Source organism: Camelus ferus, chromosome X, assembly GCF_009834535.1.
Source record: "Camelus ferus isolate YT-003-E chromosome X, BCGSAC_Cfer_1.0, whole genome shotgun sequence".
In the NCBI taxonomy this organism is placed as follows: domain Eukaryota; kingdom Metazoa; phylum Chordata; class Mammalia; order Artiodactyla; family Camelidae; genus Camelus; species Camelus ferus.
In genome coordinates, this window is record NC_045732.1 from 83,738,044 (window position 1) to 83,810,132 (window position 72,089).

The following is a 72,089-nucleotide window of genomic DNA, read 5'->3' on the forward strand; positions in this document are numbered from 1 at the left end:
ATATTCCTAAATACACTAATACTACTTTATTTTAGACATTTATTATCTCTCATCTGGACTGTTACGATAGTCACCTAGTTTATCTCTTTTTATTAATCTTATCCTTTAAAACACTCTTACTCTTGCTAAAATCTAGATGTGTTCATGCCACTCCCAATGTTCCCACATTGCCTACAGGGAAAACAAAAATCAAACTCCTTAGGACGACATTTAAGACACCTCATAATCTGACCCCAGCCTCACACTAGTATCAATAAGAATATGTGTGAAAAAATAGATAAATACATTCACAATTACACTAAAAGATTTCCTCTTCAACTAATTCTTTGTTTCTTTTTCTTTTTAGAGGCAAACTTCTCTACAGTTTCCTGTATTTACTATCTTCATTACCTCATGATCTGTTTACTTCTTGAACCCCTCCAGTGTGGCATCAACTCCCTCCTATCTCTCCACTATTAATCTTTCCACAAAATGACCAATGACCTCCATATTTGTCTGATTAACAATTTTAGTCTTCTTTTATCTAGATAGCTCTATTACATGTGACAGAAGTGACTATTCTCATGAGCACTTCTTTGGATTCTGAGAAACCACTTATTTCTGGTTCTCCTCCTACTTCTAGCTATTCTTTTAAAATTCTCCTTCGCAGACTCACTATCTGTTAGCTGGTCCTTACATGTTGGAATTCCTCAGGGACCTCTCTTTGTCCTTCTTTACTTCTCACTTTTGCCTTAGGTAATTTCATAAACTCTCTGAGTTCAATTATAAGCAGATGACTCACAATATTACATCTCTAACACAGATCTTTTCTCTGAACTCCACAACTGTATACAGTCATCCCTTGATATCTGCTGGGGACTGGTTATACGATGCCCCGCAGATACCAAAATTCATGGATGCTCAAGTCCCTTACATGAAATTCTGTCATAAGTCGGCACTCCGTATCCATGGGTTCCATTACCAAGGATTCAACCAATGGAATTTGATCCATAGTTGATTGAATCCTTGGATGTGTAACCTGTGGATACAGAGGGCTGACTGTATTCAACTGTCTACTTAATATATATACTTAAGTATAGAATAGGCCCTTAAAAGTCAGCACACTCCGAACTTAACTTATCATTATCTCTACCAAACAGCTCCACCATCTTTATTTCTTGGCTCAGAGAATGGCACTGGTTATGTACTCAAATAGACCTAGCCAGAAATCTGTGCAATGTCCATGACTTTTTCTTTCTGACCTTTTGCATCCAGGTAATTGCTAAGTCCTGACAATATTACCTCCTAAATACTTACCTGATATTTCCTGCCCTCTACATATGTACAGTCACCATCCTTATTTTACAAGGTCAGTCCAATAGTCTTCTAACATCTCTCTGCCTTCATCATTTAATTCTTATATTAATGTTCTGTCTGGTAACATATTTAGTGCCTTTTCTCTCCCTTGACTTTTGAGATACTATTCCTCTTTGGTTATTCTACCATCTTTGATTTTTTTCTTCTTAGCTCCCTTCAGTCTCTTCATCAATTAAATGCAGTGCTCCTCAGTGTTCTGTCTGAAGCCTTTCTTTTTCATATTTCACTCTCTCCTTGGGTGATGTCTTCTCTTTCATGGCTTCAAATAACAACTAGATGTTTGAACTATTAGAGTCATATCTGCAGGCCAGTTTTCTCCCCTGATATATACTTGAAGTTTATTCTGGACTTCTCTGCCTGTATGTCACACAAAACTGAGCAAATCTGGCCCTCCTCCCATCTATCTTGGCTACTGATATTCTGACTATAATATTATTTTCCTTTCTTCTCTGACAAGTGATGGTCTACTTATCTTCAAAATCCAGGTAACATCTTCTTTCTAAAGTTCTCTTTACCTAATGCTTTCCTTCTTCTCTGTCCAGTTTGGCTATGGTTAAATTTCTTTGCATATTAGAGAGGACTTTTTTGGTTGCTAGTGACAGAAACTCATTTCTAACCAGCTAAAGTAAGAAAGTGGATTTATCCTAAGGCTCATGTAACCATGCAAATGGCAGTGGCTCAAATGGCCTCAAAGACAACTGGAGCAATGAACTCCAGTATCACCTGAATTCATTCTCTCTCTGTCTCTCTATCTCTCTCTTATCTCTACTTCTTTCTCTGTGTTGGTTTTATTCACACTGTAGAAAACATATTCATCAGCAATTCTCATACTTCACATTTCTGCATCATACTCAGAAGGGGGTTGCATTGTTTTCCTCTGCTGCATTTTGAAAAATAAAGAAAAAGATCAAGTTGGGATTCTTTTTGGCCAAGTTCTAACCATGTTCCTAACTGAATCAATTACATGTAGTTGCACATTAAGGGCATTAAGAGTTTCCCCTCTTTGGTCAGCTGTGCCAATTGAACATGATTGAGTAGAAAGGGATTTGAAAGCACAGAAGGTTTCACTAGAGCCTCCTGGTTTAAATGGAGGTGCGTGAGATTTGGAGAATTTTCCATAAGAAAGTCTAAGAGTTCTTGCATACAAAATAGCTTTCTACTAATCTTCTTATACAGTCCTTGGGTTAGTTAACTGTATGTGTATGTGTGAGTGTGTGTGTGTGAGAGAGAGATATTATAAGTGCATTAATGTAATGAAATACATATACATATAGGCATTATTTTTCTTCTTCATTTAATTTTTTCTAAAGTTTTGAAGTGGTGATCTCCCCTCTAAAGTTTCTAGTAATTTTCTTTTCCCTCATGGAGAAAAGAATTAATATTGAGGAAAATTTTAAAAAATCAGGCCCTGAATTGTGTACCTGTCACTGTTCTCTGGAGAGGTATAAAGGATCAATTAAACTGAATAAGACCTTGAGTTTTGCAGCTGATGTAGTCATGTAATCCTCCTTTTTTGTGCTTAAAAACTGCTGGAATAGGGTTAGATAAATGTGTATAGAGTGGATATTCAATTAAAAAATATAGTTGCAGCATATTGAACCAAACATAAGCCTCACTTACTGCTTTCAATTTGGTGGTAATGCCTTAGCGTCCATGGTGATTGCCGTGGTGAATGGAACACTATAGAGAAATCTCAGGCAACAGAAAGGAACAGTTAGAGCTCCTTTGGTGTTGACCATTATGTAGATTGCCCTCTAGAGGTGTATTTACATTCCTGTTCTGTACTGACGCATGGCATTCTAGTGACTAAGAACAACTACATCCAATAACTATATAAGCCACTTTTAGTGACTTTAAAAATGAAATGCCATGTCAAAATATGATCTATACATACAGATCTCAGTCTAATCTTTTTCACAGTGTCTTTCATTGAATGTGTATCTGCTATACCGATCTGCTATTTTCCCGCTACTTCACAGAGTCTCTGATTATCCAACCAACCAAAGTAAACAGTTAGTGATTGAATAGAAGTTTACTTAAATGCTTGAATGAATATTTCTCCCTGATTTTTTTCAAGAATCTGTATATGGATACTTAGGCATGCCTTCAACTCTCAGGCAGGTATTTGACAATTCTGTCTTAGCTTTCACTTTCTACTTCTGTGGAACCCTAAGATCAGTCTGACATAAAAGCTTTGAGTCTTTTCAGGTATTCTTTGGGCCCTCACCCAACCCTGCACATGTGAATCAACTTCTAGATTTTTAGAAAATATGTCATTTTTCAGAGCCCTTAATGGATATCTCACTCCCTAAGTATTTTGTTTTAACTTTTGGCCAGTCTCTTGTTTGTCCCAACTGATATCACTACTTCATATAGCTGCAGTATCAAACAATTGCTGCTGGTTGTTTTTGACAAACACCCTGGGGATAGGGCTTTTCAACCAGAGGGAACTCTGAATCAGACTAAATAAAGAAAAGCACTTTGAATGGTGCTTTTCCAGGGAACTGTGAAGGAGGTTAAATAGTAACAGTTCTTTAGGGAGTGGATGATATGGGGAGTTTCAAACACATTCTGCCCCCTATAGTGGCTGCTAGGATGATGATTTTATGAACTGTTGTGATAGTGAGATGGTTTAGTATTTAAGTTTACTGTGGAGCATGATGGGGGGTGGGGTGGAAATAGGACAACTGAAACACAGTAAAGTGTACTGTTCTTACCGAAATTCAGCCATTTTTCTCCAATAAACACTCTTTGGATTGTTGGAAGCCTTTTGTTAATTTCTATTGTTATTCTGAAAGAGTTGATTTTGACAATTTTTGCTAGTATTTCTCTTGCTTTCCTGGAAGAATAGATTTTTTTGAATTCCTTACCCTACCATTCCATATATTTTATATGCCATTTCAAATCAGAAGTTCTCCTGATGGTTTACATGTGACACATCCTTCATAAACGAGGCTTCTTCTTTGGTGTCACTCAGCTGGAACCAGTTATCAAATACATCTTCATTTTATGTTAATTTTCCACACGCATTTACTCCAGATTGGCATGGAAGTGTGGTGACATGCTGGGGAAGATGCATTGCCTTTCCAGGCTCTCATTCTCTTTCTATCTGCAAAATGTTGAAGTGGAGTAGGTGATCTTAAAGGTGTCTTTTAACTATGATGTTTTCTTGATTGACTTTTTTCTTCTGAAGCATAATCTACCCTGCAGATAGCTTAGGCTTGCCAAAGTCAGACATATAGGACTGATGATGAGAAATGGCAGAAAGCATTTTGCAAATAAAAGTGAGATACCGGTGAGTGGATGCCTTAATGAAATTCTATATTTATAAGTAGGACACTCTATGCTCCCTACACAGACATGACTTTTAGTAATGTCACTGATGACATATCCACCCCATCCATTAAGAATGGAACAACTTCAGACACTCACTTTTTGCCTTTAAAATCAGTGACACAGTTCTTATGGCTGACAGCCTCCCAGGGACAGGCAATTAAGTCCTCTGATGAGTGGCTCCAATGGATTTCAATGAAGCACAGGCATACCCAGGAGGAGATTTACTAACCCAGCAAATGTGGTTCTGAGAAAGTGGGTTAGATCCTGTCAGGTGAGAAAATAGTACCCTAGTACCCTCTAGTACTCACTGAAGGGCTTGAGGTGAGGGAAGCCTGGGAAATATAACATTTTTCCCACCCTCAAGTCCTAGGAGCATTCTGAGGAAATGGTGCTACACTTGCCAAAATAAGCTAATGTTTCCCTAAAGAGGTGGTTTCCATGTAAGAAACCCTTCTTAAGCTAAAGTGATCCAAAGGTTCATAGGGATCTGCTGGAGCTAGCAGCAAGGTTTGTTTCTCTACCAGTTGGTTTATAGAACTTCTGTTATTGGAAGTCAATGATTTTATAAGCTTAAGAAATAATGCCATCCCATATCCAGTGAAAATATCCTTTAGGAACAAATATGCATGCAGCATGGGACAAGACAAAGCCCTTGGCGTATGGATCTCACATTATAGAAAGTAAGACAGTCAATGAATATATAAACAAATAAATACATATTAGTGCTAAGTATTGAGGAAACAGGGGTTGGTCCTGCATTCATACATTAATCATTTATTTTCTTACTTCATGCATACACACACGCAAATGGGATTATGCTATACATATTGTGCTGGAATTTGGGAGAAACGATTTGGGCTTGTGAAATGAATTTTAGAGTAATAGGAAGCCACTGGGTTTAAGAATGCATTGGAGGAGAGGAGATCAAAATAAGACTATAGGCAGTTTTGCTGAGGAGTTTGTGAGGAAGTAGAGAAAAAAAGGGCAGGAGCTGGAGGGTTACTAGAAAATTATGAAAAAAAGATTAATGAGGAGTATCTAGGTCTACATTTTGTAAATTTTTAGTAATCAATAGAGCTTTATAATAGTGCAGGAAGTAGCAACAGAATAGAGGATCAAGAAATAGACCCAAATATCTGTGGGGTCTAAACTAGCATAAATTTGACATGTCAAATCTAGAGGGAAAGATATATTTAAAAAAGAAAGTTTTCTTGGGATAACTGACTAACTAACTAGGAAAACACTGCCTCAATAGTTTAAAAAGGAGAAGAAAAAAATCAAGACAAAATTATGACTTTTGAAAATAACCTTTGTGTGGGACAACCTTTCTCAGAATGATAGAAAACCTAAAAGACATTAAAGAGCAATTAATTATGTTGTAAACGTTTTCAAACCTGTGTTCCCAAAAAAAGGCAAAAGGAAAATGACAAACTGGAAAACATTGACTCACAGGTGACAAAGTACCTGTGTATGATTTTTTTGATGTATGAAGTTACTTAACATGTTAGGAGCAACAAAAAGTAATACAGTAGGAAAATGGACCATGAATTTGAATAAGCAGGACATAGAAAAATGATATACAAATGACCAATAAACACATGAAAATATGATTAATCTCAGTCATGATTGAGTTACAATAAATTAAAATAACTATGAAAAGTACATTTACCACCTATAAAATAGGAAAGTATTTTAAAGTGGGTGAGGATAGGCAGAAATGGGGGTTCTTGAGCACTTTCTGTGTGATGGTAAATCAGTCCAGCATTATAAGCATGTTAAATTCACATATTGTTTGACCGAACAATTCTACTTCAGTGATTTATCCTAAGTAAATATATATGATAAATATACACATATACACACATATATTCACATACAAACACATACATTTTCAAGAATTCATAAAGGTATTTGAAGGTTTGTAAGAATAGTCAGTGGAGTATATCCAAACAAAAAAAATCAACTATAAATGACTTAAATATTCATTAATAGAAGAGAAGTCAAATAATGTTTCAGTCAGTGAGATATTATATACCCTTTGAAAAGAAGGCAATGATTCTGTTTACACTGCTGTAGTATGATCCCTAGCTCTGTAAGCATCTCTTTGCAGGAAACTGCCCACAACGCGAAACCCCTTTCTCCTTGTCACTTTAGCAAAGCTACATTGTAACTAACTTTTAAATCAGGCACCCCTATGCTTTTCCCATCTTTTGATCACACAATACCTTACCTCACCTGTTGGTTTTCTCCTTTGATCAAAGGAGTAGGAATGAAGAATAAGTAATGAACAGATGACCAGATCTCATCCCTAGCTTCCCCTTCAATAATCTCATGAATAAACTGTGTGAACAGATAGCATCTAAAGAAAAGATCATGAGAAGTCGACAAGCCTGCATGCAGTGAGGGATGGTGATGACTCTGACCCCATATCTCAGTGATTAACTGAGGTCACTTCCCCTTTTCCCTTTGAAACTTTCATGGCTGAGCAGAATCTTCAGAGATGGTCTTTCGGGGACATGAGTCCACTATCTCTCCAGATGGCTGGCATTCTGATTAACAGAAGCTTTCCTTTCTAATAACATTCCCTCTCTCAATTATTGATTTTTAGTGACAAGTGGCCTGTAACAACTCTATTGCAGTGTGTATAGACTCTGTGTGTGTGTGTGTGTGTGTGTGTGTGTGTGTGTGTGTGTGTGTGCACGTGCGCACATATACAAGTGCATACACATGGAAACAAGTTGAAAGTTACTCTTCATTAAGTTTTCTTGGCTTTTGCACTGATTCTGCTGAATTACGAAAATTTAGTTCTACCTCTAGACTTTCTTACATTCCCTGGACCTATAAGAGAGGATATATCTGGCAAGAGGATGTTGTTAGCTTTTATGATTAAAATTTTAAGTATGTGAAGAGAGAAACATGGTTGGAGAGGCTAGGGGATAAGTGAGAGATTTAAGTGCAGTTGATTAAGCCAACACTAAAGTATTGAAGGGGAGTGATGATAAGGAAGGAAAAAATGTAAAGGCTGATGAGCTTTGTTCACTTTTCAGGGTTTTCTGAGGAAACAGCTTTTGAATATGAGGGATAAGAGAAGAAAGAAAAATAATTGGAGGAAATATTTCTTGGGACTCTGTCTTTGGCAGTGTTTTAAGACACAAGTAAAATACTCACTTTCATTAAATTGATTTTTGACTGCAAATGTATATTCTTTTGATAGTAACACCTCTTTGGGATGGAAACGTAGGAACACAGGATGATATGACCAACATGGTATGACATATATGTGTGTGTAAAAACTTTAATCATAAACCTTAAATATGAATCTAAATAAGTGTGTATCTACACAACAAAGTACAAATACAACATTATCTAAAATACTACAAAGTTACAAACCTATATCTTCCTACCTTTATCCATCTGTCTGTCCATCTGTCCATTCATCCATCCATGTACTATGAACCAGGGGCTATTCTCCAAGCCCCTTACTTGGATTGACTCATTTGACCATCATAAAATCTCAATGACGTGGTTTAATTTCCCCATTGTTTAGATGAGGAAACTGATGTATAAAGTAGTTGATATTACTCTCTGAATATGCTGCAGGGAGGTGTATCCAATATTTTATTTAAGCTTTTGATGTCAGTAATATGCAATGAGATTGTTCTGTAGTTTTCATTGTGTTAAGTTTGTCAAATTTTGCTACCGGTATAATGCTGTTTATTAAAAACATGGAAGTTTGAAATATTTTTCTGTATTCAGTACCTGATTAGCCTTGGAATTATCTGTGTGTTCTCTATTTTCCAAAACTCCTCTGTGAAATTATATGGGTAGGAAATGATTGGGAATATTTATTCTTTATAAAATATTTTCAATTTCTTCCAAGAATAGTGGATAGTGGATTGCTTAGGCCTTATTTAGCATCATGAATCAATGTTAGTAATTCATCTTTTTCTAGAAAGTCATTTAATCCAGATTTTAAAGTTTATTTGCATAAAATTTGTGCCAAGTATTATGTTATATTTAAAACTATTTTATCTAAAATTATTTTCCCCAGCTAATTTGTAATTTTCTATATATTAATGATTTCTCAATTCCTTGCTAATTATGTTAGCTAATGACTTATATATCTTATTGATTTTTCACACAACAAATTCTTGGGAGTATTTAATTGCTATGCCATTTTTTCAGTGTTCAAAATTATTAACTTCTAATTTCTAATTGTTAATAATTTATTTCTCCTTTACTTCTGTTAACTTTGTGGTTGTTTAGGTATTGCATTTATTTATTTATTTATTCTTTCATACTTAATGGTGCAACTTTTTTATAACAATGTAACTTCTTCTGACATGGGTTTGATCAAATCCTGTGATACATGTTCTTTTCATTATCTGCTTTTTCCAGATGTTCTGCAAGATTTTGTTTGTTTTTTATTGAGGTATAGTCAGTTTACAATGTTGTGTCAATTTGCAAGTTTAATTTTAGTTTTCTATGGAACATAAAAAGTACATAACAAAGAATTTGTGTCTTCTTGTTCCTTGTAATTTCTATATCAATATATTTCGTCCATTTGTCTTTATTTTTATTAAAACCTTCTAGTTTCATAGCTGTGTGCTTGAATAATCTGATCTACACATTTTCTACTTTGGGAACTTTTTCAAGTATCTTACTATGAAGTATATGGATACTTGAACTTATTCTCTAATTACATAGTATGTTGTTGATTATATCTAAAGAGTTAACTGTATTAGCTATTTAAACAATTTTCTGCATTCTTATTGGTTTCTACCTACTGATTTGTTATGAACTAAAACACATCATTTAAAGTCTCTTTAACTATTATGTTTCCGTTTCTCCACTTATTACTCCTGAGAGTTTGGTCTATGATGCTGTGTTATTTGTACATGAAGTTTCAGGACAGCAGACTCTTCACTGTAGAGTATACCCATTTTCAATATAAAATATCTCTTTTTAAAATCTCACTAAATTCTTTCTCTTGAATTTATCATTGATATTAATGATATGGTCCTGTTTGCTTTATACACACATGTTTGTATATGGGTGTATATGTATGTGCATATACATATATACTACCTTTATTGTTAAAGTATCTGATTCAATCTGCTTTCTTTGGTATAGGTAGGATTTTATTTTTTGATGCAATTTGAGATATTTTACTTATAATCAGTATAACACATGTGTTTTTGTTTTTGTCATTTTGTTTTGCATTTTACTTTTAATACTATTTTTTGTCTATGTGATTTTTATTTTGTTCTTTTGTGTGTCTTTTGATAATTCATATGTTAGCTTGTTCTTTTTTTTAACATTTTTTATTGATTTATAATCATTTTACAATGTTGTGTCAAATTCCAGTGTAGAGCACAATTTTTCAGTTATACATGAACATATATATATTCATTGTCATATTTTTTTCTCTGTGAACTACCATAAGATCTTGTATAGCTTGTTCTTATTGATTGTAGAATTTACCTTTGACAACTTTACACAGCTGACTGACTCTTCTATAAAAGTTGAAAAAGTTGACACATTTCTACCTCTCCTCTGCTCTTCTCTACTAGTATTCTGATCGTTGCCATTTCATTATTATTTTAAATATTACTAATATTTCAATTTGTCATTGCATCATGTTTTATTATATTTTCCATTACTGTTTATCCTCTATCAAATAGTTCAATGGACTAAATCCTTCAAGCTTCTCCTCCATAACCCTAACTTCTCTATTACTAAGTAATATGCTTTTTAAAATTAATTTCTTAATTGGCTTGATTTTGTCACAAGTTAATTCTTGAGCTCCATCTCTATTTGAGAATATTTTTCAAACACTTTTTTACTTCGATGAATTATAAATTTCTGGAGTTAACACTTCTCACTTCTTTTTCCAAATGTGTTTGTACACTTTGCTCCAATGGATTCTAGTATTCAATGTTCCTGTGGAAAACTCTGATACTAGACTAATTTTCCTCTTTATATAAGCAATTTACTTTTCTTCCTGCCTCGACATCTATGGGATTCTTTGTTATTAGCGTTTAGTGACTTTCCCAGTATATGTTTTGGGGTTGATTATTTCATATCATTCCCCTGGGACACTGTGTGTCATTTTAGCATTCAGGTTTATATCCTCCCTTATTTCAGGAGACTTCTCTGCTCTTAGAACTTTTAACAGTGTTTTTTGTTCCCTTTTGTTCTCATCACTCCCTTAGGAACACTAGTTACATGAATGCTGAACCCTATATAGCACATAACTCTTCTCACTTCTGTCACTTTATTCTGGGTATGTGGTCTCTATGTGCTTTTGCAGGTTTTTGTGTTTGTGCAATGATTTTTCAAGCCTGGCTTCCATGACTAATATCTTTTTTACTCTGTTTAGTTTGTATTGTTGTTTTTTCATTCCTATTGACAAATTTACTGTTCTATTTGATGTGCCTCTTCAACGCTTTTAGCTCACTTTTCATAACCTTTCTTTTTATTTAATGAAAAATGCCCATGTTTTTAAAATGTTCTGTTATTTCCCTGAATAGTCAATTGCTTAGTTAATAAATATTTGTTGAGAGCCTACAATGTGCCAGACACGGCTTAGGTGTTGTGGGTAGAGTAGTACATAAACAAAAAATTATCTGCCTTCATTCAGTTTGTATGCCAATGTGAGGAGACAGACAAGAAATAGATTACATAAGTAAAACATATTAAATGTTAGATGTCTAAATAAAGCAGGTGAGACAGAAGATAAGATATTGAGAGTGACAGCTGCATTTTTAGATTGACGGTTAGTGAATGTGTTGATGAAGTGTTGATATGAAAAGACATGAAAAATGTGAGGGAGTATGGAATGCTGATAATGAAGGGGAAAGTGTCCCAGAGAGAGGGAAAAGTCAATGCCAGGGTTCTAGGTAGACGTTTGCTTGGTATGTGCATAAAACACAGCTACGATAACCAGAGTAGAGGGATTTGTGTGAGAGTCTGATGTCCGAAAGGCAAGAGTAGGGAGCAGATTATGTGGGATTTGTAGATCATTGTGAAAATGTGGGGAATGTGAAGAGAAAGATTGAAATTTTGATGAGTTTGATTAATGTTATAATAGAAGGGATACAATCGAACTTATATTCGACAGGGTTGTTCTGGCTGCTGTATGGAAAACTGGCTAATGTCAGGCAAGGTTAAACACAGAATGACAAGTAAGGAGCCTTTACAATAATGCAAGTAAGATAATATGATGGCGAAGACCAGGGTGGTTGTGGTGGAGATGGTGAGAAGTGGTTCTTTTCTGGCTCTATTTTGGAGGAGGAGCTAGTGGGATTTATATACTGATCTGATGTAGAATGATAAAGAGAGGGGAAATGAGGGGGGATACCCAGGTATTTGGTATGAGTAACTGAAAGAAAGGAGTTGTTATCAACTAAGATAGGGAATACTTAAGCAATAACAGATTTTAAAATGAAGGTTTAGTAGCTCAGTTTTGGACTTGTGAGGTTTAGTATTTCCATCAATTATGTGAATGAAGATGTTAAGTGAAAAATGTGATATAGGAAGCTAGATTTCCACAAAGAGGTTTGGACTGGAGATATACACTTGTGAGTCATCTGTGTACAGATGGTGTTCAGGATGAGCTAACCAAAGTGGTGAGACTCGGTAGTAAAGTGACTGAGGCTTGGGATATTGCAATCTTTAGAAATCCAGGAAATGAACAGAGAGCAAACAGACTGCAGATTGGCAGCTAGGTGAAAATGGTAATCCTGAAGGCCAAGTGAAAAATGAATTTGAATGAAGAAGGAGTAGTCAACTGTGTCAAATACTCTGATAGGTCGAATAATATGAGAAATGATCATTATATTTGGCAACAGAAACTTCCTTGGTGACCTTGGTAAGTGCAGTTTCAGAGGTGTAGTAGGGCCAAGCCTGAGTAGTTCAGGTTTAAGAGAGGCTAGGAGCAGAGATTTTGGTAAAAGTCAATCAAGATAATTTCTTTTAGAAGTTTCCAATAGAAAAGGTGAACCGTGTATAACAGATCAAGTGCTCTGTGGAGTCCAGAGAAAGCTCTTCAAGAGGGAGGTATTCCTTCCTCTGTTCTATGTTATTTATGATCTTTGATCAGGATTTATTCCTTTTGGAGCAGGTATCTATTCATAGCTACAGTGATTCTTTGTTACTCCTCTTATATTGTTGTCAGTTTTCCTTGGCCTTCTGACTGCTTAAACCAGTGAGGGGAGAATTGAGGAGAGTGACTTGGGGTAGCAGGTATCTTTCATTTGACAACATGTTCCCAGAAGACCTAGTCTATAAATGTTTTTCTTCACCAAGAAATATATTTCTCCTTTTTTTTTGGTTATTTGTCTTTGAAATGAACAAACCAACTAGGGTGAATGTCACTGTGGCTTTCCCTGTATCTCGTTGTTTTTTATTTGAAGATTCACTATTAATTTTCTTCTGCTCAGTTAAGTTTGGTTAACACTTACAAATCGGATTTCACCTTCCACTATGTTCTCCAACCTGTATTACCTCCAGGACTTTTCTACAGATTTCAGTACAAGATGCCAAAGAATAAAGCAAGAATTCCCCTGTGGTTTCTCTTTTAACTGTATCTTCCTTTCCACTGTGTGATTTAGAAAGAACACATGCTACACATACTCAGTTTCTTGTTGAGTCTGTCTGTACCTCTGGACCTCGTTATTCTGATTAATTGTTGATGAGCATTATTAGGAACCAAGTTTTATTGTTTTTAGAGAATGCCCTATCTACTAGAAGTAAAGATATTTAAATATCTGTCTTAGTTTTCTTCTTTGACTTGGTCTAATTCCATTAGATTTTTTATTGTGGTAAAAATAAATATACAACATAAAATTTACCATTTTAGATGTATAGTTCAGTGTCACTAAGTACATTCACACTGTTGTGCGACCATTACTATCATCCATCTTCAGAACATTTTCATCTTCCCAAACTGAAACTCTGTACCTATTTAACTATATAGCTACTGGCAAATATTTAGGTTTCTCATTTTTTAAATTACAAACAACTTAGTATTTAACATATCGGAATACATAATTTTGCATTTGAGGGATACAAGATTTACTAAATTTAGAATGGCTTGATGGAATAGTATGAGCATTTTCTGTGTTCATGGATATTTCCTGACTGCCCTTCAAAAAGGCAGCATCAGTTGAAGTTCCTATCATCAGTGCATGAGAGTGACTTTCCCTCACTTTCCCCCATATTGGATATTTGCCTCTGGACAGTGAACTTCTCAAATGTTTCTCAGCTTTTGTAACCGAGCAGGACCCTGTGGACTGTGGAGCCTTCCAGGGTCAGACCCCTCCCCCATATCCACTGCTGTAGCTCATCTCTGAAGCACCCAGATCCTAGTATCTCATATATATTTCCTGAGTTTTTCAGATGCTTAGAACCACCACCAAAGGGAAGACATGAACTACTTGATGATTGAGAGCATGTGGCCCTAGACCTTCTGGCACCTAGGAATTGATAGTGTTGACTGCCCTGTTTACTTCCACATCAACCAGTTGGAGGATTGTGCAACAACTGATCATGTACCCTGACCCCCTACCCTTACCTGGCCTTTAAATATGCTTTGCTAAAACCTTTCGGGAAGTTTTGGGTTTTCTTGGGCATGAGCCACCCCATCCTCCTTACTCAGCCCTGCAATAAACCTTTGTCTGCTCCAAATTCAAGTTTCAGTTTGTTTGGCCTCATGGTGCATTGGGCACATGAACTTACCTTTGGTAACACTTTCATCTCCCTCCTAAGGTGGTAGAGGATGGCTAGCGTGGGCTTGAGTTGAATATTTCCCTTCCTCCCAGGTAAGTTAGGCTCTTCTAATACCCACAGCAGGTTCTGCTCTGGTTAACTTGTTTCCCCTGAGGGCTACCTTGGAAGATGTATTTCAGAATAGTTTCTTTTCTCCTGCCCCTACTGGAGGCAGGAAATAATTTTTTCCTGACATTCATTGTGGGAATCTGGTCAAGTCCACAAGGGTAAATCTCACAAAATTATGGGACTCCCCTTATGACTGGGTCCCCTCCGGGAGTCTTTAACTCTCAAAATTTCCACACTAAGTCTCTGACAATTTGTCAGAGTTCAGGTTTTTCTGCCCTCACTCTGGTTCCTCTGAAGGTTTCTACTCATGTCTGTCTGCTCTCTGAAGCCAGGACTTTCTGTATTCACCTGTCTCTTTCCAGCCTTGGGAAGAGTGGTTTGCACTGTGTTCTTGCTTCTCTTATGGATCTTTGAAGAGTTATTGATTTTTCAGTCTGTTAAGCTTTTTATTTGTTACTACAGAGTGGTGACTTCCAAACTCCTTACGTATGAAACTGGAAAGCAGAAGTCCTTTTAATTCCATTTTATTTGGCTGATATATTTTATATGTTATATTTGAGGGAGTAGCTTCTTCCTAGTTTGAGTTTGGACTTCTATTTTTTCAGCTTTATTCTTTTTCCTCCATCTGTCTGTTTCAAATAGGAGATGCTGTAAATAAATACACTTTTACTATGCATTATTTTAGAAGTCTCACAAAGTGTCTTTTAAAAATTGGGAAGTACTGTGTAGATATAACTTTGAGTGAAAATGCTTTTATGATTTTCATAGTCATCTTTTTGTGCTATTCTATTCAATCAACATTTATTGAACAGATACTAAAGTGCTAAACCCTGCATTAAATTCTTACTGGTTAGAAGGATGAGTTTGTCCCTGCTCCTAGGTAGTTACTGTTAAATAAGGATTAGAAAAGTATACCTGAAGTTTTTACATAAATTAAGTGTGTCACATGAGGCAACTCATGATTCATATGGGTGCAGAAAGGAAAGAGGATCTTCATCACATGGCAAGGCATCTGGTAACTATTAAAATGTTGAATTAAATATAAACCACAGTTGGAATCCTATTTGACAGATACTGTGAAGAACAATTATATTATTGACAATTTTATAGATAGGGATTGAGGATTATCATGGTTCTAGGTAGATTTCTCATGAGCAAAGATGGGGTTTTATGACATCATGAGAGCACATTGAGGGAAAAGTCAGATGGGTTTGAACCTAAGGGATGTGTAGAAGGGAGGTGAAAGATAAGATGGGGGTCATTACTAACAACCAACAGTAATGCTCTGATTCTACTTTCCTGAAAATCCATTAACCTCTATGAAATGTTATGGATCTCCCACAAAGGAAATAGGGCACCTACTTTAATATGATATGTAGTCATGCACTACTGTGATGCCAATCACTGAAATGCTGTAATGACAGAAGATAATGGTGCTGATGTATCTTTAAACCAAAGTGAGCATAACAATCTCAGGTCTGGACTTTCTCCTCTATGCAGGCTAGGAAAATTCTAAGACATCACCACTGCTCTTTCTATGCTTGTTGTAAGGGCAGATACCCAGACTTCACTTGTCTTAGGTACCCCAACACTGAGTATATTGCCTTTTATACACCAAACCTTTGAGAATATGTCTCTAATGGACCTTGGTGTCAGTCAACATGACCTATTCAAGAACATTATGTTGCTTCTGGGCCACCACCTACTGAGGATGAGCAGAAGAAGAAATTGTCATCCCTGCATGAACAGTGCTGGACCTTCACCCTTTACCCAGTAGCTACACTTAGAGCACAGCAAGAGATCTGCATCCCTACTTTCTTTCTACTTTTTAGGTGTCACTCAGAGTACACAACATAAGATAAATCAGGAAAACTGAATATTTCATATATGCCACAGTAAATCGGGTGATTTTTATGCACAGAAGGAAATTGGCACTGGATGCCATGGGGATAGGCAGCTTTAATACTGCATGTACTCCTGTTTTAATCAAATTGAAGTTTTAATTTATGTTTAGGCACTATAAATATAACACTCTAGCTAATGTTGATTTGCATTTTGTTTCTGAGCAAATATAGCAGAATTAAGGAAACCGTTTAAAAAAATCCCCTCAATTCTCTGCATTTTACATGCTAAGAAGGCATTTTTATTGACTATATGCTAAGATGAGTGCTTGACTCTTACTGTAATAGGTTAAAATTTAAAACCCTGAAATTTCAGAAGTGGTGGAGTATTTGCATTTGGGATGTTTTCAGCTGTTAAAAGTCTAATCTATTAAGTTACATAACTTCCACACCAAAGCAATATTAAGAGATCAGTTGATGATAACAATGTATAATAGATTCTTTGAGCTTAGTCATAAAAATAAAAATTATCCAGCAAGCTAAACAAAAACATCTTGCCTTAATACAAATTATTCAGGGTATTTTGGGGACTTATGAGAATTTTGGCTAATTCCATTCCCATCTCCCAAACCGTGAATTTGCATGATTGTACTGACCACATTAACCTATTACTTGACTTTGTTCATTAGTCATTGTACCTTAAAGCCACCAACTCACAATATAGGCAATACATAATTGAACCAGAAAAGTTGTAAAGAATGTTTGACATAGATATCATCCAATAAAGGGCTCAGATTTTTATATATGTGTACTCAAAATTTTAGATTCTGTATTTTTTGTCTGACATGTTATTCTCAGCTCATGAGGTCAAATCATTTGGGAAATTTCCCAGAGTGAAACTCTGTACCCATTTAACAATAACTCCCCATTTGCCCCTCCACAAACACTGGCATCCACCATTTTACCTTCTGTGTCTAAATTTGAGTACTCCAGTTACTTCATATAAGAGGAATCATACAATAGCTGTATTTTGGTCTCTGGCTTATTTCCTTTAGTGTAATGTCTTCGGGGTTTATCCATATTGTTGTAGATGTCATAATCTCATTCTTTTAAGGTTGAATAATATTTCATTGTATCTGTATACCATATATTGTTTATCCTTTTATCCACTGCTGGACACTTGTTTTTGCTTTGCTTTGTTTTGTTTTTGAATCTCTTGGCTATTGTGAATAATGCTGTTATGAACATGGATGTACAAATACCTGTTCGAGTATCAACTTTCAATTCATTATAGGTGTATACCCAGAGGTAGAATTGCTGCGTCAAATGGTAGTTCTGTCTTTAATATTTTGAAGTACTGCCAGACTATTTTCTACAATCTCAATTCTTGCTGTGCATCAGAATCACCTCTTGAGCTTTAAAAAAACAGACTTGCTCAATCTCCACCCCTGATTCAGTAGATGGGAGTATACATCTGACTTCTGTTTCTTTTTAGACTCCATATTTTTAAAAAATACTAGTGATAAGTTATTAAGAGGTAGTTTTTAAACAGTGAAAGTAAAAGAATATGGAACAAGAAGTTCAAGTTTCCATTAACACTTGGAGTGTATCTTCACATACACACTTTTTTATATATGCAGAGGACAAAGTATTTTTGTTCTTTCTCTCTTTTTGTAAATTACAAGCAAGATCATATCTTGGGAGCCAGAGAGGAGTTCCAACAATAAATGCTTAGTGAGTAAAGTATTGTTATGGTTGATGTGGGTGAAGGGAGCTTGAGTTTACAAAATGAAATAGGGTTGCCATTAGTGTTGTGAGCCCATTCATTGTCTGTGCTTTTGATCGTAGAGTGGAATCAATCTGATATTTTGTTGGACTTTATTCAGTAGTATTGTGCCTTGTGGGTGAGTTCACAGAGAAAGTAGATAATTGAATTTTTTCAGGGATTTTTTTCACTATATATATGTATTTAAAGGGCAGAGTGAGATTTTAATTTGGAGTATGGTGATAACATTATTGACACAAATAACCAGAAAACTTAAGGCATATACAGAAGGATTAAAGAGTAGAAGTAATGACAGGCTAGAATTCCCAGTGAGGTCAAAAAGCCTAGAAACCTGAATCTTAGAAATTTGTATCCACGGTTATTAAAGAAAGCCAAAGGTTTGCAGAAGATGGAGAGAAAAAGCATTTGAATAGTTAGGAAGAATACCTGACAGGTTGATAAACAACAGCAGTAGTGACCTGGAGAAGGAGACAGAGAATCAAATGGCATAGATTCTAATCCCTGGAGTTTTTCAATAAGGTTTTAAAGGAGCCATCTCTAAGTAAGAAAGGGCAACAAGGAAGGTACCAACTTAAGTTTTTTGAATTACAGAGATATAGAGTATGAACAATACATGGGTTATGTAAGGACTAAACAAAAATAATGTTCTGAGAGGGTAGCCAGATTTCACATAAGGAGGTAGAAGGATATTTGTAGAAGAAATAGAGTACATAAGAAAGTTTGATGACTTGGGAATTCTGTACTGTTTTAGTTACTGTAGTTTTATTGTATGTTTTTTTATGTGGTAGGCCCGGTCTTTCTTCCTTATACTTAAATTTGACAATCCTTTGACTGATCTCATGCAGTAATCTTACTAATAATGTGAGAATTGTTGGTCATGCAGTTCTTTTAATTTAGTTCCCCTATTTCAACTCACATGGCCAGTCAGCTCTTGATGCTGGTTAACTCTAAGCTTGATATTTTTCTGAATTTTTATTGAAAATTAAAAAAAAATCCACCTCTAGAAAATTTTCCCAGAATATATGATGTTTTTAGTTTATTCCACTCTGTTTTCTTTGTTGATATATTCCTATATGCTTTCTTTCTTCTATACATTATGCAAAACATGAATTGTTAGTCTCTTCCCTATTGTTTAGTTTTATTGTTGAAAAAATTTTTTCTTTTTTTTCTTTTTAAAGTTTTATTTTTTATTTTTTTAAGATTCTACTCCTAAACATTTTTTGTTGTTGTTTTCTTTTTTTTTTTATCATTTTTTATTGATTTATAATCATTTTACAATGTTGTGTCAAATTCCAGTGTAGAGCACAATTTTTCAGTTATACATGAACATATATATACTCATTGTCACATTTTTTCCTCTGTGAGCTACCATAAGATCTTGTATATATTTCCCTGTGCTATACAGTATAATCTTGTTTATCTATTCTACAATTTTGAAATCCCAGTTAATCCCTTTCCACCCCCTACACCCTTGGCAACCACAAGTTTGTATTCTATGTCTATGAGTCTATTTCTGTTTTGTATTTATGTTTTTTTTTTTAGATTCCACATATGAGTGATCTCATATGGTATTTTTCTTTCTCTTTCTGGCTTACTTCACTTAGAATGACATTCTCCAGGGACATCTGTGTTGCTGCAAATGGCGTTATGTTGTCAGTTTTCATGGCTGAATAGTATTCCATTGTATAAATATACCACCACTTCTTTATCCAGTCATCTGTCGATGGACATTTAGGCTGTTTCCATGTCTTGGCTATTGTAAATAATGCTGCTATGAACATTGGGGTGCAGGAGTCTTTCTGAAGTACGGTTCCTTCTGGATATATGCCCAGGAGTGGGATTCCTGGGTCATATGGTAAGTCTATTCCTAGTCTTTTGAGGAATCTCCATACTGTTTTCCACAGTGGCTGCACCAAACTGCCTTCCCACCAGCAGTGTAGGAGGGTTCCCTTTTCTCCACAGCCTCTCCAGCATTTATTTGTGGACTTTTGAATGATGGCCATTCTGACTGGTGTGAGGTGATACCTCATTGTAGTTTGGATTTGCATTTCTCTGATAATTAGTGATATTGAGCATTTTTTCATGTGCCTATTGATCATTTGAATGTCTTCCTTGGAGAATTGCTTGTTTAGGTCTTCTGCCCATTTTTGGATTGGGTTGTTTGTTTTTTTCTTATTAAGTCGTATGAGCTGCTTATATATTCTGGAGATCAAGCCTTTGTCAGTTTCATCATTTGCAAAAATTTTCTCACTTATATACTCACTTATTAGATACTCACTTATATACTCACTTATTCAACAAATATATATTGGCCCACTACTATGCGACTGGCACCATTCTAGGTGTGTGAGAGAGGAGGGGTTTTCTTGTAAATTTTTCTTACATCTGCTTTATTGCCTCAGTGAGACTTGGTGGAGGTACAGGTGTGAGCTCAATCAACCACTTTTAACCATAAGTCTTACTATTTTACTCTTTAATGAAATGTAGGAATTGGATCAGGAGAGAGAATCCAGTACTACTATAAGACTCATAACAAGTATAATGATACTATAATGAGACTCAACAAGACAGATGAATATCTGATACTATAATGATACCATAGTTCTCTGCTAGCCTTTGGGAATCATGATATTTTTCCTCTTTTGTTTAATTCAAACTTGTAAAAGCATTAAATCCAGAAGTGTATAGAATGCAAATGTTTTGCATAGTAAAATATCCAGTTGTTTTACATGGTTCCAAAAAATCAAGGTAATAAAAGGCCAGGCAAACATGTGATTGTTTTAGCATAAGAAAGTAAATATGATTTGAATGATATCACTGTTGTTTGTTGATACAACTTGTGGTTAGAGTAAAAAACATTTTCTGAGAGAAAGAGGGAAGTTTTAATTTGTTTTTAGAATTCTATACACATGAGAGGCAAACACGGTGAGGACAGTTTTAAAAAGAATAAAATGCTGCTGATGGGTCAAATTAATTGATAATTGATAATTAACCATTGAGTTTAGTGACATGAACATCATTAGTGATTTTGGCATGAGCTTTTTTTTAATGAGTTGGTGAAGATGGAAACCTGACTGAAACTAGTTAGAAAGAGAATGAGATAAGACAAATTATAGATAGTGATGGGCCAGAAAAATGTGGGGATGTCTGGAGGGAGGAGGAGGGATAAGAAAAAATATTTTCCTAAGGTGTGAAAAATAACACTATTATTTGACAGTTTTGATGGAGGAAATCTGATAAGTGGGAAAATTGATAATTCAGGAGAAGAGGGAGGGGTTTACTGGAACCGTAGCCTCACATAGGTGAGGGATGAAAAGATCTAAAGCACAAATGCTGAAATTGGCTTAAAATGAGTACAAATATTTTATCCATATTAATAACAGAGAAAGCAAAATATATGTGCTCAGAGGCAGCTTAATGGGTAGATGTGACTCAGGATCATGGAAGTCCTCTTCTGACTAATTCAGTTCTCTCAAGAAAGAAGTAAGCAGTCATTGGTTGATTATGAGGCTAGAAGAGCGGGTGCTAGAATTTTGAAGAGAGATACAAGAAGGTTTAGAGGGATTGTTTAGGAGAGTGAAGAAATGAATAGATTAGAAAATGTTATATGGTTATAATTCAGTGTTAAGGACCCCTTTGAGGTGAGTAGTCACAAATTTAAAGTGAGACAAATCAGCATAATAGGATATTTTTCCATAGCCACATTCTGTTGTACATGTTTAGACATAGAGTAGGTGGTGATCTGACTTACCAAGCTTGTGATTTTTTACCACGAGAATACAATGAAGCAAGAGAAGACTAAGGAAGTTACAGGACTGTACCTTGTAGGACTGTGTAAGACAGTGATGACAAAAATGGACCATAGAATTTAAAGGTAGGTAAGGAGAAAAGTGAGGATATGAAGGTATGAAGGCAGTGAAAAGGTGTTAGTATCATTGGATTGAAAGATATTGGTGAGTCAAAGGATTATTGACATCAGAGAGCTGAACTAGGGAGAGTGGTCTTAAAGTGGAACAGTGTTGTTTGGAAAGCACAGTGCTTGAAACTTGTATTATGGAGGAGTTATACTGATTAATAATGACAATATATAGAGTACAACCATGGAAGTAAGTGGCTAAAACAGGGCTGAGGAGATGAGGAGGGAATGTTGAGAAATTTTATATAGTTTGTTAGGATTATTATTTATGTGGATATGAAATCACCAATACTTGTGAAAGAAGAAGTGTTGAAGAAAACTTCCAAGAGTCACGAGTTAAACTGTTCTAAGATAAAGACCTAGAGTATCAGCAGGTGTCTGTTACAAGGAAGGGCAGAGGTGGTATAGTCTGACAAGTTGAGATTAAAAGTTCAGTGGTTTTAGATAAGTGAAAGGAATATAGCCACCCCTAAGTACATGGAGGAGAATGGTTCCAGGAACCCTGGCCTACAGATGCTAAAATCAGTGGATGCTCAATTCCTTCATATAAAAATGGCATAGTCTTTGCATATAACCGACAAGTATCCTCCCATATAATTTAAATCATCTCGAGATTACTTGTAATAACTAATACAAATTAAATGCTATGTAAATAGTTTCCAGCATGTGAAAACTTCGTTTTGCTTTTTGGAACTTTCTGAAATTTTTCCTCAAATATTTTCATTCATGGTTGGTTGAATTGCAGATGCAGAACCCATGTATATGCAGGGTCGAATTTAATGGTCTGGAAATGGTAAGGGGGAACTTAGTTTCTGGCTTAAATGTATTAAGAGTGTGAGAGAGAACACAGTCACCAGAAAGAATACTGTAGGGACTGTGGTATCCTAAGGGGAGAGCCAGCTTTTCTTTACATCAAGAAGCTTAAGGAAACTTAAGAGAAGAAGTTAAAGACATGGAGGATTTTATTTTAGCTGAAGATGTACCATGAGGTCCAGGAAGTACAGTAGTATGCCTTCAGAAGTTAAAAGGGAGAAGCAATGGGGTCAGAAAAGGGGATTTTATGAGGAATATAAAGTTTATTACTCAGAACAAAAATGCTCTAGGAGATCTGTCTCCTTGTCATAATTTGACATAAATAAATGAAGAGTATAGTAAGATTAGTCCTGGACTAAATGCAGAATGATGGCTAGTTGGGGGGGGATGGTTGTCTTACTAGATGCATAGAGATGGAAGGTACTCTTTTGTTTAACTCCTTTCAATGGAAATTTGGAGGCTACAGGAAGAACGGTTTTCTCAGTAGCACACAGGGATTTAGGGCTTCTTATTAAATACATGATATGAAGAAACTAGGGGCGAGATGGTTTAATTCTGGGATTAGAAGCTCTGAGGTTCCCCCTTGTCTCCCAAAGATGGTGATCTGGAGACAGGGTGGAGTTGAGTTAGTGTTTACCCTTGACTTTTAGATCAAAATGGCCATAGAAAAGGTAGTTATAATTCAATGGACAGAAACTCTAAAAATAAGTAAATAAAGATATAGTGAGGGAAGGAGGCTGGAAAATGCAATTTGGGCTATTCAGATTCTAACCAGTGTGAAACAAAAGAGAAGGCATGAAACAAGAATGAAGGAAGTTTCACAGAAAGATCTCTAATTTTAAAAAGTCTTATATAAGATACAAGGAAAAGCGCAAAACCTAGGATGAACATGGAAAATCTCTAGGAAGACTAACTCCAAGAATCTCTGACTCCATCAAAGAGCTAAGTTTGTAGAGAGATGAAGATGAAGAGGAGGACTGTGAAACAATGAACTCATGGCTTGGAACAGATTGTGTCATTTATTTTCATTTTAATTTAGCAAGTAGTTATCAGGTTAATTGCTGTTGTGGTATAGAGATGAATAAAACACAGAATTTATTTTCAACATGTATTCATACAACAAATATCTCCTGAGTCCCTCATATATACCAGATACTGTCTTACGACCTGAAGATAAATTGATGAGCCAAACATCTAGGCACTGCCACGATAAACTTTACAGTGCAACATAAAATATATTTATCAAGCATGGAAATACATACTAATTTAAAAGTATTACTTATTAATAAATACTAATTTACAAAGAGCACTTTATGACACAGGCTGTGAAATAGATAATTTCTAGTACTTCTTAAACTTTCTACCTACCCCCAGCACAAAACACCTTAGGGACCCGACAAAATCACTGTAGTAGTAGTTCACTGTAGAATTAATTGGCAACTGGAAGGCATATCTGAATTTTCAGAGCAGGGGATGTAGTCAAAAAAGGCTCTTCTCTCTGGTAATTCTGTATGACTCTATTGAATGTGTGCCTCCACTAAGAATCTCCAAAGTAGAGAACGGGGAGGGGGGGAATAAGGCTTAAGATACATATACTTAATAGTCATAGTAAAGCACAAGCAGGGCTTGGGTTTTTGAGGAATTTCATTGGCCAGAGTATTTTTGATTATAAGTGAGGAGCCTAAGTATAAATGAAATTTATTGGTTCAAGTAATGGAAACATCCAGGAATTTTGAAAAATACTAAAAATAAAAAAAAATCAGCTAGGTCTAGATCTGGGTGTTGAGACTATCTTCAGGAATCTTTGTCTTTCCATCACTTGGCTCTATTTCCTTAGTATTGCCTATTTACTCATTGTCTGCTCTACGCATGTTGTGAGAAAGATGATCACCAGAAGCTTTATGGTTATATTCTAATAACTTGACAATTCCAGTGAAATGCATCAATCTCTTTCCTGTTATTTCCTCCTAAATCTCAGTATTGTATTTGGCTCGGACCAGTTTGATCCATGGGCCTATATTTAAACCAACCACTACCACTAAGGTCTGGAATATGCCAATTGGCCAGATCGTATACTCATCCCTTGAGTTGAATAATGAGTTCTGTCTCAGGGAAACCCTAAAAATCGATGTGAAATATCAGTTCTCCAAAATAAAACTGAAGTTCTATGATTAGAACAATGGAGAAGGGCTGATAAATAGGAAAAACAATTGATATCATTTACAGAAGGCTTTCATGAACTGATGGTATTTTATCTGGGCTGACCTAGCTCATGCAGAAAATCCTTGTCTGAAGGAGGGGATTTTTGTTCCATTTACCACACCTGCATTCCTATTGCCTTCCTAGTTCACCAGTTCAGTCATTAGGCAGGAAACATTTCTCTGGTCTGTTCTGTCAGCATTACTTCTGCCTCTTGTCCCAGGTGGCAGTCAGGGAGAGAAGGGCACAGATTTGGATTTTGACTCTATATGTATTCGAAGCTCTCATGGGTGTTTCGACAAGGCTGTCTACTCCAACAAAACTTTGCTAAGGAGTCAGGCACAGGAGAGTCAGGCACTTGTGAAGCTACCGATGAGGCAGTGCCTTGATGTTGGTTTACTATCATTCTCTCTCTCTCTGTCTCTCTCTCCCTCTCTCTCTCCCTCTCTGTGTGTGTGTGTCCTCACAGGGATGAAGATCCCTTGCAGAGCAGGATTCAGATATTCCTGGATCCCTGACCATAATATTATCTGAATTCCATCGAAACCCAAGCTTTTATTTATCCTAATTATAAAATCCTGATCTAACTTTGTAATACACAGACAGACGGCAAGGGAATGATTCTATGTGAAAAAGGTATATGCAGACAGGAAAAAGAGCAGACCCGCCCAAGACCTTAGCTGCTCTTAAATTTAAAAGAATAATCTTAAAACTGGATAGAGTGAAGAAACAGGGATAGAAGGGAATTCACATATAAATTAGATATTTCTGAGTGAATGTCTAAACTCTTTAGAGGAGTTGAAGGCTCTATATATAGATACATTATCAAGGCCAAAAACAGTAACCAATTTTACCCTTGAGAAGCTGTAGAAAATTTGAGGACAAAACAAGAGACTGGGGATGAGCAAGCAGTGCTCCCTTTATTAAAAAGGGAAAACATGATGGAATCTGGGAAACAGATCAATAAGTGTGAGAGCGATCTGTGGCAAGATTTCAGAACGAATGATTGCACATATGTATGGGTAAGTGCAGTAGTCTGACAGAGCGCTTACGAGCATGGATGCTGCAGTCTGTCTGGGTTCTAATCCCTACTTTACCATGTGCTAGTGCTGTGACCCTGCACTTGCTAATTATCCCACAGTGCCTCAGTTTCCTCTGCTCTAAAATGATGACAGTAATAGTATCTCTCTTATAGGGTTGTTGTAAAGATTAAATGAATTACTATAAAATGCTTAGAATAGTGCCTTGTGTATAGAAAGTGCTATGTACTTTTATATCGCAATAATAATAATGTTCTTATAATATTGAGAAAGCACTTGGAGGAAGTGATGGTCACTAAAAATCAGCCTGGGCTAACTAAGGCCAATTCATCCAAACTAACTGCACTGTCTTTTTGATAACATTAAGAGTTTGTTAAAGAGGGAAATGCTAATTCATAGGGGCATTTGACAAAATCCTTCATTTCATCCCGAGGCCTGGACCAATGGCAGAGGAAGTGGCTATGGAGGTGGCCAGCAACCAGTTGTCACACAAAGAATACGGGTGTCTGGATCAGCCAGATTTTGATTCAAAGCCTGAATCTGTAACTTCTCAGTGAAATTTTGAGTAAATTATATAAACTCTTTGACATTCAGTTCTGTCATGTGTAGAATGGGGAAAATCATATCCACCTTGCAGGGCTATTGTATGGATTTGTTTGTGGATACTGTATCCAGTGGGAGTTTGGATGGAGTGATTGCAATAGCACCTATCATCCCTACATTGTTTTGATTGCAGGTTTTTTTTTGTTACCATCATGTGTAGTGAATGACTTTGAAGGATGCATCTCATTGTATATAATAATTTCTATTAAGTTATTTAGAAACCTTATGTGAATCTATTATCTGTATAACTTTCCCTCTTTTCACCTCAAAATCTCTTTACTGAAGTATTATAAAAAAAAAAAAGACCCTTTAACTGGTCACGATTCTCTGACTCTTTGAGATTACTGTGCTGCCTCTTTCTGGTGGTAAGAAAAACACCATTTTACAAAGAAGAAAAATTATTTCAAGAAAATAATGTGCAATAGTTGGATAATTATAGTGAGAAGCAAATTGAAAAGTCAATTTTCATAATTAGTCTCTGATATGTTGTGGCTCAAAGATTTTCATGCAGTGGAGAACTTCGTCTGTGGCAAGATGTATTAAGTTGATATCCTCTTAATCAACTTTAGACATCAGGCACGTTCAGATTAACACAAGTTGAAATAGTTCAAAGGAGCTTTTACATTTAATGTCATTAGTTTAACTGATGAATCTTTCAGTGCTTATTACTAGGTCATAGATTATATCACTTGTTCTTAAAATGTGTAAGAGACAAGAGACATTTACTTGATGTTTTTGAGTGCCAAGACCTCTGATACATGTCAACCTTTGCCGGTTACACATGATACACAGGAGTCCTTCTCACTGTAGATTCAAGAGAGATGGTTTTCATCTAAATGTGTGAAATATAACTTTGGTTTGGTCAGTCAGAAACATAGAACACGAAAGAACTGTTATACAAGTTCAGATCTTTTCGAGAATAAATTGATCCACTGCTGAGAGGGAAAGGGTCAATAATTTTGCCCCCTTTTGGCCTGGAGTAGCCTCATTGTTTCCACCTCCACTGTGCCCCAGTACTACCTTTATGTAGCAAGAGCAGTTTCAGGAAAAGAAAGTTGGGCTCTGAGTTCTTGGTGCAGATGTTCATACTTTGTCAAGCTTGTCTATCCCTTACTTCTTCCCTCACTGCTACCCCTACAGAGTTATTGTCCACATCTGCCACACCTTTCCTCATCTTGCTCTTCACACCTTCAACCATAGTTGTACCAATTAGCCCTCCTCTAAATAACCCTGTTCCTTCATTCTGTTCCTCTGTTTATGCTGTTCACTCTATCTGAAAGTCTCTCCCTTCTTCCTCCTCTTCTTTCTCTTCTCCTCTTACTCTTCTTCCTCCTCCTCCTCTCTTCCTCCCCTTTCATCCTCCCCCCTCCCTCTTCCTCCTTCCCCCTCCACATAAAGTTAGCTTCATGATTTGGCACAAGCATCCTCTCCTCTGGAGAACTTTCTTGACACTACCTTGTCCAGATTTGAGTTTGGTGTCCTCTTATTCACATAAAGGAGAACATCTGTCTGTCTTAGTGATCATATTGCACACAAAACCTCTTTATTCACAAAGAAAGCATCCTAGGTCTTGTACCAGTTCTTAAATGCTATGTCATTCCACCATAATATATGCACTCTCTGATATGAAGAAAACAGCTGAATCCAGGCAGGTATACTGGGCAGATGGCTAGACTCACTAGCTAAGCAGTGTGTCCCTTTCCATAAGCTTTGCAATACATTAAGACAGATGCTGAACTCAACAAAATTATACACATGATAGAAAAAAGGATGGTAATCAAGATTTTTGATTGATAAACTACATCATTTTGAGCTACAACTTTGAAGTAATCTCTCAATTTAGAACAGGGCAAAAGGAGCAAACAAGATAACAAAAGGTTTGGAGAGAAAATAAGTAAAAGTAACCTTACAGGGAGAAAATCAATCTACAGCCAGATGTTGTAATACACAGCTGCACATCTATTTGTAAATGATTATGCAAATTAACTGATGAAAACTTCTCTCAATACACCATGAGTGGTACCTCACTGTGCTCAGTAACTCCTAGCAGAAACACCACTGTTGTCAGTTATTGGAGTCCTTTCCAGAAACAGTATTAAATCTCTATCATCTCTAGGCTCATATTCATTGGGGGACCACAGATATCTCCGTTCTGGCTGCAGGACTCTGGTTTTGTTGAGAATAAGATAGGTAGGCAAAATGGGAGTTACCTGAATTGTCCTAACTGCTGTTCATGTCACAACCACATACAATTTCCCTCACAGCTATGGGGAACTCAGCCCTCTGGAAATTCCCTCTAGTGTGAGATGTATGCCTGTAAGGTAATACCATATACACAATTGAATGAATTTTAACCTGGATTTCTGCTGTCTAGGTATCCCCATGTTTTTCAGCCCTATGGGATTACCTTTCCCTTGAATATTTAATTTTCAAATGCTGCACTCACTTACAGAATAAAACAAAGTCTCCCCTCCCACCTCCCACCCCTCTGAGATACCTCAGAGGACTTACATATCTCCTAATGACCTCTTACTATATTTTCCTACTTACACTGAATTCTAGGTCTTACCTATATCTTATTTCTCGGGGCTATTCCCATTTATCCACTGTATATTTATCTGATATGCCACCAAATTAGAGTTGCAAGATTCAGCAATTAAAAAAAGGCATCCTTTATTTCATCTGGAAATCCTGAAATTAAAATCTTTTCCTTGATTTATCCAAACCACATCTCTTTCAGAGGCAAGTGTGCAGAGTATGTAGAAAATTGATGGGTAACAGAAGCAAAGTTACAGAAAGCAAAGGAGTTCACTTAAAACCTAGATTCAGGAATTTCTGTTGAAGTTCCATGGTCATTCTGGTCACAAGGACCTTTGCACTGGTTGACTTTGCTCCTCAGGATCCCTGTCCTACTGTCCTGTTGCTAAACCCTCTCTGTCCCTCTTTCTCCTACTGCTTATCAGTGCTTTCACATCATCATTTTTAGATTCTTTCAGAATAAAAACAACACTTCCCATTTTAGCATCTAGAATTTTTGGTGTTTTAAATTTGTCTCACCCTAGCCCATTCCCAAAGTGCTCTAAGGTGGCTTGGGCCTGAGAGGGGGGCTTTGTCTTTTACACATTAAGTAGCCATCAAGTTATTTTCCCAAATAAAAAACATACTCTCCTAAGAAGATGCCAGCTGATCATCTTGAAAAATAGAGGTTTTTCTCTTCTCCTTTATTATATAATTAAACAAGAAATGGCAGAAAATGCAACATGGTATGTGCGAAGTATAGGGTGAGCAACGAAATGGATAAGACAATCTGAGCTAAGCACTGAAGGGTAAGTAGACCCTTCCTGAGGATGGAGTGGAGGAGGGGGCTAACAAAAAGGGTTTTTTTTTTTTTTTTTTTAAATTGTATTGAGTTCTTCTCATGGGCATTGATCAAAGTTGCCAGAAAACTACTATTCTTTCTATTTCATTTTGCTCATTTTGTATATGAAGTGTGTATTTCAAACATTCTTGATTGACTTGAGAAAGGAAGAAATTCAAGGTAATTAAAAATTAAAGGCACAATATAGTGTGGCAATTTTGCTCTTATATGTGAAAGCAGGGTGTCAAGGCACACCTATTCTGGCACAGAGCATCTTAGTTCAAATTCCTTGGGGGAGGAAATGCTTTCTCTTTGGATGACAATGTGCTCCCAATTACATATGTAGATATGATGACATTGAACAGCTAAACTTGATTCTAGATCGTTGAATTCAGTAATAGGGAGTCAATTTTTTTTCACATTTCTTTGTGACCTCGGCTGCAGCCCAATCTTTATTTTATTTTATTTTTTAACGAGTTATAGTCATTTTACAATGTTGTGTCGATTTCCAGTGTAGAGCACAATTTTTAGTTATACATGAACATATGTATATTCATTGTCACATTTTTTTTTTTGCTGTGAGCTACCACAAGATCTTGTATATATTTCCCTGTGCTATACAGTATAATCTTGTTTGTCTATTCTACATATGCCTGACAGTATCTACAAATTTCAAACTCCCAGTCTGTCCCTTCCCAAACATCCTCCCCCTTGGCAACCACACGTTTGTGTTCTATGTCCATGATCTGTTTCTGTTTTGTATTTATGTTCTTTTTTTTTTTTAATTCCACATGTGAGCAATCTCATATGGTATTTTTCATTCTCTTTCTGACTTACTTACATAGAATGACATTCTCCAGGGACAACCATGTTGCTGCAAATGGTGTTATGTTGTCGTTTTTATGGCTGAATACTATTCCATTGTATAAATATACCACCACTTCTTTATCCATTCATCTGTTGATGGACATTTAGACTGTTTCCATGTTTTGGCTATTGTAAATGGTGCTGCTATGAACATTGGGGTGCAGGTGTCATTTTGAAGTAGAGTTCCTTCTGGATATATACCCAGGAGCAGGATTCCTGGGCCATACAGTAAGTCTATTCCTAGTCTTTTGAGGAATCTCCATACTGTTTTCCACAGTGGCTGCACCAAACTGCATTCCCACCAGCAGTGTAGGAGGGTTCCCCTTTCTCCACAGCCTCTCCAGCATTTGTCATTTGTGGATTTTTGAATGATGGCCATTCTGACTGGTGTGAGGTGATACCTCATTGTAGTTTTGATTTGCATTTCTCTCATAATTGGTGATATCGAGCATTTTTTCATGTGCCTATTAATCATTTGTATGTCTTCCTTGGAGAATTGCTTGCTTAGGTCTTCTGCCCATTTTTGGATTGGGTTGTTTGATTGTTTCTTACTAAGTCATATGAGCTGCTTATATATTCTGGAGATCAAGCCTTTGTTGGTTTCATTTGCTAAAATTTTTTCCCATTCCATAGGTTGTCTTTTTGTTTTATTTATGGTTTCCTTTGCTGTACAGAAGCTTTTAAGTTTCATTAATTCCCACTTGTTTATTCTTGCTTTTATTTCTTTTTTTTTTTAACATTTTTTTATTGATTTATAATCATTTTACAATGTTGTGTCAAATTCCAGTGTTCATATACACACTCATTGTCACATTTTTTTCTCTGTGAGTTATCATAATATTTTGTGTATATTTCCCAGTGCTATACAGTGTAATCTTGTTTATCTATTCTACAGTTTGAAATCCCAGTCTACCCCTTCCCACCCTCCACCCCCCTGGCAACCACAAGTCTGTATTCTCTGTCTATGAGTCTATTTCTGTCCTGTATTTACACTTTGTTTTTGTTTGTTTGTTTTTGTTTTTGTTTTTTAGATTCCACATATGAGCGATCTCATATGGTATTTTTCTTTCTCTTTCTGGCTGCTTCACATAGAATGACATTCTCCAGGAGCATCCATGTTGCTGCAAATGGCATTATGTTGTCAGTTTTTATGGCTGAGTAGTATTCCATTGTATAAATATACCACCGCTTCTTTATCCAGTCACCTGTTGATGGACATTTAGGCTGTTTCCATGTTTTGGCTATTGTAAATATTGCTGCTATAAACATTGGGGTGCAGGTGTCATCCTGAAGTAGGGTTCCTTCTGGCTACAAGCCCAGGAGTGGGATTCCTGGGTCAAATGGTAAGTCTATTCCTAGTCTTTTGAGGAATCTCCACACTGTTTCCCATAGTAGCTGCGCCAAACTGCATTCCCACCAGCAGTGTAGGAGGGTTCCCCTTTCTCCACAGCCTCTCCAGCATTTGTCATTTGTGGATTTTTGAATGACGGCCATTCTGACTGGTGTGAGGTGATACCTCATTGTAGTTTTGATTTGCATTTCTCTGATAATTAGTGATATTGAACATTTTTTCATGTGCCTTTTGATCATTTGTATGTCTTCCTTGGAGAATTGCTTGTTTAGGTCTTCTGCCCATTTTTGGATTGGGTTGTTTATTTTTTTCTTATTGAGTCATATGAGCTGCTTATATATTCTGGAGATCAAGCCTTTGTCAGTTTCATTTGTAAAAATTTTCTCCCATTCCGTAGGTTGTCTTCTTGTTTTACTTCTGGTTTCCTTTGCTGTGCAGAAGCTTGTAAGTTTCATTAGTTCCCATTTGTTTATTCTTGCTTTTATTTCTTCTAGGAGAAAATTTTTGAAATGTATGTCAGATAATGTTTTGCCTATGTTTTCCTCTAGGAGGTTTACTGTATCTTGTCTTATGTTTAAGTCTTTGATCCATTTTGAGTTGATTTTTGTATATGGTGTAAGGGAGTGTTCTAGCTTCATTGTTTTACATGCTGCTGTCCAGTTTTCCCAACACCATTTGCTGAAGAGACTGTCTTTATTCCATTGTATATTCTTGCCTCCTTTGTCAAAGATGAGTTGACCAAAAGTTTGTGGGTTCATTTCTGGGCTCTCTATTCTGTTCCATTGGTCTATATGTCTGTTTTTGTACCAATGCCATGCTGTCTTGATGACTGTAGCTCTATAGTATTGTCTGAAGTCTGGGAGAGTTATTCCTCCAGGCTCTTTCTTTCTCTTCAGTAATGCTTTGGCAATTCTAGGTCTTTGATGGTTCCATATAAATTTTCTTATGATTTGTTCTAGTTCTGTGAAATATGTCCTGGGTCATTTGATAGGGATTGCATTAAATCTGTAGATTGCCTTGGGCAGTATGACCATTTTAACAATATTGATTCTTCCAATCCAAGAGCATGGGATATCTTTCCATTTCTTAAAGTCTTCTTTAATTTCCTTCATCAATGGTTTATAGTTTTCTGTGTATAATTCTTTCACCTCCTTGGTTAGATTTATTCCCAGATATTTTATTACTTTGGTTGCTATTTTAAAGGGGATTGTTTCTTTACTTTCTTTTTCTGTTGATTCATTGTTAGTGTAAAGAAAGGCAACTGATTTTTGAACGTTAATTTTGTAACCTGCTACCTTGCTGAATTCTTCGATCAGCTCTAGTAGTTTTTGTGTGGACCTTTTAGGGTTTTCTATATATAGTAACATGTCGTCGGCATATAGTGACACTTTTACCTCTCCCAATTTGGATGCCTTTTATTTCTCTCTCTTGCCTGATTGCTGTGGCTAGAACTTCCAAGACTGTTGAATAGGAGTGGTGATAGTGGGCATCCTTGTCTTGTCCCAGATTTTAGTGGGAAGCTTTTGAGTTTTTCACCATTGAGTACTATGCTGGCTGTAGGTTTGTCATATATAGGTTTTATTATGTTGAGATATGTTCCCTCTATACCCACTTTGGTGACAGTTTTTATCATAAATGGGTGTTGAAGTTTATCAAATGCTTTTTCTGCATCTATTGAGATGATCATGTGGTTTTGTCATTTCTCTTGTTGATGTGATGTATTACATTGATTGATTTGGATATGTTGAAACATCCTTGTGTCCCTGGGATGAACCCTACTTGATCATGATGTATAACCTTTTTTTATGTGCTGTTGGATTCTATTTGCTAATATTTTGGTATGGATTTTGGCATCTGTTCATCAGTGATATTGGTCTGTAATTCTCTTTTTTGGTGGTGTCTTTGCCTGGTTTTGATATCAGGGCGATGGTGGCTTTATAGAATGAGTTTGAGAGTATTCCCTCCTTTTCAATCTTCTGGAACAGTTTGAGAAGGACTGGTATGAGTTCTTCTTTGTATGTTTGGTAGAATTCCCTGGTGAAGCCATCTGGTCCTGGAAGTTTTATTTGTAGGGAGGTTTTTTATTGCTAATTCGATTTCATTTCTAGTGATCAGTTTGTTCAAGTGGTCAGTTTCTTCTTGATTCAGTCTTGGCGGACTGTATGTTTCCAGAAACTTATCCATCTCCTCTAGGTTTTCCGTTTTGGTTCCATATAGTTGTTCATAATATTCTTGTATACTATTCTGTGTTTCTATTTTATTTGTTGTAATTTCTCCATTTTTCTTTCTTATTTTGCTTATTTGTGCTCTCTCATTTTTGTTCTTTGTGAGTTTGGCCAGTGGTTTGTCAATTTTATTTAGTCTTTCAAAAAACCAGCTTTGGGTTTGATTGGTTTTTCTATTTTTTTAATATCTATTTTATTTATTTCCTCCTGGATCTTTATTATTTCTTTCCTTCTGCTGACTTTTGGGGTTTTTTTGCTCTTCTTTTTCTAATTCTTTTAGCTGGTGGGTTCGATTTTTTATTTGAGATTGTTCTTTTTTTTGGTTTTGTTTTTGTTTTCCTGAGGAAGGCCTGTATTGCTGTAAACTTCCCTCTTAACACTGCCTTTGCTGCATCCCATAAATTTTGTGTGGTTGTGTTTTCATTGTCATTTGTCTCAAGGTATTTTTTTATTTCAAATTTGATTTCATTATTTACCCATTGGTTTTTCAGTAGCATGTTGTTTTATCTCCATGCTTTCACTTTTTTTCTCCTTTGTTTTTCTGTAGTTGATTTCTAGTTTCATGGCATTGTGGTCAGTAAAGATGCTTGAGATAATTTCTATTTTCTTAAAATTTTTGAGGCTTCTTTTTTGCCCAAGTACATGTTCAATCCTAGAAAATGTTCCATGTGAACTTGAAAAGAATGCATATTCTAATTTTTGGGGGTGTGATGCTCTGAAATATCCACCAAGTCTAATTTTTCTATTGTATCATTTAATTTCTCTGTTGCCTTAATTATTTTCTGTCTGGAAGATCTGTCTAGTGATGTTAATGTGGTGTTAAAATCTTCGACAATGATTGTATTCCCATGAATTTCCCTATTTATCTATGTTAGTAATTGCTTTATGTACTTAGGTGCTCCTATATTGGGTGCATATATATTAACGAGTGTAATATCCTCATCTTGTATTACTCCTTTAATCATTATAAAATATCCTTCTTTATCTTTCTTTATGGCCATTGTTTTAAAGTCTATTTTGTGTGAAATCCGTATTGCTACACCTGCTTTCTTGGCTTTTCCATTTGCATGGAATATCCTTTTCCATCCTTTCACTCTCAATCTATATGTGTCCTTCTCCAATAGGGAGTCAATATTATAGATTTAAGCCAAATTCATAGTTCTACAATACATATGAAAAGCACATCTTGAAGGGAACTCTGTGAAAATTTTGAAAGCAATGTGGAGTTTTATAGGTCTTAAGGATTCTAGGATTAGTAACCTGAAAACTTCTCCTGCCAGCCACCAATCAATCCAATTGGACAAAGATTCCCAAAACAATTTACTTCCTACTTGCACACAAGAGATGGCTATTGCTTTATTCTGCTTTGTTGTCCTGAATACTTAGAATAGAATTAAGGCCTGAAAATTTTATAAAAATACAGGGATAGATACTACATGGAAATACCTAATAAATCATCTTCATACAAAAACCCATTTACCAGCTATGTCTGACCCAAATTCAGCTCCAAAGGTAATCTGGAATCACATTAGTTATTTTTATTCCATTGGTGACATATTAGAGATATAAATACTTGCAGTCTCTCCTGTATATTAGACTTTTAAACTTGTATTTGATATAATAAAGTTACCTCAAGATATGAATTTTACAACAATTGATTAAAATATATTAAACTGGATAAAGCAGCCATGATAAAAGAAAGTCAATAATATGCTAATTTCAAAAGAGTTTTTGCTGCCTTGAGGGCACCAGAAATTGGATTTTAGCTTCACAGGAGATGGGGAAAAATGATCAGCAACTAGCCCCGCTGCCTCTTCCCTCTGATTTCTCTCTCATTCCAGAAGATGAATTCTTGTGGCTGAGGGAGGTCTATTTAACTGGTGTTCTCTGAGCACTGACTCAGTGCTGGGCTTGTCCTGGGTATTGGAGTCACAGAGATGAATATCAGGCCTCCTTCCTGTAGGGACTCACAGTCTATTGAGGAAAGTAGACATATAAACAGGCAATTGCAATATTACACTAAATAAGTGACCAAAGATTTAGTGATAGGAAAGTACATATAGAAAAGTGGGGATGCCTAAAAACATTCAATTCTGAATCTGTATTGGTGAGGAATCTGTTTTCTTTGTCCTTACCACCTGGTATGACCCTAAAATGGTGGTAAGCTCCTGGCAGAGAATGAGGAGATTGAAGAGTGTGGTTTTTTTTTGCCTTTTTCCTTTTTTTCCTGTTTTATTATCATACAGCATGGTGTAGGACAGAAGGAAAGAGTGTTGGAAAGTACATAGGAGGTACTGATCACCTAGTGCTGGGGTTTAGAAAGCTTCACAAAGGAAGTAGAACCAAGTAGAACAAGTAGGACATGTGATGGAAAGGAGGCAAAAGAAATAGGGGAGATGTCCTGGGAAGAAGATGTGGTAAGATGAAGCACAGTGGAGGGAACTAGGATACCATGCTTAAGAAGCCAAGACAGGCTCATTATTGCTGGGTTATAACATGGAAAGATGTTGCTGGAGAGATAAGCAAAGGCTAGATTTTGGAGGGCCTTAGGTACTGCCTGTGTAGGCCAGGCCAAAGCTTAGACCTTTTCCTATAAGTCAGAGATTAGAAAACTTTTTTTTTTTTTTGCTAGATAATACATATGGCTTTGCTCGCCATACTTTCCATGTTGCAACTATTCATTTCTGCCTCAGTTTTACCTTTGTAGGCAAAAGAAGTGATGAATAATATGTAAATGAATGGTCATGGCTGTATTCCAGTAGAACGTTATTGACAAAAATGGAAGTGGGTTACATTTGACCCAAGAGCCATAATTTGCCCACCTGTGATATTAGTGGTAAGGAACCACTGGCAAGTTTTCAGCAGTGGCATGCCATTTATATTTGAGGTAGAAGTTGTACATATTTTAATAAGCTTCTCTGGTGAATCTGACATATATTCAGGTTTAGTGAAAAAGGATTCTTCAGTCTGGGCTCTATATCAGAGCTGCTCCAAAGAACTTTCTACGATAATGGAAATGTTCTATTTCTGCTTTATCCAATGCAGAAGCCGCTAGCTACATGTGGCTATTGAATTCTTGAAATGGAGCTGGTGTGATAAAGAACTGAAGTCCAAATTTAATTAATTTAAATTTAAATAGTTACCTATGGTTACTGGTTGCCGTATTGCACAGCAAATTTCTTAGGCATTGGCCAACATTTGGATTTAGACTCAATTTCAAGTAGAAGCATGGGCATAGTTTAATGGTATTGGGCACCAGCAGTCAATTGCAAAGCAAACTCTGAGGACACCTTAAAATCATTTGGTTCCATTTCTTCTTTTAATTCTATTTCTATCTTGTCTGTTAAAATCCTTTGCCTAATTTTCTACTGAGTTTTTAAGCTTTATTTACTTGAGCTTTGCCTATGGTAAGGAAATAAGCATTTTATAACGTGGTAAAATTAAAAAAAAAACTTTTTCTTAATATTTAAAAATCTCTTTTGAGTTTGTTTACTGTCTTCTTTACCATGGAATTTTTAAGGTAGTATTTTAATGGTCTTTTCTTTGATGACATCTAGGTGTTGTGTTACTCTTACAAGCCTTTTCTACCCTGAAATTACTGGCAAAAAATTCTATAGCTTCTGGGAATTTTGTGGTTTGATCATTTACTTTTAAATATTTGTTCCATGTGGAATTTGTTTATTTTTGTTTAAAATGTGAGGTAGAACTCCAACTAAATTTTTTCCCAGATACCAAACCATTTATTGAATAACTGATTTTTATGCACAAACATTGTATTGTATCATAAAAAAGTCCCCTCTATGTACTTGCATACATATCTCAATTCTATAATTTATGCTATTGATCTATCCATTTATGAACCAGGGCCATACTCTTTAAAATATTAAAAGCTCATAATAATGTTTGAATATTTATTAAGGTTAGTCATCCTCTCCGTCCTCCTCCTTTTTTTGCTTGTTTTTCTATATGGATTTTAGAATCAGCTTTTCCCGTTACTCCTTTTTTTAAATTAAAGTATGGTCGTTACAATGTGTCAGTTTCTGGTATACAGCATAATGTTTCAGTCATATATATACCAATATTCATTTTCATATTTTTTCATTATAGGTTACTATAAGGTATTGAATATAGTTTCCTGTGCTATGCAGTATAAACTTGTTGTTTATCTATTTTATATATAGTAGTTAGTATTTACAAATCTTGAACTCTCTATCTCTTACTTCAAGAGAACTGATGTGTTTATCAGTGTGTTTTCCTAGTCAAAAACGTGGTATGCCTTTTGAATCATTCACATATTATTTTATATTTCTCAATAGTAGTTTTAAAGATTTATGTCATTCTTTTTCCCAACATATTGTTATTAAAATTTCAAACATACCTAAAAGTGTAAGAATTACACAATAAGCTCCCAGATAAGTTACATACATTCTACCATTTACATTTTACTATATTTATGCTATCAAATATCTATTTATACATCTCTCTAGCATTCTAAAAATATTTAATGCATTTCAAAATAAGTTGTAGACATTAGTAAACTTTAAAGAATTCAATATGCATCGCATTAACTAGACTTCAATATTTGCCTATGGAACTTTATGAAATGTGAGGTAAAACATACGTAAAAGGAAATACAAATATTGTAGGTGTTCAACAAATGCAGACATCTGTGTAACCCAAACTTTTATCAAGATATAAAATATTACCATTAAATTGTGAATGATTTTGATTGATTTTTCAGAAATTATACATACCTTGATTTTATGAACCAAATACTACATGGTCAGTGTGTATATTTTAATTTATTTTATATACTATTGGATTTGTCTTGATAATATTTTTGTATATGTTTCTGTTATGTTTATAAAGAATATTACTCAATAATTTTCTTTTATTATAACACCTTTATCTGCTTTTGGTATTAGTATTATTCTGGTTTCCTAATATGTCAAGAAGCATTCTTTTCTCCTCATTTTTATAAGGGGTTTGGGCAAGATGGGTTTTATTTCCTCAACAGATGTTTAATAGGGTAACTTTTAAAATAATTTAGGCCTTGGATTTCTTTTGTGAAAAATTGTAATAATGAAATTGTTGATTTCAGAGATGGAGGGCTATTCAGATTTTCTGTTCCATCAATGGCACTTTTAATAAGTGGCATTTTTAAAAGGAACTTGTCTATTTAATCTGTTTGTCAAATCCCTTACCATTATCTTATGTCTATAGGATCTGAATTTATAATCCCTTTCATTGCTGATGTTAGTAATTTGTTTCTCTCCTTTCCTTGACTGGTCAATCTATGGGTTTATTAAAATTTTTGATGTTTTCAAATAACCATAACCAACTTTAAAAAAAATCTTTGAGACATAGTTCACATACCGTACTTTTTACCTATTTAAAATATACAATTCAGGGAGGAAGGTATAGCTTAGTAGTAGAGTACATGCTTAGCATGCATGAGGTCCTGGGTTCAATCCCGTGTACTTCCATTAAAAAATAATTTAAAAAAGTTTGCTTGTAAATGAAGAGATATCAGTGTCAAGGAGTGGACTCCAATTCTTAGGAAAGATGTACAATTCATGTTTTTAGAATGTTTGTAGGAGTATGCAACAGTAAGCACTATCTAATTTTAGAATATGTCCTTTTCTCCTAAAAGAAACTGCAGAGGCTTTAGCCATGGTTGTTAATTTTCTCTATTGGTTACCTGTTATAAATTTCATTTATATCTGCTGTTATCTTTACTATTTCCTTCCACCTACTTACTTTGGCTTTACATTGTTTTTATCCTAGCTTTTTAAGATGGGATTTTAGGTCACTGAATTCAGGCTATTATTTTCTAATATAAGCATCATAATTGTATGTTTTCTTCTAATGCAACATTTATGCTGCACATTTTGATGTGTTGTAGTTTTATTATAATTTAGTTCAAAATATTTTCTAATATCCTTCATGATTTTTTTCTATGACCCATGGAATATTTGGAAGCATGCTCTTAAATTTCCATATATTTAGAGTTGTTTTAGCTATCTTACTTTTACTTCTAATTTATTTCAGTTGTAGTTAGAGAACTTACATATGTTATGTTGATCCTTTTAAATTTATTGAGACATTTTATGGCAAAACATAAGGTCTATCTTGAGGAGTGTATCATGTAAACTTGAAAATAAGGTATATTCTGCAGATGTTGGGTACACTGTTCTATAAATGTAACCTAAGTCATGAAAGTTGATAATGTTACTCAGATCTTTTGTGGTTTTACTAATCTTCACTTACTTGTTTTGTCTTGTTATTCCACCAATTTTTGAGAATGTGGTGTTAAACACTCCAAGTATGACTGTGGAATTATTTATTTTTTTCATTGTGTCAATTTTACTTCATATACTTTGAAGCTCTATTATTAGGTGCAAACACATTTTATAAATTTTATGCCTTCATGATGAATTGATATTTCTATCCATATGAAGTCTTCCTCTTGATATTTGGTAATAATTTTTCTCTTGAAGTCATAACTACCCCAGCCATCCAACATGCACTGTTTTCACATGTCATATCTTTGGGCAATCATTTACTTTCAATCTGTATCTTTATATTTAAGATTCAGCTATTGTAGGCAGAATATAAGTAAGTATTTTTAAATTAATTCAGCCAAATGCTGCCTAAAATAATTGCTTTTTAATGTAATCATTGATATAGTTTAATTAATAATGCTCTTATTTGTTATTTGTTATTCTGACCTTATCTTTGATTATTTAAATATTTGTTATATTTTTATTTATATAAGGGCCTTTTAATTATATGTCTTTTTATTTCATTTTTTAGTGTTTGCTCTGTGGTTTCAAATATGCATCCTTAACTTTTTGCAGATTTCTTAGAGTTCACATTTTAACATCACTGAAAATATGGAAAGCTAAACTGTATAGGATTATATCCACCCCCATTTTATGACTTTATGTTATAGTTGTCATAGGTATTATGCTGCACACGTAAGAAACTCCACAAGAAAGTATTGTAATTTTAAACAGTACTATATTTTGAAGAAATTAAGAGGAATAAGTAATCTTTAAAAAAATTTACTCAACTAGTTACCATTCCCAATTTCCTTCCCAAATATGATGTATTTTTACTTTATCTTCCATAATTTCATTGAATTGTGCCTTCAGACCAATGCTCAATAAAAGAGATAATATGAGATATATTTCCGTTTCTTTAATGGGAAAACTCCCAGTGTTTCATCAGGTTCTGGCTTTGGAGTTGTGTTAGTTACCTACTGTTGTGTAAAACATTAACATTAATTTAGTGACTTAAAAAAACACACATTTATTAACACAATTTATATAGTTCATGATTTTAGATATGACTTAACTAGGTCTTCTGTTTAATATCTCATGAGTTTGAAATCAAGTTGTTGACCGGGCTGTCTGTATACCCATTTGGAAGCTCAACTGGGGAACTGCTCTCAGGCTCACTCAGGTTTCTGTTAGAACTCATTCCCTTGCAGTCATAGGATGGAGGGCCTTGGCTTTATGTTGACTGTGGTCTGGAGGCTGCCCTCAGCTCCTAGAGGCTGCCCACATTTCCTTGCCACATGTGCTTTCCCAATAGGACTACTTACTTCATCTAGCCAGGAAGGAGAATCATTCAAGAATTTTTAGGAAGTCTTATATGATGTAATGTAGTCACAGGAATGACATACCTTCACTTTTGCCATGCATGCTCTTTAGAAGCAACGCTAGGATGTGAATATCATGGGTGGTGACCTTAGATGTGACCTTTTGCCACAGAGATTATATATTTTATTGCTATTAGATTTTTACATCAAGAATGGAAATTGAATTTTATTAAATGTCTTTTTAAACTTTTTAGATATGTAAATAGGATTGCCTCCTTTTGATCTATTGAAGTATTAACATAAGATTTCTTAATACCAAAGCATCCTTGCATTTTGGCAGTGAACTCAACTTGGTCATCACAAATGTGTTGGTAGATTCAACTGCTAATATTTTTGTACTAATTTTTATATTGATGTTGATAGATAATATTCATGCATATTTTTATTTTTGTTCAGTATTTTAGACTTTAAATCAAGGGTAAAGGATAGTTCCTAAAAATCACTTGGAAAATTTCTTCTTTTTCTAAGTTCTGGAACAAGTTACATAGTGCTATAGTTATCTCTTTCTTTAAGTTCGAGTTAGATTCACCTGTGAAATCATCTGTACCTCATGTGGTTTAGGGAGATTTGTTATTTGACAGTTTTATTTCCTCTGTGGCATTTGATATGTGTTTAGATATTACTCCTCTTTGGATATCTACTTTAAATTTATGTTCACATGTATTTGTATGGGATTTACAAAAGTAGTCACTTATGTTTCTTTTAATTTATTTCACATAACAATTGTTTTCCAATTATTAATCCTCATTTTGTATGTTTGTGTTTTCTTTATTGTTTGTCAGTTAATTTATTATTTTACTGAATTTTTTCAGAGAAAGTCTTGTATTTAATTACTGCTTTGATTGTTTTCCATTTTATCTTAACTTATATAGTACCTTATACATTTTACATTATTCCTTCTTATCTCTTTGATTTTATTTTATATCTTTTGTAATTGTCCTACAGTTAATGAATATTCTGTTCTGTCTTTTTTCAGTCTGTTTTCTCTGTGCATGTAAGTTTGGGAAGCTTCTAATGACTGTTATTCAAGCTCACTAATTCTTTCCTTGGCCATGCCTAGTCTATTAGTGAGCCCATCAGAGGCATTCTTTATTTCTCTTATAGTATTTTTTTATTTCTAGCATTTCCTTTTGATTGTTTTTTAGAGTTTTCATCTCTCAGCTTACGTTATCCATCTGTTCTTTCATGTTGTCCACTTTGTCCATTAGAGCCCTTAGCATAAGAATCATAGTTTTTTAACAATTCATGGTCTGATAATACCAACATCTCTGTCATATGTCTCATTTTCATGCCTGCTCTGTCTCTTCACACTATGTCTTTTGTGCTTTAATGTGCCTTGTAATATTTTTGAGAGGCAAACACGATACAGTGGGCAAAAGGAACTGAGATAAATAAGGATTTAGAATGAGGATTTATGTTTATCTGACTAGGAATTAGGCTGTGTTTACTATTTGCTAAGGCTGTAGCTGTCAGAGGCTTGTTTTTGTCTCCTCTGTTTTCTTTAGGTTTCCTTAGAAACTTAAATAAAATTTGAGACATGCCATTTCTTCATTTCTGTTGTTATTAGACAAGAGCCCTATTGTTGTGGTGGTAAAATGCGGGGGAGGGAAACATTCTATATTCCTATGATTAAGTATTAGTCTTTTAGTAAGCCTGTGCCCCTGGGCTATGGCCATCACTAAACTGTGTATACTGAGGCACTTTCTAGGTTCCCTTTCCCACCTAGGTAAGACAGGGAGGCTATGTGGGGCTTGAGTAAGGCATTCCCCTTCCCCCCATGAAAGCTAGAGCATGCTGCAGGAATTGGGTATTTCCCTTCCACCAGATTGGTTAGGCTCTGGTAATTTGTTTCCCTTGAGGGGAGGCCTTTAAGAACAGAATGGTTTGGGCATCTTTCACAGTAGCTACTTTTCTCCTCCTCCTGTCTGAAGCACAGGGGATTTTCTCCCATCTTCAGTGGAAAACCTAGTAGGGCTTCTGGAGGTAAAACTCACAAAAGTGTGGCTCTCCCCTCAAAGACTTTTCCCACACTGAGCCTCCAGCAAATTCATCAATTATAGTTCACGTTTTCCTGGGCTGGCTCCAGCAGCAAGCCTCTATCCATGACCTTATACTCTGGTAACATGTGATTCTCTGAATTTGCCTTCTGGTCTTTCTAATTTAGGGTCACTGGTTTACCCTGTGACATCATGTCTGTGATGAATCTAAGCAGAGTTGTTGTTTTTCACTTTATTCAGTTTTATTCTTGTTGTAGGTATAGAAACGATAGTTTCTAAGCTCCATATATGCCAGATCAGAAACTAGAAGACTATCTCATTCTTTTTATTAATATTGAAGTCTATGCATTTCCTCTGGCCCTTCTTCAGATATATTTCCACGTGTTCATTAATGTAGCATTATTATTACTATTGATTCTAGATATTTTGCAAGTTGAGCATTGTTTATTAATTTGACTGATACTTTTTAATTATTTAAAAATATCTAGAAACTAGGAGATATTTGCTATACTATTTTCCCAAATTTTTTGAGATATAATAGACATACAACATGGTGAAAGTTTAAGATGTACAATGTGATGATTTGGTACACGTACATATTGTGAAATGTTTACCAAAGTAAGATTGATTAACACACACTTTACCTCACATAATTATGACGTTGTTGGTATTGTTGTTAAGGTGAGAACATTAAAGCTCTGTTCTCTTGGCACATTTTATAGCAAGCAATACAGTATTGTTAAGTGTAGTCACCATGCTATACATTATATCCCCAGAACTTATTCATCTTATAGCTGAAAGTTTGTACCTACATCTTCCCATTTCCCCCACCCCTCAGCCCCTGGGAACCATGATTTTATTCTCTTTTTCCATGAGTTTGATGTTTTTAGAGTCCACTTGTGACTGAGATCATACTGTATTTGTCTTTCTCTCTATTTGTTTCAGTTAACACTGCTGGAAAACAAGCTGCTGGACAACAAGCTGCTAGAAGACAAGCCACACTTAATTTCCATGAGCTTAATACATTGTATTCACACTTGCTTGCTTAAAATGCACATGCTTGCTTTGGTTTTTTTTTTTCTCGTCTTTTTTTTTCTTTTAACATTTTTTTATTGAGTTATAATCATTTTACAATGTTGTGTCAAATTCCAGTGTAGAGAACAATTTTTCAGTTATACATGAACATATATATACTCATTGCCACATTTTTTTCTCTGTGAGCTACCACAAGATCTTGTATATATTTCCCTGTGCTGTACAGTATAATCTTGTTTATCTATTCTACAATTTTGAAATCCCAGTCTACCCCTTCCCACCCCCTGCCCCCTTGGCAACCACAAGTTTGTATTCTATGTCTATGAGTCTATTTCTGTTTTGTATTTATTTATTTTTAGATTCCACGTATGAGCTATCTCATATGGTATTTTTCATTCTCTTTCTGGTTTACTTCACTTAGAATCACATTCTCCAGGGACATCCATATTGCTGCAAACGGCATTATGTTGTCAGTTTTTATGGCTGAATAGTATTCCATTGTATAAATATACCACCGTTTCTTTATCCAGTCATCCATTGATGGACATTTAGGCTGTTTCCATGTCTTGGCTATTGTAAATGGTGCTGCTATGAACATTGGGGTGCAGGTGTCATTTTCAAGTAGAGTTCCTTCTGGATATATGCCCAGGATTGGGATTCCTGGGTCATATGGTAAGTCTATTCCTAGTCTTTTGAGGAATCTCCATACTGTTTTCCACAGTGGCTGCACCAAGCTGCATTCCCACCAGCAGTGTAGGAGGGTTCCCTTTTCTCCACAGCCTCTCCAGCATTTGTCATTTGTGGACTTTTGAATGATGGCCATTCTGACTGGTGTGAGGTGATACCTCACTGTAATTTTGATTTGCATTTCTCTGGTAATTAGTGATACTGAGCATTTTTTCATGTGCCTATTGGCCACTTGTATGTCTTCATTGGAGTTGCTTGTTTAGGTCTTCTGCCCATTTTTGGATTGAGTTGTTTTTTTTTGTTGTTGTTATTAAGTTGTATGAACTGTTAATATATGCTGGAAATTAAGCCTTTGCCAGTCGTATCAGTTGCAAATATTTTCTCACATTTTGTAGGTTGTCTTTTTGTTTTATTTATGGTTTCCTTTGCTGTGCAAAAGCTTATAAGTTTAATTAGGTCCCATCTGTTTATTTTTGCTTTTATTTCCATTGCCTGGGTAGACTGCCCTAGGATAACATTGTTAATATTTATGTCAGAAAATGTTTTGCCTATGTTTTCTTCTAGGAGGTTTATAGTGCCTTGACTCATATTTAAGTCTTTAAGCCATTTGCAGTTTATTTTTGTGTATAGTGTGAGGAAGTGTTCTAACTTCACTGATTTACGTGCTGCTGCTGTCCAGTTTTCCCATCAGTTGCTGAAGAGACTGTCTTTTCTCCATTGTATATTCTTGCATCCTTTGTCAAAGATTAATTGACCATAATTCTGTGGGTTTATTTCTGGGCTCTCTATTCTGTTCCATTGATCCATATGTCTGTTTTCTTGCCAATACCATGCTGTTTGGATTACTGTAGCTCTGTGGTATTGTCTGCAATCTGGGAGGGTTATTCCTTCAGCTTCATTCTTTTTCTTCAGTATTGCTTTAGCAAGAAAAAATTAAAACATATATATTAGATCTCTTTAGTCTTTATATATTATACATGTATAATATGTATTACATATAGGATATATTATGTATATAAATATATATTTGTCTACGATTCTTTTATATCTCAAAAAATTGAGAGAAAAACAAACATCTGATAAAGAAAAATAGATCAGTATAAATTATATAACCAGATATACTTAGATGGTGAATAAAAGGGAGAGAAAGTAGATATTTACCAATTTTGCCATAGTTCAGAGAAATTTAATATTAAATATTAGTTAATATTAAAAAAGAATCACTAGACACTGCCTAAAACAAAGAAATAACCACAGGAAATAACATTATACATTATATATTTGGAGATAACCATTACAATAAATTAACAGAAGAAATACATACATATATCTAAGTAAAGAAAAGACATAATACAGTGAAGGTTTCAAATATTATAAAATAGAAAATAAAACATAATTATGGTAACAGAAGATAAAGTATACATGTCTATCTTGTCAATAAATATAAATGTAACCTAAACTCACCTAAAAATATAAAACTCCTAGAATCCAGAATGGACCACAAACAAAAATTGATCTATTTGTTGTATACAAGACACACATATAAAGTGATTCAGAAGCTTTGAAAGAATAGGTAAAGACAACAAGAAAATAAATAAAAAGTCAAAGCAAAAGAGTATGATTTTACTATTAGACCAGGTTAAATTAATTGCAAAAAAGTGTTCAGTGAAAAAAAAAGGTCATTTTCTACTTGCAAAAGGTGCAAACATAATGAAGATAATACAAATTATGCATATATACATGTACTAAAAGCATAACATTAAATTTCATTCTGAAAAATCTATAGGAAATATAGGAGAAATAAAAATGTATTAGGAAGGACTGCCAAGATGGCAGAGTAGAGGGACACATGGCTTATCCTCGCTCATGAATACATCAGAAATTATACCTACAGACTGAACAATTCGCACAGAATACCTCCTGAACTTTTTTGCTTCCATTCCATTTTACAAGCTTTTCTTAACCTCGTTTTATATATATCTTGCATTATTTTCAGTCGTATCTATTATCTTATGTTGCTTCTAATTTTATAATTTTACTTTTTAATTGAGATATAATGGACATTAATACTGTAATAGCTCTAGGTGTACAATTTTATGAGTTGATATATGTGTATGGAAAAACAGTCACCACAATAAGTCTAATTAATGTCTATCACTACATGTAGTTGAGATTTTTTTCTTGTGATGAGAACTTTTAAGATCTTCTCTCTTAGCAATTTTCAAATATACAATACAGTATCGGTAAGTATAGTAACCACATTGTACATGACATTCCCCAGGACTTGTCTTATAATGAGAAATTTGTATCTTTCGATGACTCTCACACTCTGCACCACATAATGGCAAAAATCTCCATGTTTTACATTTAATATTAATTTTAATATTTACTATTTTTCTTCAATTTCCTTCCTGAATTCTGCACTTTATATTTTGTTTGCTGTTGTTTTTGTTGTTGCCTCACCATATTTTTTTGGATTTTTGTCTATTTTCTTTGAGCCATTTTTTAATAGAGATAATTGTACTAGCATTTTTAAAAAGTTCTTGGCAGTATGATTGTTTACAGTTTCTATCAGCTCCATGACAACGTTCTTTTGTTGAGTGTTCTTTGCCTACTATCTGTGTTTTTGTGTTTTTTTTAAATCTTTATTTCCTCCTTTTATGTCATCTTTTTTGTCCAGATACATGGTTGCATTTTGGACGAATTATATGTAGGAAATTTGTACAGAAGGAGAAGTAGGGTTCTAGGGTTCTATTCATATTAGGAAGTATTTTTTTCTTTCTCAGGTTTTTCTTTTGACCTAAGTTTTTACTTCTCCTCACAATTTGCACTGAAGGGCATCTAGCAACACAGTCTCCCCTTTGTCTATTATTTTACTACCTCACTGTTTTCTGTTAATATAACTTTTCCTGTTTGATTTCTCATTTATCCCTATTTCTACTTCACAGAACCTAATAAAGTCTAGAGAAACTATTGTTTGCCAGCTTTTGAATTCATTCTAGTTTTCTAAACAAGAATGTGGGTAGATTTTCTACATCTGGGTGTACCACATCCAAGAGTAGTGTGCTCTGCATATTTCTTTGGGATCTGCATTCATGGGCTTACTCTGTCTGCCTCTCCCTGCATACTGTTTGACCTTCACTACTCTTGGCAGTTTTGCCTTCTATTTTGTATTTTGAGGCTTCAAAAATGTCATGTTTTTGAATGTACACTTTTATATTGCTATTTCTCTTTTCTAGCTTAGCTCTTGTGTGATTTTTGAAATAAGGAAGGCCATTCAAATTTTATCTGCAGTATTAAATCGGGAAGTCTCTCAATTGGGGGTTATATTTGAGCTTGCCATAGACATATATATATATAATATATATGGTCTATATATATATAGACCATAATTCTGATGTTCTGAGAATTCCTGTAAAATACAATTAAATAAGTTGCTTTTTTGACATTAGACTAACTGCACATTTTGAGGGGCCTAATGTAAAATAAAAATGTAGGGTCCCTTGCTCAGAAAGCAGGAGAAAGCTTTTCTTTTGTTATCTCTTTCTGCTTGTCATGGTGATTGTTTTTGGCACTTGATAATGTGATGCCTCAGGTACTATGATTCTCCAGAGATGTATACAGACTCTTACAGGTGTCTGTGACTTGATGCACAGGACATGTGCACCCAAACCTAACCCTCTCATGCCTAGCCTTCTCTCAAGGGCAAGGGGTGGTAGCAGTTGCTGTGTGGAGTAGGGGAGCCAACACTAGGGAACCTATCCTGTGTGGGTGAGGTGATAGAACCAGACATAGGCTGAGACTTCAACCCTAGGAACATGTTCCTTGTCCTATCAGACTCCATTTACAAAATGTAAATTCAAATATCAAATTATTAAGAGCTTCAGAAAGTTGACTGCAGAGCATTAAACCCCAAGTGTGAGGTACCTTCTGAGCATGAGGCCCTGTGTGACTACATTGGTTGTACATCTGTGGAGTCAGTCCTGAGTGCACAAAAGAAAGTATTGATCAAAGCACAATATGCAATTTTGCTCAATCTCATGGGCATTATCTACAGAATTATTAGCCATTGCTAACATACCAACACTCCTCTAGGTAAATTGCTTTTAAAAGAACCCTTTCCTTTTGGTCCTGCTTACCTAGCTTATTCTCCTACAGCTTTTTTCTGTCACTTTTTCTTTATTCAAAACCTGTGTATGTATTAAGCATATTTAAACTCCTAGATCCAAGAAATCCATAAGCAGAACAGTATGAAGATTCCTTAAAAAACTATAAATAGAGTTACCCTATGATCAAGCAGTCCCACTCTGGAGCATATATTTGGAGAATACTCTAATTCTAAAAGATAACCTGCACCTCAATGTTTATATCAGCACTATTTACAATAACCAAGACATGGAAGCAGCCTAAATGTCCATTGACAGATGATTGGATAAAGATCTCATATAGATATACAATGGAATATTACTTAGCCATAGAAAAGAATGAATTATTGCCATTTGCAGCAACATGGATGAACACAGAGATAGATGATCATGCTAAGTGAAGTAAGTCAGACAGAGGAAGACAAATATCATATGATATCACTTATATATACAATCTAAAAGAATGGCACAAATGAACTTATTTACAAAACAGAAACAGACTCACAGACATAGAAAACAAACTATGGTTACCAAAGGGGAAAGGGTGGGGAAGAGATAAATTAGGAGTTCAGGATTAGCAGATACAGACTGCTGTATATAAAATAGATGAACAATAAAGACCTACTATATACCACAGGGAACTGTATTCAGTATCTTGTAGTAACCTATAATGAAAAAGAGTATGAAAACGAATATATGTATGTATATGTATGACTGAACTATTATGCTGTACACCAGAAATTGACACATTGTAAATTGACTATACTTCAATAAAAACAAAATCTATAGGCAAATAAATTAACCTCTACCTAAACCCCAAATTTATACAAAAGTTAACTCAAGATGGATTATAGATCTAAATGTGAATTTAAAAAATTGAAGACCACATAGGAGAAAATTGTCATGACTTATGGTTAGGAGAATTTTTCATAGATGTGAAAACAAAGGCTTGGTCCATCAAAGAAAAAAATGATATATTAGACCTCAAAATTTTTGCTCCACAAAAGACCCTGTTAAAAGGATAAAAGACAAGCTATAAACTGGAAGGACATATTTTGCAAACTGCGTATCTGACAAAGAACTTGTATCTATAGTATATATTATTAAAACCTTTAAACTCAACAAAAGAAAATGAACAATCCAATTTGAAAGTGGGGTAGAAATATGAAAAAACACTTCACTGCAGGAAATATATAGATGAAAAATCACATGAAAAGGTGTTCAATGTCATAGGCTATCAAAGAAAAGCAAATTAAACCACAATGTGGTATCACTACATGCCTATTAAAACAGCTGGAATTTAAAAATAATGATAGTACAAAATGGTGGTAAGGATGCAGAGAAACTGGGTCTCTCATGTTGCTGATTGGTGGGAGTAAGATCGTACAACCATGCTGAAAAAGAATATGATGGTTTCTTTAAAAAAGAAAAAGAAACTAAACTTGCAACTAAAATACAACCCAGTAATTATACTCCTGGGCATTTATCACACAGAAATAAAAACAAATGTCTGCAAAAAATCCTGTACACTGTTGTTCATAGGAGCCCTAATTGTTATAGCCAAGAACTGGAAACAGTCCAAATGTCCTTCAACTGGTGAATGAATAAACAAATGGCGCATCTGTACAATAAAATTCTATTCAGCAATGAAAAAGAACAAATTATTGGTGCAGGCAATGCCTTGAATGGCTCTCAAGGGCATTATGCTGAGTGAAAAAAAGCCAATCCCAAAAGTTACGATACTGTATGATCCCATTTATATAGCATTTTTTAAATGGTAAAGTTATAGAGATGGAGAACAAGCTAGTTGTACCCAGGTGTTGGAGTGGGGGAAGGGTGTAACCATTAAGGGATATATTAGTCAGGGTTCTCCAGAAGAACATTACCAAAAGGATATAAACACACACACACACACACACACACACACACACACAAACACACACACACACACACACACACACACACACACACACACACACGTAGTACATCTATGTATGTGTATATGTATATCTACACATAACTAACATAATATTTATTATGAGGAATTGTGGTTATGGAGGCTGAGAATTCTTATTCTCTTGCACCTGCACGTTGGAGACCCAGGAAAGCCGGTGATGTAATTCCAGTCTGAGTCTGAAGACCTGAGAACTGGGTGAACCAGTTGTGTAAATCCCAGTCCAAGGGCAGGAGAATACCAATGTCCAAGCTCGAGCAGTCAGGCAGAAAGGGAAGGGATCCTCTCTTCAAGTTTTTTCTCGAGCTCTCAGTGGATCAGTAAATGCCCACCCACACTGGTGAGGGCAGAGCTCTCATTCTACAGATTCAGATGTTAATCTCTTTCAGAAAAACATGCACAGATCCAGAAATAATGCCTAACCAGACATCTGGGCATCCCATGACCCAGTCAAGTTAACACATGCAATGAACCATCACAAGGAGGTAACTTGAGGAAGTTTCTTTGTGGTGATAGGACAATTTGGAATCTTGATTTTGATGATGGTTACTTGCATCTACACATGTGATAATATTTCATAGAACTACACACACACACATACACAAAGCACAGATAAACATGGGTGAGGTATGAATAAGCTAAGTAACTGAGTTAATGGTTTTGTGCTATAATTAATTTCCTGGTTCTGATACTGTATTATGTTTAGTTAATATATTATTTTGGGGGGAAGTTGGATGAAGGGCATGTAGGAACTCTCTACTATTTTTCAAACTTCTTTTGAATTTTTTAAAGTTTCAAAAAAATAAAAGAGGACAAAAAACCTCCCAGCTCTAGCAAAAGGCATCTATTGCATTTACTATAACATAGTTAAGACGTATTTTTACCAAAGCCCAAATTTTTCTTAAGATGAATTAAATAATCAAACATAGACAGTATGTACTCTGAACTTTAGGATACCCAATACTGTTTTCATAATTTATATACATATGTTTGTATCCAAGTTTGGTTACTCTATACTCAGGTCATTTCTGTGACTTTCTGGACTCTCAGTAAGGTAAAAATCATAGCATGTTTTCTCCATCAATGTGTTTATGATAAGCATAGTAGTCTGATGCCTAGGATGACAGTTTAGCAAGGCCTATTAACATGTTATTTTAGGTGGCAAAATTTAGGAGGAAGTTATCATAAACTTAAGCTACAGCTGTATATATTCCTCTCCCATCTTCCAAAAAAGAAAATAGCTTTCCTTTTACTGTCTAGAATAGCAATGAATAGGTTATAGATAATAAATTCCTTTAGGCAAATATTAGCAAAGGATTTCATACCACACTTTTAGGTGTGTTCAGCCTTATATTTATATTCTTGGACTTAGCACTACAGTAATAATAATGGGGATTATCATTTATTGCATGCTTATTTTGTGCTAAATCCTAGGCTCAGTGCTAGTGCTGCTAATACTAGAAAGAATAAGGAATGAAAGCTCCCATTCTAAGGCAGAAGACAAAAAACTAAATAGCGAATCACAATCAATGTGAAATTTCTTAGTTCTTAATCCTTAGCAATTTTTTGGATGCCTCTCTGTTCTCATCTGTAGAATGGGTACACAAATAATACACCTTTCACAGGTTCATTATGAGGATTTCAAATGAAAATATATGTAAAGGTTCTGAAACATACTAAGTCTTCAATACATGATGATGGTTCTTCTCCTTCTCCTCCTCCTCCTCCTCCTCGAGTTCTCAGTCATCTCCCAAAGCCTCACCTCTGGACTTGTTCAAACCAGCCTTAATAGATCCTCTCTTTGCTGTAAAGATCATGTTTCGTTATTGGTGAAATCTGGAAAAAAATATCCCTAGCCCTTGTCAGGTCAAAAGTATTTCTGCTGATTCTGAGCACAACTCTTCTAAATTTTCAGAGGTAGAGAACTTTGAAAAGGAGAAGAGATGACAGGAGCTCCTAAGCAGACAGTGAAGTACAGAAGTTGAAAGCACATGTGCTGGAATCAGCTTCATCCCTTTACCAGCTCTGTGATCTGGGACAAGTGTCAATTTTTCTAAGCCTAAGTTTCTTCATCTGTAAAATGAAGACAGTGATGGTGTTTACCTCATAAGGCTGTTGTGAAGCTTACAGGACACTATATTTCTAAGTGCTTGCCAGTTTCCAACACATAGTGATTCTTAGTTCCATCTCTTACCCACCAGCCCTCAAAGCAGAATTTAGAATTGGTCCTAATTCCGTCTCTCCCTAGGCAGAAACACCCTTCTGAATCAAAGGTAAAACATATTAAACCTACACTGTTTTTTTTCTTTCATCCCTTTGGTACTACAATCACATTCATTGGTCATATTTATGAAATGCCATGGCACTTAACAGGGTACATACTGCTTAGTGTTTCATAAATATCAGTTGGCTAACTGCTAAAGGATTACCAAGGATGAATGCATTTATAGCATGAAATGAAGGGTAATGTGGAGTGTGTTAGAACTTAGAAATGTGCAAAGAAATCTTGCTTAGGTGCTATTACTGCTTAACTAAGGCCAGTTGCCTAGAATGTTCCCTTCATACTCCCGCTGCCAAGGATCATCCTGCTTGGCTCTATCTGCTGGTGATAACTTACTTCTCAAAGACTGCCTTTTATGTCCATGTTAACCATAGTTACCTGCACAAAAATATGTTCCCTGGTTGGGGGACAGGAGATGAAAGAGAATGGTTTATCCTGGTATAATGCAGCTCTGGGAGTTGAGGGAAAGATGAGATACATAGATACAGAGAAAGGAAAAGGGGATGGCAAGTATATATCTAATAAACAGCTATTATGTTGGGCAGAATTACACAAGTTGCCTTTATGGAGATTTAGGAACTAAACCCAACAGGATTTTACCCTTAAGGATCAATGCGTACAATTGTGTTATATAGTTATGGGCAGTTGACTTGGAGTCAGACTCAGAAAAGTTGGAATTCTAAATCTGCCATGTCATTTCAGCAATCTGAACTTGATTGTCTCATTTTTTCACAAAGTTTCTGAGAAAGAACTTGGGACAAACTACTTCAGATGTTAACATCATTGAGAACACCTAATTTCTCATTTCTGTCTATTTATTAACATAGCTCATCAAGCTTTGTGAAAGGGTGAAGGTAGAATCAACTGGTTGTTGAATATCTCTGTGATTTTAGTGTGATCAAACACCATCTCCATTAAGGGGAGAATCTAGCTGTACAAACCATACCTATCTTGTTGTAGAGACAGGAAGCAATGCAGGTCTCTGAACCCATTTCCCAATCAGTTTCCAAACCCCCCCACAAATCTTGAAAGGGAATCTTGTAAAGTTCAATGAGATAATCAAAAGACAGATTCTGGCTCTATTTAATTATGTCCTTTACTTATCCTTTGGTATTATATGCACAGATGCACACCAAAGGGAGGGTGTAAAAGGGACTACCCATTAAAGGATAGTCCTGCTCGTTAAGACAAAAACTAAGAAATAACCTGGCATTATGACCGGAGGGCCTACAAACACAATGGTGTTTAAATCATACTGTCATTCTGAATTTCCCAGCCCAAGCTGGCTCCGAAATGTATTGCTATATCAAGGCATTCTGGAACTTGAAAAATTCAAGGGAGTCTTATCCACATAAATAATTTTCTCTAAGAGTTGAAAGTAAAAGCACAAAGCCCCGGAATGTCCTTCACAAATTCAGCTGTGTAATTAGGGATTTAGAAAAGTCCTGAGGTTGTCTTTGTATGGCGGGGGTGGGGGGGCAGTGGGGAGATGTAGAGGGCAACTCATTCTTATGATAATTCCTAAAACTGTGCTATCCAATATGGTAGCCACTAGAAACATATGGCTATTTAAATTTCAATAAAGTAAAAATTTTCCTCTGTCTACTAGCCCCATTTCAATTTCTCAGTAGCCACATCAGGATTCAGCTGCCATATTGGACAGCACAGACATGGAAATTTCCCATTATCACAAAAAGTCATATTAGACAAATCTAAACCACTATGTTAGCCTATACTAACGTTCATAATACCCAGGGTCCTAAGTTACATTTTCCTTCAGGTATTGTTCAACTGTCAAACTTGTAACCAGCTTTCAGGACTTAGTTCTTATACCACTTCCTTTAAGGAGCATTCCCTAACTCTCTTGGTCAGAACTGAGAATATGTATACGACGACATTTTAGAGTTTGTTCAATTCTGCCCTGTATTATAACCAGTTATACAGATATGTCACCCTGACTATGAATAGAGAGCTCCTTGAGCAAGAAATTTATTCTTTTTTTCCAGCTTTATTGAGGAATATTTGGCAAAAATGTATATATTTTTAAGGTATAAAAATTGATGATATGATAAACCTATACATTGTGAAATGCTTATCACAATCAAGCTAATTAACACATCCATCATGTCGCATCATTAACTTTTTTTTGCTACTGTGATGAGAATACTTAATATCTACTAATTTAGAAAATCTTAATTATATAATACAATATTATTAACTTCAGGCACCATGATGAACATAGATTCCCAGAACTTATCAATATTATAACTAAAGTTTGTGTCCTTTGATGGACATCTCATTTCCCTTACCTGGCCCCTGGTGATCACCATTGCACTCTGCTTCTGTGAGTTTGACTCTTGTAGATTCCACAAAGAAGTGATAGCCTGAAATATGTGCTTTTCTGAGTCTGGTTTGACTTGGCATAATATTCTCCCTGTTGATACGAGTCACAAATGGCAGGATTTTCCTCTTTTCTGTGACAGAACTATGTGTGTTCTCTTACATCTCATTGAGCTCCCTTGAGTTGATTAGTTTGAATTCTGTGTCAGGCATTTCATTGATCTCCACTTTCTGGGGTTGGTTGCTGTGGCTTTATTAGTTTCCTTTGGTGGTGTCATGTTTGTCTGCACCTTTGTGATCTTTGTAGCCTTGCGTTGGGATCTGATCACTTGATGGATAAATACCTCTTTCAGTCTTTACATACTGGTTTCAGCAGGTAGAGACCTTCTCATGTAAGGTTCCTGGACTGATGAGATTGCCTATAGGATCACAGTTGAGCAGAGTTTGGGCTGGGTAATGTGGATACTGCTGGGTGTACAATGGGGTATGTGTTTGTCAGGTCTGTTACCAGGGGCTTGGGTGGGCATGGACCCTGTCTGGTCCCTGGGTGAAGAGGACTGCCTCCAATACTTTGGTCAGTAAGGCTGACATCATGACAAAAACTCTACTTCAAGATCTGCCATGGGGTCTGTACATGCCAGGCCCATTACCAGGTGTGCAGAAGTGTTTGACTCCTTTCAGTTCCCCTGGGAGAGCTCCTGGTGGGTCACTGGGTGGGTCCCTCAGTAAACAGGACTGCTCCTGCATTACAGCTGAGAGGGACTGTAGCCTAGTTACAGTGCCATTTCAGGGTCCTCAGTTGGGTTAAGGTTGGTGGGCCTGCCTCCAAGGACAAGGATGCTGACTCCTTGTGTGGACAAGCCATTTCCTGGACCACAGTTGGGAGGGGCTAGCTCTGAGTTACAGGGACACTTCAAGATCTGCAGTTGGACCGAGTTTGGCAGGCCTGCCTCTGAAGGCACAGATAGTGTTTCTCCTTGTGGGTCCCTGGGCTGATAGGACTGCTCCTGAACCATGGCTGAAATGGGGCTGAAATGAGGCTGGAACTGAAATACAGGTCTGGTTCACAGTCAAATCAAAGTTGATTCAATATCCACAGTCAAATCAAAGTTGTCAGGCCTGTTACTGGAGGCATAGTCAAATATGACTCCTTCCAAGTTCCCTGGTGGATAGCAGGGCCAAGGCCAAACATGGTTATAGTCAAGTCCAAAAGGAAACAGGGCTGTTTCAACATGATTGGTGAGCTTGCTACCTGGGTATGGTCCTGCCTTCTCAAAATGGTCCTGCTCAGTCTTGGGCTCCACTGGTGTTTTATAACCCACTACCTGGTTCCTAAAGCTTCCACAAAGACACTTTTATCTGTGGGTGACTGCCAAATTATTGTTGATGTGGAGGATATGGTTGGGGGACCTCCTATTGCACCATCTTGCTGATGTCATTCCAAGAACCTTATTTTTTATGAGCATTATATATATATATATATATATATATATATATATATATATACACACACAGAGGTGCAATATTTAAATCAGTATTTCTCCAATTTTAGCATGCAGCAGAATTAGAAGATCTGTTAAAAAAAAAACCCCAGATTTTTGCTTATCATCCCCATCTCCAGATTTTCTGATATAATAGACCTGGAATAAATCCCAAGAAAGTACATTTCTAACAAGTCCAAGAGGCTATTGCTGAGGCTACTGTTCCAGGGACTACACCTTGAGTAACATCAACTTATATCATCCTTCCAGTCCCTAGGCATTGCAATCCAAAACTGTCCCTAAATATGGCCAGTCCTGAGCTTTAGCTTTAAAATTGCTAGATCATTCACTCAATCAAGATGGAGGAAGAGAAAGCTTCAAGATTCTTTACTAGACTATTGGCCTTTCATTGTTTGATGAAAGAAAGTACTGCTGGGTCTTTGGGACAGGAGAGCTGGCTGGAGGAATTAACTCTTTACAAACCTAAACCTTCCCCAAATTGGAGGGGTCCTATTTCGATTGGATATGATTTCTTTGCTTCTAACACATGACCTAAACTACCTACTTAATGCAAACTCTAAATTGGTCAAGCTCTGACTTGCTTTGAAGTAACACTTTTTTGCAAACAGTAAATTGTTGGTGTCTGGCTCCAGGATATAATATAGTAGATAAAAACTTATTTTGTATAAATCAAGGGAGGCACTTCCTAATATACCCATAAACATTGGCAGAGTAAAAATAAAAGCCTATTTTTTTCACTGACTTATATACTACTTTTCTGAGTTTCAACCTTTTTTTTCTTATCAAAGTATAGTTGATTTACAATATTGTATTCGTTTCAGGTGTACAACATAGTGATTCAATATTTTTATAGATTACATTCCATTTAAAGTTTTACAAAATAATGGCTACATTTCCCTGTGCTGTACAAAATACCCTTATTGCTTACTTATGTTATACATAGTTTGTATCTCTTAATCCCATGCCTCTGTCTTGCACCTACCTCCTTCCCTCTCCCCACTGGTAAACACAAGTTTGTTCTCTATGTCTGTGAGCCTAGTAATTTGAAAAGATACATGCACCCTAATGTTCATAGCAGCACTATTTATAGCAGCCAGTTTATGGAAACAACGTAAGTGTCCATCAACAGATGAATGGATAAAGAAGATGTGGTATATATAACATATATACATTGGAATATTACACAGGGATAAAAAGAATTAAATTCTGCTATTTTCAACAATGTGAATGGACCTAGAGAGTATATTGCTTAGTGAAATAAGTCAGAGAAAACAGACTAATACTCCATTATCACTTATATGTGAAATCTAAAAAATAATAGAAACGAGTATATATAACAAAACTGAAATAGACTGACAGATACAGAGTCTCAACCTTTGAAAGCTCTTACAAACCAGTGGTAATAACTGAGAAAAGGTTGTATATAATATCACAGCATTACACGCAACTGAGGATTCCATCATCCAAAGAGTTAGCTCTCTCCAAACCTTGTTCAAGATTTTATTGATTTTTTTAATTTAATTGACTACGTTCTTCAGTGACTTGATACTTGCAGACACTTGCCAAAGCAAGGGCATATGAAAATAACAGAATGGGGAAGGAAGTACCACTTGCTGAGCAACTTCTAAAACCAAACACAATCCTCTGGACAATTTCTGTCTGTCAACTCGTATGACCCTCATGAATTTGCATGGTTGGGATTATTATCCTTTCATCACATATGATAAAACAAGAAACTGATGCATGACATGACCAGATCATGTTTATGCAGCTAGTAGGTGCTATAGTATTAAGTGAAATGAAGTTTCTCCAATGCCAAATCCCATCCTCTTTCCTCTATATTGGCATCCCTACAATGTATTCAGTAAAACAGGTATTTCAAAGGGGAAAATGTTTATTGGCCAAATAGGTTTTGAAAATGTTGCATATTATGATCTTTTTGTTAAAGATTCCTGATTCTCATAGTATTTTAAAGGCCCTGAATAAGACTTTCAGTAAGGAAATACAGCTCAGAGTTTCCCAAACTTAATTGACAATAGATTCCTTTATTCCAAAGAAGACATTTTGAGAGATGCTATTTTATGCTGAGCTACCTGCCTAAATAGAACAAACATTAATTTTAACTCCAGTTTCCTGAATGAGAGTTGAGGTTAGGTGATGGAGAAAGTTCAGTACCTCTCTCTCATTCTCAAATTCCTTCCTCAATGAATACAAACCTTCACTTAGATTCATGGGTAGAGAATTGGATTCTTTACCAGTTAGCAGGGATAGTACGTTAAAGGTGATGCACATGCTTCCCTATTCTCTTCTAGATCCTTCTTCCTTATGTCTAAAGTGCTATAGTGAACTAGAGCCTTCTCTCCGATTGGACCACCCTGGCTATCTTATTGTTTTTTCTTTCTTGGCTGTTCTAGAGTTTGGTAAGATCCTAGAATTTGAGTTTGGACCTAAACCATGTGCCCACATTTGCTCAATTTACGTTTGGATATAAGCCAGGCTCACATTATACTGGTAGTTGACTGTCCTTTGCCATTGGACCTTATACATATTTTTCTCTCAGGGAGCCTGTGGTAGGGGGTGGCTGGGGTGGGATATTGAATTCTAACACTCATAGGTCCTTATTCTAATAGTCAAAACCCATAATATTTTTCATGACTTTATTTTGCATTTTAACCCATATCTCTGGAGCTTAAAAAGTCCTTCCAAATATTTCCATCATTTGCAGTGTGTAGGGGAATAAAAAGAAAAAAGAAAACATAAAATTTCTTAAATTATTAATATACTTTTATTCATTCATGTAATACATATATGTATATGTATGTCATTGTATGAAGTATTATTTTAAGTATAGAATATAAAATAATACCCTTGTCCTTGTCATTCAGGAGTTTACAGTGTAAAATGTCAGATAAATACATGACCTAGGAAAGACAGCAGACCTTTGGTCATACAGGCCTGATTGAGGGATTTCTCCACTCTGTGACCTTGGGCACACTACTTAAACTTTGAGAGCCTTTGTGTCCTCTTTAGTAATGATAAGGCTTAAACACTTCTCCAGGTCATCGTGCAAATCAAACAGGGTAATCTCTCCTGTGTTTTGCAAACAGAAATATGTGCACCCCATGGGCATGAAGCAAGAAGCCAAAGGACAACAAACTGGGGAAAAGTGTCCTCTTGCAGAGTCAAGCTTATTTGAAAATTGGAGGAAATCATTTTACAATAAAACAAACATGAATATATTAAGAAGTAGAAACAAAAGTCCACATGAATTTTTAGGATTATATGAAGCTTCAATCACATTCTGTTTCTGTAATGGGCTGCTTCCAGTGACACTTCCGGGAACCCTGGGAGGCTGTGCTTTCACTCACCCTGACTTCTTTATGGATGTTTCAGTGGGAAAAAAATTTGAGATGCAATAAAATCTGTGAAATTTTTGCTACTCTATAAGCATTGCACAATGTTGTTAGTATTTATATTAAAGGCAGAGGGAAAGAAGTGCAAAAGGGGACTGAAATGGCATGTAGGAGCTGACAAAGGCAAACAGCAGTGTGACAGCAGGCTGACCACAGCAGAGGTCGCAGGAGATTGCACTCAGACCCTGTGAGGGGACAGGTGCATTCCTGTCATTTCTTTAGAGCAGTGATTCTCAAACTTGAGTGCACATCAGAATCACTTGGAGAGCTTGTTAAAACATGGATTTCAGGGCCACACCCCCAGAGACTGATTTAGTAGGGGTGGGGTGGGGTCTGGGGTGGGGTCATAGTATTTGCATTTCTAGCAAGTGTCTAGGTGATGTGTATGATGTTGGTTCAAAAAGAACCACTGCTTTTCGACAGTGTTTCCTAACTCCAGTAGCCTTTAAAAATACTGATGTTTGGGCCCCACTTCCATATTTACTTGGTCATGTTATAAGTACTGAAAGTATTTTAAGATGCTTCTACTCTGCAGGTGGATTATGACAACCAACCCTTGCAGTTTGCCCAGGACTGAATATTTTCATGAGATGGGGGATTTTCAGTGCTAAAACTGGACAGTCTCACTCAAACTGGGGCAGTTGGTGAACATAGCTATGGATTCAAGATCTACTGGATAAATAACTTGCTTTACATGTTTTGTGGAAGATGGTGATAAACACATTTTGCTTTTAACTTTATCTTACCATTTCACAAAGCGTGGGCACACAAGAACTAGTTGCTTGATTCCACTGAAATTACAGAGAGTGAAAGCGAGCTCATTTTTCACAGTGTGAGTATGGTGCTTTAGAGACAACATTGTGAAGAATGGAAAGAACACAAGCTTTGGAGTGAGAGGATTGGGCATGGTGGCTACTGATGCCAACATGAATTAACGGTGAACTCTTGGGCAAGGTATTTAACCTATTTGAGACTCAGTTTCTTTTTATGTAAAGTGCAGAAATAACAGCTCACAGAGTTTTTATGAGAATCCATGAATTTATTTATTATAAACATCTCTAGTATAGTGATAAGATCTCTGTCCTTCTTTACTGAAGATGACAATATGAATATGCAGAAGCCTTTAGAGGGTAGTAGTATTTCTATAGTTGGGAAAAGATATTCCAAAGTGAAGGGTCAGCATAAGCAAAGACCAGCAGCTCTCAAAGGGTATGGTCTTTTGGGATAAGAACAGGAGACAGGTGTCATGTTGCTATGATCTGAATGTTTGTGTCCACCTAAAATTCATATGTTGAAATCCTAACCTCTAAAGATACTGGTATTGGGAGGAGGGGCCTCAGGGAGGTGCTAACGTCATGAAGGTGGAGCCCTCATGAATGTGATTATTGTTCTTATAAAGGTGACTCCGCTTCCACCATATGAGGACCCAGCAAGTAATAGGTAGGCTGAAACACAGAAGAGGGCCTTCACTAGAACATGACCATGATGGCACCATGATTTTGGAGCTCTAGCCTCCAGAACTGTTAGAAATAAATGTTTGTTTCTTATAAGACACCCAGTTTTTGTTATTTTATTATAACAGCCTGGACAAAGACACAAGTGCCTATAATTAAAGGTAACATGTAATTAAATAACACCTCAGGGAAATGTGCTAATCTGTTATGAATTCTTGACTTTCACTTTCAAAAATAATAACTTAAACCACAATAGTATTTTGGCTATACTGGGACAACATTTACTTAATTATTAAAAAAAAATTACCTCGAGTTAAGGGAGATGACTAATAGACTGTATACAACACAGCAGTGCCTACCAGAGATAGAACCATTTTGTAAAAATAAATCCAACATTTCTTTCATATTTATATAAAAATTACAAATTATATAATCCCATGTCTAATTCTCTGATTTCCTTCTATTAATAGTTTTTCTTTGTTTGTAACAGTAAAAAAAGAAATTCACATGAAAAAAAATATGTCTCTAAAGAATAAGGCCATCAAGTGCAGCCAGCTATTACACATAAATAAATCGCACAACTATCTGGTCATCATTATTATATGAATGCCAAAGTAGCCTGATCATTTTGTTGTCCCATGACTGGATGTTAGTAGTACGCATTCCCAGTTTTCCCTGTTTCTTAAAATTTCCTGGATCTTATTTAGAAATGACTGTGGGTATTGTCAGTTTTCTCAGAAGAAGAAAACTAACACAATGGAAGTGATTAGTGTAGTGAACACAGATGCACCTATAGGGTAGAGGAGGTGGAGAGGGTCACCATCAGAGGTTAAGTCATTTGGTGTGTTCTCTGCCTTGGTGTGTGGAAGGAAAGATACAAAAATAACTTAAGAACATAGACATGCACAGAAAGGAAGTAAAAAGAAAGAAATGAGGTCAAGGAAAGTTTGGGTTCTGGCCAAGAAAAAGAAAAAATATAGCAAATTGAACAGCAGGAATCCATCTTAAAGCAATTGTTAGGAAAGTTAGAAACTCTAGAGTTTAAAATATCACAACAGTTCTAATTAGCTCCAGAAAACACACAAAAAGACACTGTATTCCAGATGTTTTATGGGGAAGTAAAATAACCATCTTTGAATCCTATTTAATTATGGCTGCCATGTTGATATTACAAGATTCTAATCAATGGAATGGAAAATGCAATTAGAAGTTACAAACTATGAAAGGTATAGAGCCATTCCAGACCTCGGTGCTCTTGCTAGACAATGAAGATGTTAGAAAGAGCCAGCCAGGATTGAGCAATATTCCTAGCAGATTAAAACACCAGGAAGCCCCACTCAATGGTTTATTCAATTTCTAAATATTGGGGTGTATCTCTATCAGATTCCTCATCCTGCAGTCACTATTCTTGTTCCCACTTGTCTGTAAGTTTGTAAGTTTGGGGAAAGAATCCTGACATCCCATTGGCAGCCCTAAACAAGCAAAGCCTCCAGAGACATCTTTCAATAGATACAGTTTTGTGCATGGGAGGGGAGAGTTAGATACTGTAGTCACCAGAGTTCCAAAATTGAACTCCATTAAGGTATAAATAGACTCTGCTATGTGTATTAGTTTCCTAAGGCTGCTGTAACAAGGTACTGCAAATTTAGTGGCTTTAGTGAAAGTCATTAAATTTTAGTGAACAACAGAGATTTATTCTGTCAGAGCTGGAGGCTAGAAATCTAAAATTAAGGTATTGTCAGGGCCATGCTCCCTTTGAAGTCTCTAGGGGAAAATCCTTCTTTGCTTCTTCTAGCTTCTGGAAGCCCCAGGTGTTCCTTGGCTTGAAGCAACATCATGCCAATCTCTGCCTCCACCATCACATGACAGTCGCCCTGTGTCTCAGTGTATGTGTCTCTTTTCCTGTTCTTATAATAACAACAGTCATGTTGGATTAAGGCCACCCTACTGACCTCATCTTAACTTGATTATATCTGCAAAGAGTCTATTTCCAAACAAGGCCATACTCTCATATATGGGGAGTTATGACTTCAATATATCTTTTGGGGGACACAATTCAACCCATAACACTATCCTTCCTTCAGAAGCCTTCCATGATTATAAGGTTTCAGGGAGAAAGATCTACTTTTGGTTCCAAACAATCCCCCCAATTATGGGAAGCACACTACGAGCAGTCTCTACTAAGATTTGGAAGTAGTAATAAGATCTCTCTTATAGACCCTCTGCATGCAGGGCCAGGTTTTAGCATGGACAGATTCAGTTGCCATGGAGTGAGTTTTATTTCTGAGAGATACATTCTAAAGTCTAGCAGTGGTTTCAAGTGATACCACAGGCCCTATTGTAGAAGGTTAAGTAAGTACCAACTCATCAGCATTCTTAATAAAACAATTCCATATGAAATGCCCCTATGCCAAACAGTATTAAGAAATGATCATCATTACTGAGTAGAACAATCATTGAAAGTCATTAAAGTCTAGTAATACCATAAATACTGAGTTACTTTCAGTAATTTTAGAAACTGCTTCTTCTTAACTCAGGTAATTAGTTTTTCTCATCAGAGTTGTTCCTAAATCCTTTTATTGAAATATGTAAAAAACATTTGCTTTGGGTTTATGTAAATTCTGACCCCTAGAATTTTCTTTTTCTTGTTAAATGATTCAGCCTTTGGTGGAGTCCTTATCTAAAAGAAGGTTCAGAATAAACTGCTGATTTTTGACAGACATTCTCCATAGTGAATACATGCATTCATTAATCAGAATAAATTGAATTGAGACTATTAAAAAATTCTGGAAGCGATTACATCTCAGAGGTGTTCCTAAAGCATTCATTGAGGGTTAGAGTGAGTCTGTATGTGTTAGGAAACAAGAACCCCTTATTTTAGGTACTGAGACTGTTACTGGTTCTGATAGGAAGGTCTTCTTGAAGTGATACCAACGAGCGACATGGTTGGAATGGCTCACACCAGTTTGCAAGAGCTGGTTGTGCACATCTCTTCCCAACTCTGCATTCATTGATGGCCACATTGGTAGTTTAAAATTGATCATGGTGGAAAATGGCAAATGCTACAAATCAGAAATTCCTGTCCCACCACTAAACCCTAATGCCAGTTAGTATATATTTACCAACATACCACTGTCTCAGACTATCTTTGTAACATCATCAGTTGTCCTTAAGCTCCTGTGATCCAGGAAAATATAATGATTCATGGTACTACATAAATACCCTGAGATTTTTCACCTGTCATTTGGCACACACCTTCTCCTCCACCTAAAATGTTCTTCTTTTAATTCCTCATCAACACATGAAGTAACCTCTTCATCCTGTAAGTTCTAAATCAAATACTACTTCTGTAATGAGACACTGTCTTTCAACAACTTCAATGCCAAGTGTAGAAATAACATAAGTGGCAGAAGTTCTGTTACAAACATTAAAAAGGGAGATACAAATGTACCCAAATTATTACATAGTAAATAAAACAATTCCTAAGGAACAGAAGCATATATTAAAATGGGATATATCGAGGGGTATTGGAGTATAATGAGGAGAGTTAGTATTAGGAAATGAAAAAGTGATCTATTCTAAATTTAGGGAGGGTAAAATGGTAAAGAGTTATGGAAATTTGGTAGAATGAATATCCTAGCAGGTTGCTAGGAGAGGATAAGTGAAAGAAGTATGTGATCACAGGGACATATTTACTCAGCATTCACAACAAGATTCACCCTGAATGGCCATCACCAGTGGGTTTAGGAGATCCATTAGGAGGATGGCTGTGTATGGGTAAGACCACAGACTATCCCTTTTTTACTCTTCTCCTGACATAGCTTTCCGGGTTGTCTTTATCAGGATGCATAAGATGATTTCAGACAACCACCTTCTCTTTCATATGATAAAACTCATTCTCCAGTGTTTACTGTGGCACCTGTTATTTTTTAATGAGAGACATTAAAAAATTTTAAATCACTTTATTGAGGCATAATTTATGTATAACAAAATGAATTCTTTTAAAATGTGTAATTAGTTCAATGAACTGAGATAAATGTATACAACTGGGTAACTCAGATTGCCACCAAACATTCCTTTATGATCCTTTGCAGTCCATCAGAACCTGCTGACTCCTTCTTAGACTTCTAACATTTTCCAAGATTTTGTCCCATTGGTCAGTAGTGCTACAAGTTAACTATAGAAGATAGTAATGTATGGATAAAACATATATTTGTTTTTAGTTTCATAGCTCCACACACAAATCTCTGCAGAATAACCACTGACAAAAAGCAGCAGACCTCATTGGCTATTAAATTGTGCCAGGTAATTGTAACAGAACCTTTCTGTCACAGTGCAGCTGGTTCATACAGGCACCATATCTGCCTCATCCATTTCCTCTGGATACCTTCTATCTTTGAATTTGCTGTTGATAATTGTAAAAAAAAAAAGTGGAATCAGTGATCATTATGGGTTAATAGAGATAGATATATGTAGATTTGGAGTTGATGTTTTAGTAATAAAACCTAGAAGATAATTGAAGATGCACATTATTCTATTACAGTAGTGGGAGATGAACAATGAGTGATGGGACTGAGCAAATTAGGACAGAGAGCTCTGCTATACTCTAATAGGATGTTATAAGGAAGAAACTAAAACAATTTTTACCCTATGGATTTCTCAACATATTGGGGAAAAAACCATTATCATGCCAAGAAAATAAGATGAATGTTCCTCCAAGTTTCCTGATTCAAGCATCCATGATACTTGATATCTGAAGCCATGGCTAGATTGAGAATAGGAGTCAACTTAGATTAAATCAGGTATGTGATTGGGGGTTGTTAAGGACAACTTATGTTAGTAATAGCTTTTCCATAATAACACTGAGGGCCTCTAATAATGATGGATGAATTCATTAGCCTCTGGAAAGTTCAGGAATGATTATAGAGTAGGTAGGTCATCATTAAGTTGAGCTAAAAAGATGAAGTTTTTCAACCATATTGGAGATAAAATGGGATGCTGTTGGAGGGAGGGACAGTCTAGATAAAGGAAATTGCATAGGTGAAGTAAAGGAGATTTCAAAAAGATAATTCCAGGAAGTATAGGTGTTTCAGTATGATTGACATATCAGATTTTGGGTGGAACCTTCATAAGGTTTAGGATAAGGCTTAAGATGAAGGCATAGGTTAGATCATAAAAGGTTTCATATACTATTTTGAGGAATTTTGAGTATAATACTTAAGAAGTTAGAAGTTATTTGATATGATCAAACCAGCATTTTAGAAACACTATCCCATTTGTTGTGTGGATGGTGGTTTGCAATTGGGATATAGAGGAAGATGGTAACAGTGGAGATAAGTGAATAAGTTAGAATTTTGAAATAGCGTGAGAAAGAGAGAATATGAGAATGAATGAATGTCAGAAATTTAAAGTTAGCAATGAAAGAATAGAGGACTAATTGGGCATATAACATAAGATATCACTTTCAGGGACAAGGAAAATGGGATGGCAAGGCTGTGTTATAGGAAGTCATATTTGAATTATCCTCATGCCAATGAATTTCAGAAGATTCATCAAAGCTTGAGCAAAAAGCAATAGTTTTCAAATAAAAATAAAAGTAGCATTTTAAAGATAGACACTAGTCATTTTTACAGCACTTGCAAAGGGATGGCCACAGACTGATTCTGCCAGCAATAGGCTGCCAACTATATTCTTAAGAAAAGGCTGAGAATTCATGCAAGGTTGAAGAAGCCAGGGATTCAGATTTACTTCGACAGAGCTGTGGACATGTTTTCTTCCCATGGGTGATGAGAGGAGCGAGCTTCATCTACAATCAAATGAGGGGATGCTTCAAAAAGAACTTGACATGCGTCTCCCTGGAGATTTAAGGGATTCAGGGTTTGTTATCTGACTCACATCAGAAAAGTTGGAACTAAAAAAGCTATGGCTTCAGTTCATCTGCACTTCTGCAGAATATAGACATAGAGCTGCATAGTGAATGGCCTGTACTTCTAGAGTTTGTGGTGAATAACATGGAATTTTGTTTCCTGTGAGCCAGATGGGGAGTCCACAGGAAGAGGGACAGACTAAGTCCTTTTGGGTAGGAACTCTGCCCAAAAGGACTATTGGAGGACAAGGTGATCCCAGAAAAAGAGTGGACCACTAGACAGCAAAAAGATGAGAGAAAATTCATCTGGGAAACAGTGAGCAAAATAAACAAAACCAAAAAAAATCCTGTCCTCACTAGAATTTGAAAGTGAATGAAAAGCCAGTTGGAGGTATCCAACTATTTTATATGTAGGTGTTAAACCAACTTATAAGAGTAAGCTTGCTATAGAAAATAGAAAGGAAGAATGAAGTTGCCATCTGCTTGCATCCAACAAAGCATATCTTCTCAACTATACTTGCAGATTTGACTTAGATACATGGCAGAAATAGATAAGGAATGCAGAATGGATGCCATTCACAAGATGGGACACTAAAGTAAGGAGTTGAGGAGTGGTTTTGTGTGTGTGTGTGTGTGTGTGTGTGTGTAGGTGATGAGTTCAGGTTTATACATTTTGAGTTTGAGAAGACTATGGATCATCCAGGTGAAGATTCCCTGTAGACAGTTGTTCATACAGGTGTGGTGCTTCAGAGAGAGATTTGATTACACTATTTAGATTTTGTCATTGCTGTATAGATAGTAATTGTAACATTAGGAGCATTTACCCATGTCAAGTGTAAGAAGTGATAAAAATAAAGGGAAACTAGGGAAAACTCTCAAGAATATCAGTAACAGACAAAGGAATAAGCATTCCAGAAGGAGACTAAGAAAGAATGGCCAGAGAGGAAGAAGAAAAGACAAGAGTAATTTTTCAGTAGTCAGAAGAAAAGGAATTTCAAAAAGAAGGAAATTAAAAACAGTATCAAATGCTTCCAAAGACTTAACTAAGATGAGGACCAATGAGAGGCCATGAAACAGGGATGTTAGGAGATCAACATCACATGATCATTATCAGAGCACTTGGGGGTGAAGGCAGGCAGGATAGATAATGGAATATAACATAATGGCTTCTAATCTTATGTAATATTTGGACCATTCTCGAGAAAAAATTGTCATGTAACAAATGATTTTTATTATGTTACTCAAATAGTTCCAAATCTAAAATCATGTATATGCTATTATCAAAAAATACGATTTAAACACATACACAATTCCAATAATTTGATGTAATGATGTTGTTTTATTGAAATCAAGGTACACCTCAGAACTAATTTACAGTTATATAAAGTACCTTGTCAAATTGTTTGAACTTTGTAATAACTCAATTTTGCCATGACTTTTCTCCTTTTGCCTTTTTGTTTGCACGACACTCCATGCTATGATTTGGTCTTTGCAGAGCCTGAACTCATTATCTGTACCATCAAACTGTTCTATTATTCCTGCTAGACAACAAAGAGGGTACTAATTGGTACCAAACTGATTAAAAACATGAACACAAACCTGTCACTGGTCTCCTTTAAAACAAAAACACAAATCTAGGCTCTGAAATTTCAAGTTATACTATTATAACATATGTTATATTTCAACATATTATAACATATGTAATATATACTATAACATATGTTATAATAAAGTAGACTTCTAGATATCCAAATGGGCTTGTATTACTTTTTAAGCTTCTGAAGAGTCATACATAGGCATAATCACAATCTGATAGATTAATCCCTGAACCTGAGAATATGTCCCCAGGCCCTACTTTGAGAAGCAAGGCATCATACTATTTTTTTAAACATTTTTTATTGAGTTATAATCATTTACAATGTTGTGTCAAATTCCAGTGTAGAGCACAATTTTTCAGTTATACATGAACATGTATATATTCATTGTCACACATTTTTTTCTCTGTGAGCTACCATAAGATCTTGTATATATTTCCCTGTGCTATACAGTATAATCTTGTTTATCTATTCTACAATTTTGAAATCCCGTCTGTCCCTTCCCACCCCCTGCCCCCTTGGCAACCACAAGTTTGTATTCTATGTCTATGAGTCCGTTTCTGTTTTGTATTTATGTTTTGTTTTGTTTTGTTTTGTTTTGTCTTGTTTTTTGGATTCCACATATGAGCGACCTCATATGGTATTTTTCTTTCTCTTTCTGGCTTACTTCACTTAGAATGACATTCTCCAGGGACATCCATGTTGCTGGAAATGGCGTTATGTTGTCGTTTTTTATGGCTGAATAGTATTCCATTGTATAAATATACCACATCATACTATTATATCAAGAGATACTATCTTTCTAGACCGTACTTTGTGATAAGCATAGACCCTGTCTTAATAATTTGTGTATCCTGCCCTCAGTAATTACCACATTTCTTGAATGGGGAGATATTTAAAAGTTTTAATGAGTGAATGTCATATTCTCTGTTTCCTAATATAAAGCTTAGAGATTAGATCAAATGCATTGGTGGTAACCAGTTGCTTTTAATAACAGTTTTCTTCCCCAGTAATTTTGGTCTTGAATCAACTCATTAAGGCATGACATCAAAGAAGAAAATAGGGATATGAAATGACCATCTTAGACTACAATCAGATCCCCATGAAGCTCAGTCCTAGGGCAGTGCTGCTTCCAAAGGGCATTGTGATTCAGGTAGCCTCCTGATGGGAGATGTGACAATTGTTTGCTGACACACACATCTGCAGCAGCAGCCTTCCAGCAGGGCTTCAGACCTGGAACTGTGCTGTTCTTAGCAACAACCTGAAAACTAGTTGCCTGATGGGTAAGCTTTTCACAGCTGCAAGTTGCTTTCACATATATTAGGCTGCAGCCTGTTTACACTTTCACAGATTTCTAGGAGCATTCAGCTAATTAAAAACTTGGGCAGTGGTGGAGGTGGAAGAAACAAATCACCCACAGGATCATGAGGTTCACTGACTGAAGTTGGGTCCCTCTTTGAAAAATTAAAAGCCCTATGTATCTTTCAGTATGGCAGTGGGTTCCAGAAGGCCAGGTCTTGATGTTTCACTGTGTGTTCATCCCTAGTTCAGGGCTTTTGGTGATGTCTTCTGCTCCCCTTTTCCTTCCTTTCACCTTTTGATCCTCATGTAGTAAACCTGGAA